This window comes from Microcaecilia unicolor, chromosome 8 (assembly GCF_901765095.1).
Source record: "Microcaecilia unicolor chromosome 8, aMicUni1.1, whole genome shotgun sequence".
In the NCBI taxonomy this organism is placed as follows: domain Eukaryota; kingdom Metazoa; phylum Chordata; class Amphibia; order Gymnophiona; family Siphonopidae; genus Microcaecilia; species Microcaecilia unicolor.
Window position 1 is genome coordinate 194,036,322 of NC_044038.1, and position 72,089 is coordinate 194,108,410.

The 72,089-nt window shown below is 45.0% G+C and overlaps 1 protein-coding gene and 1 long non-coding RNA gene across 2 annotated transcripts; one reads left to right on the top strand and one right to left on the bottom strand.

The window, feature by feature from the left end:
- Positions 1-18,258: 18,258 nt before the first annotated feature.
- Positions 18,259-57,636, bottom strand: PDYN (prodynorphin). The gene is made up of 3 exons (XM_030211619.1): positions 57,483-57,636; positions 20,730-20,876; positions 18,259-19,293 (listed from the first exon to the last, which is right to left on the bottom strand). Exons 2-3 carry the CDS (start codon positions 20,856-20,858, stop codon positions 18,766-18,768), a joined length of 657 nt encoding a protein of 218 aa, XP_030067479.1. The 5' UTR covers positions 20,859-20,876; positions 57,483-57,636; the 3' UTR covers positions 18,259-18,765.
- Positions 21,964-29,125, top strand: LOC115475696. Its single transcript, XR_003943086.1, has 3 exons — positions 21,964-21,987; positions 26,688-26,692; positions 29,020-29,125. It is a non-coding gene; the product is annotated as an uncharacterized LOC115475696 (long non-coding RNA).
- Positions 57,637-72,089: the final 14,453 nt, after the last annotated feature.

Below are 72,089 nucleotides of genomic sequence, written 5' to 3' on the forward strand. Positions count from 1 at the left end.
AAACAAGAGAAACAGGAAACCTATATGGTTCTCCAAACAAGTAGCTGAAAAAATAAGAGCAAAAGAGGCTTTGTTCAAAAAATACAAAAGAACGCAATGAGAGGCTCACAGAAAAGATTATCGGATTAAACTCAAAGAAGTGAAGAGGGAAATATGGCTAGTGAAAGCGCAAGCGGAATAAAAATGACTAAAGATGTAAAGAAAGGTGACAAGGCCTTTTTCAGATATATTGGAGAAAGGAGAAAAGATAGGAATGGAATTGCAAGACTGAAAGATAATGAGAATGGCTATGTGAAGAGTGAGGAGGACAAAGCGAACATGCTAAACAATTACTTCTCTTCAGTGTTCATGGAGGAAAGTCCTAGAGAAGGACTGCGGTCGGCTGCTGAGGGAATATCTGGGAATGGAGTGGATACTGTGCTGTTTACGGAAGAAAGAGTTTATAAACAGTTTGAGAATCTGAAGGTGGACAATGCTATGGGGCCGGATGGGATATATATCCCAAGATACTGAGGGAGCTCAGAGAGGTCCTGGGGGGACCTCTTAAAGATTTATTTAATAGATCTTTAGAGTCGGGAGAGGTTCCACGAGATTGGAGACAAGCGGATGTGGTCCATCTTCACAAAAGTGGAGACAGGGAAGAAGTGGGAAACTATAGACAGGTAAATCTCATGTCGGTGGTAGGAAAAATAATGGAGTTGCTGCTGAAAGAAAAGATAGTTAACTTTCTAGAAGCCAGCGGGTTACAGGTTCCAAGGAACATGGCTTTACTAAAGGAAAATCCTGCCAAATGAATCTTATTGACTTCTTTGACTGGGTGACCAAAGAACTGGATGAAGGACGTGCACTAGATGTAATCTACTTGGATTTCAGCAAAGCTTTTGATACAATCCCCCACAGAAGACTCGTGAATAAGCTGTAAGGGCTGAACTTAGGACTAAAAGTGGTGAACTGGATGGGAAACTGGTTGACTGACAGGTGGCAAAGGGTGGTGGTAAATGGAATCCGCTTGGAGGAAAGGAAGATGAGCAGTGGAGTTCCTCAGGGGTCAGTGCTGGGGCCGATTCTGTTTAATATATATGTGGGAGATATTGCTGAAGGGTTGAAAGGAGAGGTTTGCCTTTTTGCAGATGTCACAATAGCCAATAGAATGGATACCCTGAAGGAAGTAGAAACAATGAGAAGGGACATCCAAATGTTAGAAGAATGGTTGAAGGTCTGGCAGTTAAAATTTAATAAAACTACTAATCAGGGGATAAAACTAAACTCCCAGAGTCAAACTTCAATTCTACCACAAAAAGACTCCAGTATTTTTATATTTATAACAAAAACCTTTTTTCTATATATATAATTAAAACTTCTCACTCATATCATCTGTAAAGCTCCCAGCCACTGGGTGATTTTGAAATGCAGCCCTCTGCTGGCCAGGATCTCACTTGCCAGTCTCCTCGGAGTTCCCTTGGCTCCCAAGCCAAGCTATGTATTGCAACTGGCCAGGCAAACTGCACAGCCACAGACAGTTCCAAACAAAATCCTCAAAGTAACTCCAGTAAGCACAGCACAGAAGTAAACAGTTCAGAACAAAGGAATTCACTAAGCCCGCTTGAGGCTCCCTGGTACTTGACTTCAGGACAGTCTGTAAAGACCTGTGCCCTTCCTGCTCTCTACCTGGCCTTATTGGCCCCAGGATCCTGAGCAGGCTTCTGGCTGGTCTTCACCTAGTCCCTTGCAGGCACCCACCTCTATACCTGGGGCTCCTGCCTTACTCAGGGTGACTGCTCAGGCATGCCTTCCTTCGGCTGGAAATCTTCTCCTGTCCCATTTAGGGTGTCCCGGTCACCCCTCTGATCCACGGGCCGTGACCCCTCGCACTCTCTTGGACTTCAACTAGGATCCTCCAGCTTTCACATATATGCAAATGAGACAGTCATCAAAATGCAAATTCACTTTATTAGGACTTGGATTCAGTCTTGTGGGGCACAACTTCCTTCCAAGTATCCTTCACTTGCAAATACACTGACTGAGCCCCTTTACTTTGAGAGACCGGGGTCTCAGTGTAAAACAGCCACCACCCCTGGATAGGACTTCTTCACTTGCATTGACCTTACCATCCTATCCTCCACCCCACGGCTGTTAGTTCATTTTAAATAAGTCACAAGTTCATCAACACATGGCCTGGTTCACAAGTCCATCCCCCACAGGGCCTGGTAAGTACCTTCCTAGACTTTTGCTATCCTCAGGCTTCAGTCAGTCCGAGTCCCGCCATCTCCTCCTCTAGGCATTCTCCTCCAGCAGGCTTCAGGCTCTCTAGGTTCCCATCTCCTTCCTTCCCCTCTCCAGAAGACATGGTTTATATAGGGCTGCCAATAACCCACCACACCCTTTCTGGGCCTCTCCTCCCAGTTCTGGAAGAGTCCAGAGCCTTCTGGGTGCCCTTCTCTTAACAGGGAACCTCTACTGCATACTCCCTGATCCCCATGTACAGTCCATGGCTGGAGCTCCCCCTGCTGGCTCCTTCAGGTCATTACCCTGATGTCCCATTTGGAGCTCCCCCTAGGGATCAGAACAGGGCATTTTCTCTATTTCTTGGAGGAGAGCGCCATCGAGCAGCATCCTCAGGGTAGGGCAACCACTGTGTTTATCACACATCCATTCACCCTTCTCATCCTGTGCTATAATATATAATATTGCAAACACTTCACAATGTTCACATTTTTTTCACATTATCGCTAACAATTAAAGGAACACAACTCAGTCTCTGCAACGCAGTAATTCACGCCTCGCTTTCCACTTGGCTTCTGCGTTCATACAGCAAACAAATGCTGGTTGTTATAGTCCCAAATGTATGAGTCCCTGCTCAAAAGAGCTTACAATCTAAGTATGTTGCATTCCTTCAGACTGCGCCTTTAGCATTTTGATTTTATAGTTATGTACCCTCTTGGTTTTGCAAGTTTTTATTGGTGTGATTTTTATGTAGTAACATCTCATTTAATATTTTATGTAGCTTTTATTATTAGTTACATATGGGCCATTATGTTCAAACTTTTTTTTACATTTGATCATAGTATTCATATGAGCTATTATGATCAGTGGCTAGTTTTTATGTTTTTTAGTGTCTCATTGGGTTGTACTTGAACACCCTGTTTGTTTGTGATAAATTGCAATTTTTAATTTGTACTTTTTTTAGAAGCATAGCCTTGTAACTTTTTAAAAGAAACTCTTACTTTTTACTTATTTATCTAGTAGCGCAGTGGTTTAAATAAAGTTTCACTGAATTCTTCAGGTCTTTAGCATTCTTGCCTTCTTTTCAGCACAATTTCATATTGACTAAAGCTCTGGTACATATCAGTTATTTATTGCCATGTTCATTCTTTTTATTATATATTTTTTCTCATATTCATAACCTTCTTAATTGCACTCTCCTCCACTACACATTTCACGTGGTCCTTTCTCTTTAAGTCTTAGACTTAAATCTTTTGAGGGCCTTCACTTTTTATGCACTATCAACACAACATATGGCCAGTTTTTAGGTACTTATGTAAATTGTTTAAGTTATTTGACAAGTATTTGTCTGGTATTGTACACCATGTATTCATATATATCATTTTGTATGTGGCAATGTTTGTAAGAACTCCTGACAAAGGCATAGGTCGAAATGGACTGTGTTGAGTCCCCTTTCAAATAAAGTCTGCTGCATTCCATTGATATGCTGTCTTCAAGCAAACGCTGGTATAAATAAAAGATGTCTGCTTTTACTTTCACTCATCACATTGGTCATTCCCACCCTCTTTTCCATGATACAGTTCCACCACTGAAATGCAAGGTTAGGTTGTTTATAGCTGCAGACTCATTTAGCGGTGGGTGTTCCTTCACATTTGAAAACTGCTTTCTGAACTATCATGTAGGAGAATATAGGGTACAGATATGCAGAACTGTTCCACATTGGGCAGCCTGGAACTGTCTAATTTTGGAGGTGTCACATGAAGTAGCATCTGTGACATATTTGCTGTATAGGTACATAAGTACATAAGTATTGCCATACTGGGAAAGACCAAAGGTCCATCAAGCCCAGCATCCTGTTTCCAACAGTGGCCAATCCAGGTCACAAATACCTGGCAAGATCCCCAAAAAGTACAAAACATTTTATACTGCTTACCCCAGAAATAGTGGATTTTCCCCAAGTCCATTTTAATAATGGCTTATGGACTTTTCTTTCAGGAAGCTATCCAAACCTTTTTTAAACCCCACTAATCTAACTGCCTTTGCCACATTCTCTGGCAATGAATTCCTGAGTTTAATTACACATTGAGTGAAGAAATATTTTCTCTGATTCATTTTAAATTTACTACTTTGTAACTTCATTGCATACCCCCTAGTCCCAGTATGTTTGGAAAGAATAAACAAGCAATGCAAGTCTACCCATTCCACTCCACTCATTATTTTATAGACCTCTATCATATCTCCCCTTGGCCGTCTTTTCTCCAAACTGAAGAGCCCTAGCTGCTTTAGCCCTTCCTCATAGGAAAGTCATCCCATCCTCTTTATCATTTTCATTGCCCTTCTCCGTACCTTTTCTAATTTCAATATCTTTTTTGAGATGCGGTGACCAGAATTGCACACAAGGTGCAGTCACAAGATGGAGCGATACAAAGGCATTATAACATCCTCATTTTTGTTTTCCACGCCTTTCCTAATAATACCTAACATTCTATTTGCTTTCTTAGCCACTGCCGCTGCACACTGAGCAGAGGGTTTCAACGTATCATCAACAATGACACCTAGATCCCTTTCCTGGTCGGTGACTCCCAATGTTGAACCTTGTATTACGTAGGTATAGTTTGGGCTCCTCTTTTCCATATACATCACTTTGCACTTGCTCATATTAAATGTCGTCTTCCATTTGGATGCCCAGTCTCGTAATGTCCTCTTGTAATTTTTCATAATCCACTTGCGATTTAACAACTTTGAATAACTTTGTGTCATCAGCAAATTTAATTACCTCACTAGTTACTCCCATCTCTAGATCATTTATAAATATGTTAAAAAGCAGCTGTCCCAGCACAGACCCCTGGGAAACCCCACTATCTACCCTTCTCCATTGAGAATACTGACCATTTAATCCTACTTTCTGTTTTCTATCTTTTAACCAGTTTTTAATCCTCAATAGAACACTACCTCCTATCCCATTACTCTCCAATTTCCTCTGGAGTTTTTCATTAGGCACTTTGTCAAATGCCTTTTGAAAATCCAGATACACAATATTGATTGACTCACCTTTATCCACATGTTTGTTCACCCCTTCAAAGAAATGTAGCAGATTGATGAGGCAAGATTTCCCTTCACTAAATCCATTTTGGCTTTGTCTTATTAATCCATGCTTTTGAATATGCTCTGTAATTTTGTTCTTTATAATAGTCCATTTTGCCAGACACTGACGTCAGGCTCACCACTCTATAATTTCTTGGATCACCTATTGAACCTTTTTTAAAAATCGGAGTTACATTGGCCACCCTCCAATCTTTTGGTACCATGCTTTATTTTAAAGATAAATTACATATTACTAACAATAGTTATGCAAGTTCATTTTTCAATTCTATCAGTACTCTTGAATGAATACCATCTGGTCCAAGCAATTTGCTACTCTTCAATTTGTCAAATTGCGCCATTACATACATAAGAACATAAGAGTAGCCATACTGGATCAGACCAGTGGTCCATCTAGCCCAGCATTCTGTTTTCCAAACAGTGGCCAAGCCAGGTCACAAGTACCTGGCAGAAACCCAAATCATGGCAACACTCCATACTACAGATCCCAGGGCAAGCAGTTGTTTCCTATGTCTGTCTCAATAATAGAGTATGGACTTTTCCTCCAGGAATTCGTCCAAACCTTTTTTAAACCCAGATAAGTTAACTGCTGTTACCAGTTCCTCCAGCAAAGAATTCCAGAGCTTAACTATTTGTTGAGTGAAAAAATATTTCCTCCTATTTGTTTTAAATGTATTTCGATGTAACTTCCTCGAGTGTCCCCAAGTGTTTGTACTTTGGAACAAGTAAAAAATCGATCTACTCGTTCTACACCACTCATCTTCCAGGTATATAGAGATTTCATTCAGTTTCTCTGACTCAGCTTTGAATAGAGAAGAGTGGGAACTGAATCAGGCTCTTCAAAAAACAGACCAAAATCAAGTTTATTGAGAGAGGACTCTACTTGGTACCATGTTTCAGCACTGGGAGGGCCTTCTTCAGGAGTTCACATAAATATAAGGAAAGATAAAAACATCTTAACATAAAAACATAGAAAAATATAAAAATTAAAAAGCAGATATTAAACGACAAAGGACAAATGTGACAAAATTGCTGTGAGGTAATGAAATAACAATAAAAAATTTTCAATAAAAAGCATGCTACAACACATAAAATGAGGTGGAAAATTAAAAGAAAAAGAAAAGAATTTGATAATGTACAATGTTATATGGATAAAATTTGGGAACAAATGGAAGTGTACAAATACATATATATGTATATGTGGAGGGGCATAATCGAACGCGAACACCCATCTCCATGGGCGGCCATATGAAAGGGCGGGACAAACCGCATTTTTGGAAAAAGATGGGTGCCCATCTTTTTTTCAATAATACGGGTTGTGCGGGGCAAATGCCTAGGATTTGGGCGTTTTTGAGCTGGGCGCTATCGGTTTTTAGCGATAATGGAAACCGAAGGCGCCCAGCTCAAAAACGAACAAATCCAAGGCATTGAGTCATGGGAGGGGCCAGGATTCGTAGTGCACTGGTCCCCCTCACATGCCAGGACACCAACTGGGCACCCTAGGGGGCACTTTTACACATTACAAAAGAACATTAAAAGAGCTCCCAGGTGCATAGCACCCTTCCCTTGTGTGCTGAGCCCCCCAAATCCCCCCAACACCCACTGCCCACAAGTCTACACCATTACCATAGCCCTAAAGGGGGCACCTACATGTGGGTACAGTGGGGTTTTTTTTTGGAGGGCTCAGCATTAAGCACCACAAGTGTAACAGGTGGGGGGGGGGGGGATGGACCTGGGACCGGGTCCACCTGCCTGAAGTGCACTGCACTCACTAATAACTGCTCCAGGGACCTGCATACTGCTTTGATGGAGCTGGGTATGACATTTGAGGCTGGCATACAGGCTGGAAAAAAAAGTTTTGAAAATTCTTTTTTTGTAGTGGGAGGGGGTTAGTGACCACTGGGGGAGTCAGGGGAGGTCATCCCTGATTCCCTCCGGTGGTCATCTGGTCATTTAGGGCACTTTTTGGAGACTTGTTCTTGGAAAAAAAAGGGTCCAAAAAAGTGCCCTAAATTCTCGCTACTGGCGACCATTTTTTTCGATTATCGGGCAAAGGCGCCCATCTCTCCTTCGCCGATAACCACGCCCCAGTCCCACCTTCACCATGCCTCTGACACGCCCCCGTCAACTTTGGCCGTTTCCGCGACAGAGTGCAGTTGAAGGTGCCCAAAATCAGCTTCCGATTATACCGATTTGAGCGCCTTTGAGAGATGGCTGCCCATCTCCCGATTTGGGTCAAAATATGGGCGCCCATCACTTTCGAAAATAAGCTGGATATGTACATAAGTAATGCCACACTGGGAAAAGACCAAGAGTCCATCGAGCCCAGCATCCTGTCCACGACAGTGGCCAATCCAGGCCAAGGGCATCTGGCAAGCTTCCCAAACGTACAAACATTCTATACATATTATTCCTGGAATTGTGGATTTTTCCTAAGTCCATTTAGTAGCGGTTTATGGACTTGTCCTTTAGGAAACCATCTAACCCCTTTTAAAACTCTGCTAAGCTAACCACCTTCACCACGTTCTCCAGCAACGAATTCCAGAGTTTAATTACGCGTTGGGTGAAGAAAAACTTTCTCCGATTTGTTTTAAATTTACTGCACTGTAGTTTCATCGCATGCCCCCTAGTCCTAGTATTTTTGGAAAGCGTGAACAGACGCTTCACACCCACCTGTTCCACCCCACTCATTATTTTATATACCTCTATCATGTCTCCCCTCAGCCATCTCTTCTCCAAGCTGAAAAGCCCTAGCCTCCTTAGTCTTTCTTCATATGGAAGTCTTCCCATCCCCGCCATCATTTTAGTCGCCCTTCGCTGCACCTTTTCCAATTCCACTATATCTTTCTTGAGATGTGGCGACCAGAATTGAACACAATACTCAAGGTGCAGTCGCACCATGGAGTGATATAACGGCATTATAACATCCTCACACCTGTTTTCCATGCCTTTCCTAATAATACCCAACATTCTATTCGCTTTCCAAGCTGCAGCAGCACACTGAGCAGAAGGTTTCAGTGTATTATCAACGACGACACTCGGATCCCTTTCTTGGTCCATAACTCCTAACGTGGAACCTTGCATGACGTAGCTATAATTCGGGTTCTTTTTTCCCACATGCTTCACCTTGCACTTGCTCACATTAAACGTCATCTGCCATTTAGCCGCCCAGTCTCCCAGTCTCATAAGGTCCTTCTGTAATTTTTCACAATCCTGTCGCGAGTTAACAACTTTGAATAACTTTGTGTCATCAGCAAATTTAATTACCTCACTAGTTAATCCCATCTCTAAATCATTTATAAATAGAAACGCATATACTGTAGGTCTATATGTGTTAAAATAACAGGTGTGAGAAAGAAAAAATTAAATAAACAAATAATAGTAAATAATATATCATTTGGACAGCAGAAAATATGAACAAATGTCAAAATATTAAAAAATGACATGTTCAAAAACATGGCTGTATGTATATAAGTGGTATGAATACTAACCTCGAAACTTTGTCTGAAAGATGTCTGAAAGAACTTGTGTACAAAGTATTCGGGAGTAAGTCTCTTGTTGATAGGAAGTTGTGGTCTGAAAAAAACGCATAATGAGAGGGAGGTAGAAACAAACTAAAAAGTGAAAGACATGACGTTTGTGAGAGAAGACGAGATAAATGAATACGAGGAAAGAAAAGAGATTAATTCAAGAAACAAAAGGAGAAATAATGTATCTAATGACATAAGTGAAAGCTAGATGTATAGTACATCCAATAGTGGTAAATACTGTAGGAATGTAATATAGATAGAGGGAACAGAGTAATGTAAGTGCAGAACAGATAGTGAGAGGTGGCTCAAAGAGATGAACGCCACATACTTTTTAGAAAAGATAGGTTTTGCCTAGAAAGAAGGAAACAGACCTGGGTGAAGAACGACAATAGTAACTATAAAAGGAACTGGTGCATGATGATAGCAAAATATGCGTGAAATAAGAGTTGCAAACTGCACATATATAGAGACCGGTGACAGTGTTTTGAGGTTAGTGTTCATACCACTTATCTTATATACATACAGCCACATTTCTGAACACGTCATTTTTTAATATTTTGACATTTGTTCATATTTTCTGCTGTCCAAATTATATATTTTGTTATTTTTTTTTCTTCCTCACACCTGTTATTTTAACACATGTAGACCTATATGCGTTTTTATGTATATATACATATATATGTATTTGTACACTTCCATTTACTCCCAAATTTTATCCACATAACATTGTACATTATCAGAAGTTTTCTTTTTGTTTTCATTTTCCACCGCATTTTATGTGTTGTAGCATACTTTTTATTGAATATTTTTTTATTGAGTATTTTTGTTATTTCATTACCTCAAGGCAATTTTGTCACATTTGTCCTTTGTCATTTAATATCTGCTTTTTTTATTTTTCTAAGTTTTTATGTTGTTTTTATCTTCCCTTATATTTATGTAGAATACTGAAGAAGGCACTCCCAGTGCCGAAACATGTTACTGTGTAGAGTCTTCTCTCAATAAACTTGATTTCAATATTGGATGTCCTCGGTCTGTTCTTTGAAGAGCCTGATTCTGTTCCTACTCTTCTCCTGCTCCTGAGATTGTCTGTGGGACTCTGTTCTTTCCACTTTTGTGATTGTGTTGCTTCATCAGCTTTGAATACCATTTCTGATACCAGTATCTCTCCCAAACCTTCCTCGGTGAAGAACAAAGCAAAGAATTAATTTAATCTCTCTGCTATGGCTTTGTCTTCCCTGATTGCCCCTTTTACCCCTCAGTCATCTAGTGGTCCAACTGATTCTTTTGCCGGCTTCTTGCTTTTAATATACATGAAAATATTTTTATTATGTGTTTTTGCCTCCAACACAATCTTTTTTTTTAAAGTCCCTCTTTGCCTTCCTTATCAGTGCTTTGCATTTGACTTGCCATTCCTTTATAAGTTCCACTGTTTTCCAGTTTTAAAAAAATGAAAAAGAAAATGTCCACTGTTTCCAGTTCAATAAAAGCCAGTTCCTGTTACCTGAATCCTCACGCTGCCTTTGTCTATACCTATTAGTCAGGGCCAGCTCAAGGCAGGGCACAACTGCAACCAAGGGTTGAGCCCAGGGTCACCCCTTGGCCACAGAGTCACCTACATGTGGCTTACACATTCTGCTTGTCCTAGGAGAAAGCGTAGTTACCTGTAATGAGGGTTCTCTGTGGACAGTAGGATAAGTCAGCCACACAACACACCCACCTCCTCTTCTAGCTGATCCGGCCTTAGCTAGGGACACATTGAAGATAGTACGGGGGGGGGGGGGGGGATATCACATGATCACACTAAGAGTGAATTCTGTACTTCGTATTTTAAAAAAGCACTATTCCGTGAGCCACACTTAATGTTAGTTGTAGTTATAGAATAGCGCTTACGCCCAGGATTCTCACCTAACTTTAGGCACAGCCATTTGCACCAACTGAAACGTGGTGCAAACATATGTGTCTACATTAGGCACATTTCCCCATTATTCTATAAGAACGCGTGTAAATGTAGAGGAATGCCCTATCCCACCCACGATCCTCCTATTTCTGTGCCCCTTATTTTCTGCTCACATGTAAAATTTAGGCACAGACCCCCATGACTAAATTTGCCAATGCAAGTTCCAATTAAATCTAATTAGTGCCAATAGCTTGTTTAAAAAGCCAATTATTGGCACAGGCAATTTTTGGCAACTTTTATATGCTAATATGTATGTATTGGAACAGATTCAGCACAAAGTCCCTGAAGAGGCCTTAAAGGTGAGTAGCAGCATGCTAGGTGTTCTGGGAAGACATTGTTTTCCAAAGAGGGGATCGTGCTGGGTAGACTTATAGGGTCTGTGCCAGAGCCGGAGGTGGGAGGCGGGGATAGTGCTGGGCAGACTTATACGGTCTGTGCCATGAAAAAGACAGGTACAAATCAAGGTAACGTATACACAAAAAGCACATATGAGTTTATTTTGTTGGGCAGACTGGATGGACCATGCAGGTCTTTTTCTGCCGTCATCTACTATGTTACTATGTAAGTGGAAATCCTGAGCTTCCCCCCACAGGGATAACCCACATGCATGCTCAGAGTCCATAAAAAAATAAGCTCTCTGAACTATTGGAGAGCATCTCCATCCAACGGGAGCTGTCAGGGGATGTCACCTACATATGACTGACTTGTCCTTCTGTCCACAGAGATCCCTTGTACAGTACACTGCACTAACCACTAGACTGCCCCTCTGCTCTGCATGGATGTCTGTATGGCCATTTTCTAAGAATGATGCCATACAGACGTCTGTGTCCCTTGTTTCACACAGGTACCCCCCCCCCCTTTCATAATTTGGTCATTCCAGTTTGTAAAATGGCTATTCATGTTGGATGTCTCCGGCACATGAAAGTCCATGTCCTGTATGTTCAAACAGGAAATCTCAATATGTTTCCTGTTCAAAAATACATGTGAGCTGGATGTACATTTGGGACATTCTGACTTGGATGTCCTTTTGAAAATGCCCATCCATGTCTCTGGTTTGGAAGGAGGGATCTGCCTGCACTTAGAGGATTTAAATACCACTTCTCAATTCCCTGGTCTCTGATTAGGAACACATTTTTTACTTGCATCTTCCTTCCCAAGAAGAAATTAGGAATGTGTTTTCTTTGAAATGTGCTTTTACAGCTTGATTTTACCTTAGGGTGGCTATGTGAAAAGTCCAAAAAGGTGCCTGTTTTATGTATAAAGACTAAAGATGTGTCTATGTGCCTTTCTAAAAGAGGCTCCCAGGTCCAATCCGAACAGCCTGCAAATGGACAAATTCACACCTGCTTTGAGGATGCTGCAAATGTGCGCATGTACCTATGTCCCTAATTCTATACACTTGAATGCCCAATTTTATGCTTGGCAAGCAAAGTTGCACGTGCAAGTTATAGAACAGTGGAAGTTGCGTGCATAACTTAATGTAATAATTAGATGTTAATTGGTGCTAATAACCAATTATTTACCTATACTTGGCACTAATTAGCAGTTACACATACAACTGCCCTTAGGATTCTGTAACGAACACACAAAATCTATAACATGCAATTGCAAAGCGGCGTGGACCTGGAAAGGGCATGGGTGGGTCTGGGGTGTGTCAGGTAATTACATGTGCAAATTACAAAATACCAGCTTCATGCATCTAACTGCCTACAGTTAGGCATGAGCATTTGCACCAGCCATTGAGATAGTGTAAGTGCTCATGTCTAAAGTTAGGTGCATAAATGCAAATTTGCTCTAGTATTCTATAATGGCAATTGCCTTTAAATAATTCACTCTTAACATGCATCATCCTGGTGCCTAACTAGGTGATCTATAGATAATTACCCCCTGAATGCATGTGCACACATTTTATAAAGTATGGGTGTACATCACATCACCCCGAACTGTGCCCCTGGGAATGCAGATCATGTAAAAGCAGGTACACACTGCCTGCGCATGTACCTTTTACACACATGAGGCTGTGCAATTTTATAAAAATCTTTTTCTGAGTGTAAAACAGACTTTACAAGCACTAACCCCTGGATTCTAAATAGGTCGCCTAAATTTGGGCGCAGAGCCCAGATGCACACGTAAACTAATGAGTCAATTAAGTGCTAGCAATCAATTATTATTAGAGTTGATTGGCACTAATTTGGATTTACGCACACATCTGCCTAAGTGCTATCCTATAACACTGCACACCCAAAGTATCTCGCCCGCAAGCTACAAGGAAGTGTGACCATGGGAGAGGCAGGGGTGGGTTAGGGGCATTCCAAATATTTAGGTGCAGTGTTACAGAATACCCGGATTGTGCGCCAGGATTTACACCAGATTTCAGCAGGCGTAACTCCTCATGCCCAAAGTTGGGAGCAGGAGTCCATGCTATGTGCTATTCTATAAAAGGCACTCAGCCCAGAGCATGTTTTATAGAATAGTGTTTGGTGCAAATGTTTCCCAGTGCCTATTTTTGAGCACCATTTATACAATTTCCTCCTAAAAGCTTTATAAAAAGCCTCCATTTTCAACACAAATCTCTGAGCCTGGAACTGCTGGGGGAAAAGCAAACTAAATGATGAACAGAGTGCTGGAATGTTTTTTTTTTAATCACTTTTGTTTTATTAACTGTTCAGAAGAAAGAAAAGGCAGCACAAATAAGAAAGGCATGGAGAAAGAACAGATGAAAGACTCATGCATAGCCAACCTGTCAGAACCCAAAAATTAAATCAGCTTCCTCAGGAAGTGATTAGGTTTAAATGATGCACAGAGCAAAAGCAGGCAGAGTTCAGTGCAGTGCAGAATACATCTGAGACTCCTCCTGTACCTCAATGTACACTGCATGCAGAAGGTATATAAGAAATTTGAATAAATAAATACAGTACATACTCAGAGAAATCAAGGGGGAGGGTAGCCCAATAGTGAGCAGCATGGCTACAGGCTGCCATGCAGGGGGAGCTAAGTATCATTCCCAGACAGGACTAGCACCCTAGGGAAGGGATGGGAAGGGAAGGCTTGGCTTTAGATCAACATTGACACGTAGTGGCTGGCTTAAAGGGAGGGAGATGAATATAAAACTGTGTAAAGTAGCAAAGGAAACTGAGAATGAAGGCATATGGTTCTGATTCCTTGCCCCAGTTCTGACTGAGCTAGATGAATGAAAGAGGAGAAGGAAACCACTCGGTCCGAAATAGCAATAGTGATGGCGGGGGAATGGCCAAGATGGCAGCACTGTGTAGACGCTGAGAGCAGTCGGAATGAAAGCTGTGTTCCATTTTAACTCTTTGTCGTTTTCTTCAATATACCGCATACCAAAAGGAATGAGGTGGTAAACTCCAGTCCATCGGTGGTGTGAATGCCACCATCTGTCCAACAGCCTATTGACCGCTTCATCATTGGAATTCCTCCATTTTCCAGGGATGTTAGCCCTGCAGTGAGGTTAGATGCAGGAGAATCAACTTCTTTGGGCATGAAACATCTCTTCTGCTCCGGCGTCTTCGGTTCCTCCATGTCCAGCATCAGTGTCTGCTCAGGGTGAGATGACACCCGTTGCCAGATTGGCCACTGGGACTATTGCAGTGAAGGGCACTAGAGTGGATGGTTTTGACCCGAGTAAGGACACGTGGAGGAGCATAATTGAATGGGGCCAGCCATCTATAAGGGCGGCCATCTGTAATGACGGCCCCGTAAAGCGGCGTACCCGACCGTATTATCGAAACAAGATGGCCGGCTATCTTTCATTTCGATAATATGGTCGAGGCCGGCCAAATCTCAACATTTGAGCCGCCCTTAGAGATCGCCGGCATTAGAGATGGCCACCATTGGTTTTCGCTGATAATGGAAACTAATGGCAGCCATCTCAAACCCGACCAAATCCAAGCCATTTGGTCTCATGGAAGGAGCCAGCATTTGTAGTGCACTGGTCCCCCTCACATGCCAGGACACCAACCGGGCACCCTAGGGGGCACTGCAGTGGACATCACAAATTGCTCCCAGGTGCATAGCTCCCTTACCTTGGGTGCTGAGCCCCCCAAATCCCCCCAAAACCCACTCCCCACAACTGTACACCACTACCATAGCCCTTAGGGATGAAGGGGGGCACCTACATGTGGGTACAGTGGGTTTTGGGAGGGGGTTGGAGGGCTCACATTTACCACCACAAGTGTAACAGGTAGGGGGGATGGGCGTGGGTCCGCCTGACGGAAGTGCACTGCACCCAATAAAAACTGCTCCAGGGACCTGCATACTGCTGTGATGGAGCTGGGTATGACATCTGAGGCTGGCATAGAGGCTGGCAAAAAAATGTATTTAAATTTTTTTGGGGGGTGGGAGGGGGTTGGTGACCACTGGGGGAGTAAGGGAAGGTGATCCCCGATTCCCTTCGGTGGTCATCTGGTCAGTTTGGGCACCTTTTCGAGGCTTGGTTGTGAACAAAAAGGGACCAAGTAAAGCCGGCCAAATGCTTGTCAGGGCCGGCCTTCTTTTTTCCATTATCAGCCGAGGCTGGACATCTCTTAACCACGCCACCGCCCTGCCTTCGGTACACTGCCAACACGCCCCTTTGAACTTTGGTCGCCCCTGCAACGGAAAGCAGTTGAAGCCGGCCAAAATCAGCTTTCAATTATACCCATTTGGCCGGCTTTGGGAAAAGGCCGGCTATCTCCCGATTTGTGTCGGAAGATGGCCACCCTTCTCCTTCGAAAATAAGCAGGATAGGGAGCTGTGGAGATTACACAGCTTCCCACAGAGGTTAAGCACGAGCAGATTTGGAAAATGCTGCAAAAATGGGATATTGTGACTACCAAAACTTCTGGAAAGGTAAATGCTCTGGGGTGGAAGATGGAAGATTTGACTAAAGCAGTAGAACAGGTTAAACATGATTTTTCATCTCAAGTTAATCAAATGTAAGGGGAATTAAAAAGTCTTCAAGATTAAGTTATCTGTTGTTAAAGATAACCTTGCTATGCATAGAAAAATTGAGAGCTATAATCGTAGATTGAATCTCAGGCTGTTGAACTTTCCAAAGACCCCTGGAATGCTTCTTCTTCATTTGTTGAAGAGGTATTTGATTGAAATTCTGAAATATTCCCCAGAAACTGTTCCCCAAATCAATAAAACATATTATTTACTCACATCCTCAAAACATTCTCAGGGTGAAATGGAGGGTGATTGTAACCTGAGGCTACAGTTGGATTTGAACAACATATCAGGTATTCTTTAAGAATCTTTATCCGAAACATCTGAAAGAGCTGCTTAGTTGGTTTCTTTAATATTTGAGCAAGATATTAATGCAATTTTGAAATGTTATTTCCATCATGTATCTGAGTTATTTCATGGGGAAAGATCTGGATTTATTTCATGTCACAAAAACTACCCAACAAAGACAAAAGTTGTTTCTAGCTATATGAGGAAAGACTAAAGATTTGGGTGCAACATTTCTGCTGGCATACCCATGTAAATGTATGGTTAAACCTGGAAGGACAAAATATGTCTTCTTTACCCTGGAATAATTGAGAGCTTTTCTGAATACGAAGATCATTTGAGCATTTTTCTGATATGATATGATATGATATATGATATGATAATTTAAGGGGGGGGGGCTCTTTTCACAGTGTGGTGCCTTTTGTGATCTGCTAGTTTAGATGTTTTTTTTTTTAATTTCTTCTCTCTCTTTTTTTTTTCCTGATATATCTTAAGTCCATTCCTTCACCTTTTGTGGTCTAAGGAAGATTTAAGAATGTTTCCTTATAGTATGTTGGATTTCCTTTTGAATAATGTTTCTTTTCTGTATTGCTTGTACAACAGCAATCTTGTATTATTATTTGAAATATGAAAAAAAGAAAAGAAATAACAATAGTGGTGGGCACATCTACAACCTTAACACCATCATGTTTGGAGCACTGATAGCAAAAAAAATCTGAATTAGAAGCATACATTTGAAAACTGTAGGTACTTTCTTGTAAGATTTGCTTTTTGTTCTGGGGTTCACAAAGGTTAGCTATTCCTGTACAATCAGAGGCATACTAATGGAGTTTACTGGAACACTGATACACAGGTTTGCAATGATAGAATTGGTATTTTCAGATGGGACATTTTAGCAGACTCCTGTATTAATGCATCTTCTTGTGGGTTAAAATCTAAAATCCCCTCAGTAATAGGGGATGTGCTCAGAGCAGATGCTTTTTGCATTCTGTGCGTTTCCAAAGGACCAGGAAGGTGTCGTATCTAAATTGAACACGAGACTTTAAATTATGACTGATTGTTATGTAGACATTATTTGATTTTGAATACAGACAAATCTTCTGTTATATGGTTGTCTTGTAGGCAACACGTGTTACATGTTATACTGAATCTGTTTGGTAAATCACTTCCTTATTGGATGACGTATCGCGACTAGTTTTTGGTGTGACAGTGCATCGAAATTTGATTTATATATTGGAAATGTTGTGAGATCTTGTTTTCCAATTACTGATGATTCACCAATTGAAACCATTTTTGGCTGCGTACAATTTAATCAAAGTTGTGCATACTTTCATAGCTAGCAGATGACTACTGCACTTCATTGTTCCAGGAAGTAAGAGATATGATCATATCACTCCTGTTTTGTTTAAATTATACTGCCTGCATTTGTCTGCATGAATTACATTTAAGTTATGTGGATGTACAAATAACTTGAAGACTCCAGTTTATCTTTCAGATAAATTGAAATGATCCTCAATGGTCACTTAAATCTACTCAAAGAAATCTTCAGCTTCAGAGTCTGATGATAACATCTCGCTCCATATATTTATGTAAATTAGACTACCTTTGCATAATATCAGAATTAACAGCGATTAAGAATGGACACCTTACCAAATTTCATAAGATCTGGGATTGTTATCGAATGTGGAGATCCAATCCTCAAACCTGAGATTGCTTGCAATGCTTCTTATCTGGACTGAATCCCCTTCAGTTGCCGATTTTGAATATTTTTGTTTTGGGAGAGAGATTCTCTTGGGTTTTTTTGGAGTGAGGGGTGGGAGGAAGGGGGATTGGGGGATTTGCTTTTCTATGAATATTAATCTTTTGCCTTTATTAGACGTATCTTCAATAAAGTTTTTTGAAATGGGGAAAAAAAGAAATCTTCAGCTTCCTGCATTAAATGTAATGAAACTGTTTCGAGAAATAGAGCTCTCTTTTATATAGGACCTTCACTCTGGAATTCTTTACCTGAAGTGCTTTGTAGTGTTCCTAACTTGGTTTTGTTAAGTTATTGAAAACTTTACTTTTTGAAAAATATTAAAAGTTTGAAAGAAAATGTATTTTACTTCTAGATTTTTAATTTGTATTTTGCAGTTTATTTTATGTTATACTTTCTTTGTAAATTTTTGTTTTGTATAGGTTAATTTACATTTAAATGAATACTTGTATTATATTTTTAAAAATTATAAACTGTTTTGGCACTTCTGTATAAGGTGGTATATAAAATAATAAATCAAATCCAATTCAATCCTCAGCATGCACCCTCTCAGTTGCTAGTTTTATGCATATGTCGTTACTGAAAATGGATTTCCAGTTTTTCCCCCACCCTAATTGTAACAACAGACAAACAAGCAAAAAGTTCCAGACTTAACATCTGCTATTTTAACACCTCTCAAGACAATGACACAAGAGCATCTTAAAGAATTTCAAAACTAGAAACGTCAGACCACTTTAATGGAAATGTTTCATGAGCGAGAATAGGGAGAAATAATGCCTACCAAGAATTAGCTGGGGGTTTTCCTTTCTTCTTGGTGCAGGACGACAGGCACCTGTCTCAGAGATGCTTTTTGCCTTCTGTCTACTGCTTTACCCAGTCCTAGGACTGCATGGTGGGAGGGGTGGGGGAAAATCAGGAGCTATCTGTGTGTTGGGAATGAGCTTCAGTCCTTGTTGAAGCTTTCATTTGGATTTGCCATTTCCTAGCTGAATGGCACCAGGCTCATCAGCCTGTGTGCTAAGCCTGAACTGCCGCCGCAGAAAACCTCCATAGTGCTTCTGGTTGTCCCACCTTAACTTGGGACGGATCCTGCGCATGAAGCCCCCGTAGCGCTTGTGAAGCTCCTCTGCCCCGTGCTCAGTGCTCCTCTTGGGGTATTTACGCAGAAAGCCCCCATAGCGCTTCTCCTTCTCCCCTGGGCCATCCACAATTCCATCTCTGATGCTGTGAAAGAGGTCCTCCGATTTCTGGCCCAGGTTACCTTTGCCTCTGGTATTTTCCTCCATGCTGAAGGCTGTGTCTTTTTCCAGCTTTCTTATGAAGCCACCATAGGGCTCGATCATGCTGAGATCCCTGTCCTGCTCCCCTGCAGAGTCCCAGATCCTCTTGTCGGGCTCCAGCAGGAAGGGCAGAAATGTGGAAAGAAGTTTCCTGCAGTTTTCCCACTTCTGAGACGAGAACAGAAACCCCTCACACTCTAGAGTACAGACCTGAAAGAGACCAACATATAGGGCAAGATGATATTCTCCATTCCCACCTTGGAAGGTTTGGAACCACTCTGTCCACAAACTGGAGAGGGGGAGGGAAGTTATCTATCCCTCTCATAGGCTGATGATCAGATGCAAACGCAGGTGCTAGAGGCTGCTAGCGCCATACTAGTGCCTGCTTTTGCTACCGCCCCATGATCAGAACCCTTGAGCGCGTGAAACAATGTACTCGCGGGCTCTGAACACAACTAGCAAGCAAATGTATGCAAAACAGGGCTCTTAGTGCAAGTAGCATGCAAATGCATGCTAAACCTATTCATCCCCAATGATCAGTGACCAGCATGCCAAAGATTGGCTCAGTGGTCGTGGCAAACCCTACGCCAGCTCGGAGCTGATGTTAGGGTTTGCAGACCATTGGGGAGGAATGTTGAGCCCTGTCTAGTGTGCATTTGCATGCTAGCTGGCCCCCATTCCCCCCCCCCCCAATGCAGCAGCCCCAGCAGGAACCCCGATCCAATCTGACCCCCCCTCCCCCCAGCAACAGGGGGCTGGATGTACCCCCAACCTCCCCTTCTCCACCCCCCTACCTGCACTTGGAGGAAGGAGGTGGCCTCCTTCCTCTTCCATCAGCGCCGCCTGCAAAATGGTGGTGCCCAGCCCTAACCAGTGCATCCTGTGATGCGCTGGGTGGGGCTTCACACCATATAAGGGAGTTTCTCCCCGCAGCTCTAGCCCCCGTTTTGCTTGGTTCAGGCGGGGGTAGTTGGGGTCTGGTGGTCCTATGGACCTCCAGCCCCTGTGTTTGACAGGTCTGGGCTTTTGACAGCCCAGACCTGTCAAACAAGTGCGGTCCCACATTTCTACCCCAAGATCAGAGAGAATTGCGTGCTTAAATTTGCATGCAATTATCTCTGATCATAGGTCCGGTAAACTCCCACGCTGTTCCAGTGCTATTTTTAGAGTGGAGCAGCGTGGGGCTTTTGTTCATCTGCCTCAGTCCCAGCGCTTTCTCTGCTTACAGTGGGAGGGAGCAGTATTTATACCTTTCACCAGCAGAGCTCTCTCTGTCCCACACTGGGATGGGTCTCTCATTATCTCTCTCTCTCTCTCTCTCTCTCTCTCTCTCTCTCTCTCTCTCTCTCTCTCTACCTGGCTCACCACTCTGTCCCACACTAGAAGAGGGCTGTCTTTATCCCTCCCCTCCTCCATGGTTCCTTAGTCCCTGACTTGCATGCGGCAGCCTTTATTCATCCCCCTCTCCTCAGCCTCCAGTGTTTCCTCTGTCCCACACAGGGATGGGGCTGTTTTTATCCTTCTCACCTCAGAGCTTCTTCTATCATCTTTCCCTCCCTGAATCCAATGCCCAGAGCTCCATCAGTCACACTGGTGGGTGGGTGGGGGGGCACTATCTATCAAAGTCGAGGGGTCTCCACACTTACCAGCTGGTTGATGTGTTTTTCTTTTTCTTTAGTATGTTCTGTGCAGATGGAGCATTGAACAGCACAATCTCCCCAGGCTGTGGGCATCCAACACAGGCACAGGATTAGTGTCAGAACCAGCCCCTCCATAGCACCAGTGAAAACTTCCTGAAGGAGAGAAAAAAAAACAAACCAGCAGTGAGTATCAGTCCCAGAATTAGAAGTCATGTGTGCTGAGTAAAATTCTGATGCCTCATATGAAGTTACAGGAGGAAAGAGAAACACCAGCAAGGGGGGGGGGGGGGGGGGGGGGGTTAGAGAAGGAAGAAGCATCTGAATTTGCAGGTTGAGAGAAAAAAAAACATTCTTTAATGTGTCAGACCAGCCTGGAAAGAAAATCGAGTGGTTAAAGAAAAGCACAAATAACATCAGAAAATACAGAAAGTTACTTCAGCAATCTCTAGCAGATCTAAGCCTGATACAGAAATGGCTAAGGAGAGCTGAATCCAAATTTAAAGCTAGAGGTGAGAGAATGATAATTATAGCACAGGAAAATACACTATGGACAAAATGCTTCAGTCAGTAGACAAAAGATTGGCAAAATAAAGAAATTCTGGATGTTTGAGTTGGGGCTGTGAGGATAAAAGTGGAAGACAAATAAGAGGAAGAGAACTTGAGACAGTTATAAGGTGTGAGAAGGAATGGGTCAGGTGGTGTTCAAGCCTCTCATAGAATTGTTACTGCAAAGTCTATGATAGCTTGGAGTATAACCTTGGCACACCAGTCACACCTGGAGTCTCTATTATTTTTATGAAGTCTCTTTTATTGAATAAATTACAGATAATTTACTCACAGTCAGATGTTCAGAAGTGCTGTCCCAGGGCACAGAGACTCCGTAGTTCTGGGAGCTGTTTCAATGGTTGGAGGTGAGAAATAGTTGAGCAGATAGAAGTATCTCAGAGCTGGGTGGCTGGAATGCGCGATATCTCATTATGGAGGAGATATTTTCAAGATAAAAAAACAAGTTCCTTGCAGGGAGTTTCAGCAGGACAGAGCTGTCTGGGGCACGATGGTGCATGCCCCTTGTCTCTAGCAAGATGGTGAAATGCCTCATGGCTGAAGGGACAAAGAGGACAAGAAGCCTCACACAGGCTCAGGGAGGAGCAGGTAAAGACCAATGGGGACAGAGCCTGCCGTCGGGTAGCAAGAGGTTGGCCTAGAGGACGGCTCTCGATTGGAGGGAAAGGTCATACCTGGCTGACCTCTCAGGACAGAGATAGTCAGACTGACCAGGAAATGATAGCAGGTAGACACAGGAGCCAAGCTTGGCTGAGAGAGAAAAGAGGTCTGGGCAGCCTCACAACCAGTGGTAACCGTTCTTATATAGACAGACAAGTGTGGTTGCATTGCCTGTGAACTACATTACACACAATGCCTTGCTCACATATCTTTGCAGAGGAAACCGCAGCAGTGAAAGTCCTTAGAAATGAGAATAACAGTAAAAGAATTACACACATTTTAGAATCACATTTTAAACTAGTGCAAGGCTGTCAGAGGACAGAACACTCCCCGCCTGGTATTGGTAGATACCACTATCGTTATTATCACAATTTATCAAATTAACAACATGCAAAGTCCATTATTTGTATTCAGGCTGTCTACCAGCTGTCACGATCCCAGGCTTTAAATAAACAGTCACGAACTCTGGAACAATGACAGCAGGAGGCAAAACCTCCCAAGCAGGACTGGACTATCAAGCTTGGCTTGGCTGGAACCAGATGCTGGGACGGTCTTGGCTTAGCAGGAACAGGGTTCAGGATACTCGAACAAGCTGGACGGGAACAGGATTCAGGATGCTGGAACAAACATTGCAGGAACAGGAGCTGAAAGCAAACAGAGCAGAGACAAGCAGGAAGGGGACTGGAGATGAAGACAAACAGGGCAGACACAAGCAGGATACAAAGCTGACCCACTCGGACAAACAACAGAACTAAGGCTGAAGCTAAGATAGAGGGGACTAGAACAAGCAAGGCAGACTAGGCAGGACACAAAGCTGACCCACACAGACAAACAACAGAACTACAGCTGAAGGCTGAACCTAGCACACAAACAGACCGAGAAGAACAGAAGCAGAAGTGCCCACAGGCACACAGACTATGAACAAGGTAGAAGTGCTACACTTCCTTATAGACAGGACAGAGACAGGAAATACACAGAACCCAAAGTGAGGCTTGAAACACACAGGAAATAAGCAATGCAGACAGTAGCCAGAACAGCAGCTGACCATCGGGCCAAAGGGTGAGTCAGAGAGGGATCACGACCACAGTCGTGACACGGCTGTAGGGTCATCTTCTTCATCACACAGGAGCTGAAACGAGAGACAGACAACAACAACACTAGACAACACAGAGAGTCTTTGAGTCTTTGGTCTTCATGGGAGGATGGTGACTCTCTGTGCTTGTGCTTCTTCGGGTGGTCCAGGAAGTGAAATCTTGGTGGTGGATCATACGGGCCATTCACTATAGAGAGGATGCTTCGTTGGGTGCGCTGTTGGAGCTGGGTGGAGACCCAAAAGATGAATTCCCAGCTTAGGCCAAGGCGGCGTTGAAATGAGGGTGTGTCCACACCCAAGTCTAGGTCCTTCAGGTCTCTGGCATGGTCTGCTGAAAGGAATGACTCATCTTTACTGAACTCTTTGTTCATCATGCTCAGGAACTCTTTATCTTCTATGGAGAAGGCAGGTTTGTCTCCATCTTCGGTGGTCTGGGACACTGAGCTTCCCAGGTGTTCTAAGTCTGGGTCCTTCAGGTTTCTAGTACGGTCTACTGAAGGAGGTGACTCATCTGTACTGAACTCTGTACTCATTATGTTCAGGAACTCTTTATCTTTTATGGAGTAGGCAAATTCGTCTCCATCTTTGGTGTTCTGGAACACTGAGCTTCCCAGGTGTTCTCCTAAGTCTGCTGGAGAGACCGTTTTGTAGAGCGTTGGGACAATGCTCTGTTCCTTCTGGGCGGGAGCTTCTTTGGTGGTTAGATGGTACATAGCTCGAACAAGGGAGAGCGCCCGTTTTCTAAGACATTGGTGGAAAGTACATTGACATTTGACTTTCTTGTTCGCTTGGGGCAGACATCGCCTACTGTTGTCCAACCCAAGTTGAGTGGGTGTGCATAGGGAGCACTGCGTGAGCTCTTGCATGATTCACGGATGTCCAGTGGTTCTGGTGCATCTCTGTCCTGCAAGAGCAAGATCTCAGCATCTGGATTCAAGTGTACAAGCTGGTCGGTTGTGGGCCTCAGGTAAGGGTGATTCCAGGCAGCCTGTAGCATGGGGATCTCACCCTTGTCATCTGGTATCTGGTCACGTTCGGCCCATGTGGGTGACCGTGGCGTGGTGTCGCCATTCATAGCCTCTATTGTGTAACTGCTTGCTGCTTGCCCTGCCGTCTATAAGGTCCTTGCACAAATTTTGATGCTGTCTGGGGAGTAGTTTTGGTGGATGTCGAACAGGCCATAGCGCTCTGATCTTGTGAGAGACCTGTTGCTCTGCTCATCTATGACGACGTACGTTTTGGCTGCTTTGTCACATCGTCCTTCAAGGTGCACTTCGGTCAAGCATGTCTTGGTGCGGCATCTCCCTTCGCGGTTTCCTTCACACACCTTCGTGCATTCTCGGAGTGGCTTGGAATATTGGTGCCTTCTCCTCCTCCGTCTCCCCGCCATGATTCGACTCGGGGTTAGAGTTCGGTTCAGCATCATCTGGATGTATGGCATAGACGCTCTGGTCGTTGCCGTTTTCTGTACACTTGATAGGTACTTCGCAATCTTTGGTGAGATGATCTGAGTTCAATTATTCTACACGTGCGGCTGTTTCCTTTCCCAGCCCGTGTGGCATCGTGTACATCTCTTGCTTAGAAGTAAGCTTCATACTCGCTATGGCATCCTTGGAATTGGATTTCCATGCCCTGTAGCGCTCAGGGCGGTCATTGGACTGGGTAAGCTCTGCGCTCCCCAGATCTTTGTTGGTCAGATACTCTGCTGGCTTACCTCTTGCTGTGGTTTCAAGTTGAGCAGCTGACATCGCTGCTGGTTGGTTGGCTTGCGCCTCTCTGACGCCTGATGAGAAGTGTGGCTATCCAGCTCCCTCTGGTTTAGGCCAAGGGAGTTCAGCCGATATCCTGCTTGAGAGCGACTGCTCCGGTCTCTTTTGCCCCGACCCTGTGTGAAGGCTCAGACTCTGCAATTGATCTGAGGCATGTCTCTTTTGCCCCCACTCTGTGTGAAGGCTCAGACTCTGTGATGAGCGTTCTTGCTCGGGTCTCTCTTGCCCCATCCTGTGTGAAGGCTCAGACTCTGCGATGAGCGTTCTTGCGGGTCTCTTTTGCCCCCACCCTGTGTGAAGGCTCAGACTTTGCGATGAGCATTCTTGCTCGGGTCTCTCTTGCCCACACCCTGTGTGAAGACTCAGACTCTGCGATGAATGTTCTTGCTCAAGTCTCTTTTGCCTCCGCCGTGTGTGAAGGCTCAGACTCTGCGATGAGCGTTCTTGCTCGGGTCTCTTTTGCCCCCACCCTGTGTGAAAGCTCAGACTCTGCGATGAGCGTTCTTGCTCGTGTCTCTTTTGTCTCTACACTGTGTGAAGGCTCAAACTCTGCGGCTGAAATGGAGCGTCTCTGTTAGCGCAGCTTTCTGGAGCAAGTGCCAGTGGTAGTGCATCTGTGTGTGTACATGCATGTGGATCACTGTTGTCCGGGCCTGCCTCCATGGTGCTCTTTGCCTTGGGCTCGCTCGTTTCAGATAAATTGGACTCTGCTGAGAATGGGTCGGGCTCCTCAGGATATGAGGATTCTTCTGACTCAAACTGCTTCAATGAACTGGTAGGTGGTGGAGTGTGTGCCGTCGCGTAAGTTTGGGTTCATACAGCACCATCTTCAGAGGCGAAGTGGCTAAGTCGGTTCTTTCTGTCCTTCTGACCTACAGCAGCTTCGACAGGCCTTGGCCTTTGCCTCAAGTGAAGCTATTTCTTTCTCTTGCTGGAGCGCTTCTGTGACAATGATCAGCTCAGCTTTTTTATGTGCATTCTCAGCCTTCCAGCGTGCTTCCTCAGCCTCCACCTCAGCCCTTCTGCGCACTTCCTCAGCCTCCACCTCGGCCCTTCTGCGCGCTTCTTCAGCTTCCAGCGCAGCTCGTTTTAACTTCAGGGCAGTTTGTTGTTCAATGACGCGTTGGCGAGCTTTGGCCATCTCTGCCAAGGCCCTCGCCTGGAGGGCCGCCTCGCTGGCTTTCGAGTGGCTAGAGTGGTTTGTTGCACGTGACCTGGAGGATCTTGAGCTTTTGGATTAATGCTTAGAAGAGTGAGAGTGCGGGGAGATACTGTCTTGTGGATCTACAGTTGCACTTGCTGTCTTCTCTTCAGCCTTTTGCTGGTAGCTTGCATAGCTGTTCTCTATTGATGACAGACAGGCGTCACTGTCTGCCCCTGCCTTTGAAGCATTAAGCAGGTTTTCTTCTACCTCCCCCCCCCCCCTCCCCCGATCCTGTTTATTTTCTCGCTATACATTTCCTGCTTTGCTTGATAAATTTCCGGGAGTATCTGGGTTAACTGGCAAGTTCTTCTACCCTTGAACCCTTGTTGGGACTGGAGGGAGAGGGTGTTTACCATATCTGTGTTGCCCTCTGGCTGTTCCTGCGTGTCTGGTGCAGGGGACACTTCATCTAATACAGTCTGTGTGGCATTAAAATCTGCCATTCTGTACTTGTTTGCTTGTCTGTTTTTATTAAGTGAGGGATCAGCTCTTATATGCAGGGAGGCTGGAGGTATAGAGATTACTCGGTATGAAAACCGTGCTGAAACTGCTTCAGTGGCTTCTCTCTCTGCTCTGGGTTAAGTCTGCCTTTCAAGCTGCTGGAATCAACTGGATCAGGATTCAGTGATAAGTTAATGAGCGGAAGAGATGGGAGGGGGGAGAGTAGTTCTGAGTTAGGGTCCTCCCCCAATCAGTGTCCTAGTAACTGATTGCCCTGTTGCCTAGAAAATCTTCAAAGCTCTGATTTCTGGCTCTGGCTGAAGGCAGGGGGAGGGGGGAGCTTCAGAGCATTTTCAAAGTAGTCAGCACATAGGCGTGAGAATTCAACACATAGAATTCAAACTGGAAGATTTTTCAAAGTCCCTGATCAATTCTGCGACAGCCACTTTTAAACTACTTTTATCTCTGGTCTTTCTTATGCTTACTTAGAGATTAAGATTTGCCAATACAAAAACAGTTTTTTCTTTTTCTACTACTACTACTACTACTACTACTATTTAACTTTTCTAAAGTGCTACTAGGGTTACGCAGCGCTGTACAATTTAACATAAAGGACAGTCCCTGCTCAAAGAGCTTACAATCTAAAGGACAAGTGAACAGTCAGTCCGATAGGGGTAGTCAAATTGGGGCAGTCTGGATTTCCTGAAAGGTGAGAGTTAGGTGCCGAAGGCAGCATTGAAGAGGTGGGCTTTGAGCAAAGACTTGAAGATGGGCAGGGAGGGGGCTTGGCGTAAGGGCTCAGGAAGGTTGTTCCAGGCATAGGGTGAGGCGAGGCAGAATGAGCGGAGCCTGGAGTTGGCGGTGGTGGAGAAGGGTACTGAGAGGAGAGATTTGTCCTGTGAACGGAGGTTTCGGGCGGGAACGTAAGGGGAGATGAGGGTAGAGAGGTAGTGAGGGGCAGCAGACTGAGTGCATTTGTAGGTAAGAAGGAGAAGCTTGAACTGAATGCGGTATCTGATTGGAAGCCAGTGAAGTGACCTGAGTAGAGGGGTGATATGAGTAGATCGGTTCTGGCGGAATATAAGACGTGCAGCAGAGTTCTGGACAGATTGAAGGGGGGATAGATGGCTAAGTGGGAGGCCGGTGAGGAGTAGGTTGCAGTAGTCAAGGCGAGAGGTAATGAGTGCGTGGACGAGGGTTCGGGTGGTGTGTTCAGAGAGGAAAGGGCGAATTTTGCTGATGTTGAAGAGGAAGAAGCGACAGGTCTTGGCTATCTGCTGGATATGCGCAGAGAAGGAGAGGGAGGAGTCGAAGATGACTCCGAGGTTGCGGGCAGATGAGACGGGGAGGATGAGGGTGTTATCAACTGAGATGGAAAGTGGAGGAAGAGGAGAAGTGGGTTTTGGTGGAAAGACGATGAGCTCGGTCTTGGACATGTTCAGTTTCAGGTGGCGGTTGGACATCCAGGCAGCAATGATTCTTTAGCTGCTGGCTTTATTACTGAAACCCAAATGGGAGGGTGTTGCTTCTGTGCAGAGAAAAGTACTTAAAAACACAATAGGAGGGCACTTAACTCAATCACTTTTAGGAATGCAGTCAGCGCTGGCTAGCACAGTCTTAAACACTGGTTTGACTTCTATAAATCTTCTGTTTGCCCAGACTGATTTTCTCTCTCAGCCAAGCTTGGGTCCTGTGTCTACTTGCTATCATTTCCTGGTCAGTCTGACTAACTCTGTCCTGAGAGGTCAGCCAGGTATGACCTTTCCCTCCAATCGAGAGCCGTCCTCTAGGACCACCCCTTGCTACCCAATGGCAGATTCTGTCCCCATTGGTCTTTACCTGCTCCTCCCTGAGCCTCTGTGAGGCTTCTTGTCCTCTTTGTCCCACTCCCTTCAGCCATGAGGCATTTCACCATCTTGCTAGAGACATGGGCATGCACCATCGTGCCCCAGACAGCTCTGTCCTGCTGAAACTTCCTGCAAGGAACTTGGTTTTTTTACCATGAAAATATCTCCTCCTTAATGAGATATCGCACATTCCAGTCACCCAGCTCTGAGATACTTCTATCTGCTCAACTATTTCTCACCTCCAACCATTGAAACAGCTCCCAGAACTACGGAGTCTCTGTGCCCTGGGACAGCACTTCTGAACATCTGACTGTGAGTAAATTATCTGTGATTTATTCAATAAAAGAGACTTCATAAAAATAATAGAGACTCCAGGTGTGACTGGTGTGCTAAGGTTATACTCCAAGCTATCATAGACTTTGCAGTAACAATTCTATGAGAGGCTTGAACAGTAAAAAACCAAGTTCGTTGCAGGGAGTTTCAGCAGGACAGAGCTGTGCATGCCCCTTGTCTCTAGCAAGATGGTGAAATGCCTCATGGCTGAAGGGACAAAGAGGACAAGAAGCCTCACACAGGCTCAGGAAGGAGCAGGTAAAGACCAATGGGGACAGAGCCTGTCATCGGGTAGCAAGGGGTGGTCCTAGAGGACGGCTCTCGATTGGAGTGAAAGGTCATACCTGGCTGACCTCTTAGGACAGAGATAGTAAGAGATAGTCAGACTGACCAGAAAATGATAGCAAGTAGACATAGGAGCCAAGCTTGGCTGAGAGAGAAAAGAGGTCTGGGCAGCCTCACAACCAGTGGTAACCGTTCTTATACAGACAGACAAGTGTGGTTGCATTGCCTGTGTAGTACATTACACACAATGCCTTGCTCACATATCTTTGCAGAGGAAACCGCAGCAGTGAAAGTCCTTAGAAATGAGAATAACAGTAAAAGAATTACACACATTTTAGAATCACATTTTAAACTAGTGCAAGGCTGTCAGAGGACAGAACACTCCCCGCCTGGTATTGGTAGATACCACTATCGTTATTATCACAATTTATCAAATTAACAACATGCAAAGTCCATTATTTGTATTCAGGCTGTCTACCAGCTGTCACGATCCCAGGCTTTAAATAAACAGTCACGAACTCTGGAACAATGACAGCAGGAGGCAAAACCTCCCAAGCAGGACTGGACTATCAAGCTTGGCTTGGCTGGAACCAGATGCTGGGACGGTCTTGGCTTAGCAGGAACAGGGTTCAGGATACTCGAACAAGCTGGACGGGAACAGGATTCAGGATGCTGGAACAAACATTGCAGGAACAGGAGCTGAAAGCAAACAGAGCAGAGACAAGCAGGAAGGGGACTGGAGATGAAGACAAACAGGGCAGACACAAGCAGGATACAAAGCTGACCCACTCGGACAAACAACAGAACTAAGGCTGAAGCTAAGATAGAGGGGACTAGAACAAGCAAGGCAGACTAGGCAGGACACAAAGCTGACCCACACAGACAAACAACAGAACTACAGCTGAAGGCTGAACCTAGCACACAAACAGACCGAGAAGAACAGAAGCAGAAGTGCCCACAGGCACACAGACTATGAACAAGGTAGAAGTGCTACACTTCCTTATAGACAGGACAGAGACAGGAAATACACAGAACCCAAAGTGAGGCTTGAAACACACAGGAAATAAGCAATGCAGACAGTAGCCAGAACAGCAGCTGACCATCGGGCCAAAGGGTGAGTCAGAGAGGGATCACGACCACAGTCGTGACACGGCTGTAGGGTCATCTTCTTCATCACACAGGAGCTGAAACGAGAGACAGACAACAACAACACTAGACAACACAGAGAGTCTTTGAGTCTTTGGTCTTCATGGGAGGATGGTGACTCTCTGTGCTTGTGCTTCTTCGGGTGGTCCAGGAAGTGAAATCTTGGTGGTGGATCATACGGGCCATTCACTATAGAGAGGATGCTTCGTTGGGTGCGCTGTTGGAGCTGGGTGGAGACCCAAAAGATGAATTCCCAGCTTAGGCCAAGGCGGCGTTGAAATGAGGGTGTGTCCACACCCAAGTCTAGGTCCTTCAGGTCTCTGGCATGGTCTGCTGAAAGGAATGACTCATCTTTACTGAACTCTTTGTTCATCATGCTCAGGAACTCTTTATCTTCTATGGAGAAGGCAGGTTTGTCTCCATCTTCGGTGGTCTGGGACACTGAGCTTCCCAGGTGTTCTAAGTCTGGGTCCTTCAGGTTTCTAGTACGGTCTACTGAAGGAGGTGACTCATCTGTACTGAACTCTGTACTCATTATGTTCAGGAACTCTTTATCTTTTATGGAGTAGGCAAATTCGTCTCCATCTTTGGTGTTCTGGAACACTGAGCTTCCCAGGTGTTCTCCTAAGTCTGCTGGAGAGACCGTTTTGTAGAGCGTTGGGACAATGCTCTGTTCCTTCTGGGCGGGAGCTTCTTTGGTGGTTAGATGGTACATAGCTCGAACAAGGGAGAGCGCCCGTTTTCTAAGACATTGGTGGAAAGTACATTGACATTTGACTTTCTTGTTCGCTTGGGGCAGACATCGCCTACTGTTGTCCAACCCAAGTTGAGTGGGTGTGCATAGGGAGCACTGCGTGAGCTCTTGCATGATTCACGGATGTCCAGTGGTTCTGGTGCATCTCTGTCCTGCAAGAGCAAGATCTCAGCATCTGGATTCAAGTGTACAAGCTGGTCGGTTGTGGGCCTCAGGTAAGGGTGATTCCAGGCAGCCTGTAGCATGGGGATCTCACCCTTGTCATCTGGTATCTGGTCACGTTCGGCCCATGTGGGTGACCGTGGCGTGGTGTCGCCATTCATAGCCTCTATTGTGTAACTGCTTGCTGCTTGCCCTGCCGTCTATAAGGTCCTTGCACAAATTTTGATGCTGTCTGGGGAGTAGTTTTGGTGGATGTCGAACAGGCCATAGCGCTCTGATCTTGTGAGAGACCTGTTGCTCTGCTCATCTATGACGACGTACGTTTTGGCTGCTTTGTCACATCGTCCTTCAAGGTGCACTTCGGTCAAGCATGTCTTGGTGCGGCATCTCCCTTCGCGGTTTCCTTCACACACCTTCGTGCATTCTCGGAGTGGCTTGGAATATTGGTGCCTTCTCCTCCTCCGTCTCCCCGCCATGATTCGACTCGGGGTTAGAGTTCGGTTCAGCATCATCTGGATGTACGGCATAGACGCTCTGGTCGTTGCCGTTTTCTGTACACTTGATAGGTACTTCGCAATCTTTGGTGAGATGATCTGAGTTCAATTATTCTACACGTGCGGCTGTTTCCTTTCCCAGCCCGTGTGGCATCGTGTACATCTCTTGCTTAGAAGTAAGCTTCATACTCGCTATGGCATCCTTGGAATTGGATTTCCATGCCCTGTAGCGCTCAGGGCGGTCATTGGACTGGGTAAGCTCTGCGCTCCCCAGATCTTTGTTGGTCAGATACTCTGCTGGCTTACCTCTTGCTGTGGTTTCAAGTTGAGCAGCTGACATCGCTGCTGGTTGGTTGGCTTGCGCCTCTCTGACGCCTGATGAGAAGTGTGGCTATCCAGCTCCCTCTGGTTTAGGCCAAGGGAGTTCAGCCGATATCCTGCTTGAGAGCGACTGCTCCGGTCTCTTTTGCCCCGACCCTGTGTGAAGGCTCAGACTCTGCAATTGATCTGAGGCATGTCTCTTTTGCCCCCACTCTGTGTGAAGGCTCAGACTCTGTGATGAGCGTTCTTGCTCGGGTCTCTCTTGCCCCATCCTGTGTGAAGGCTCAGACTCTGCGATGAGCGTTCTTGCGGGTCTCTTTTGCCCCCACCCTGTGTGAAGGCTCAGACTTTGCGATGAGCATTCTTGCTCGGGTCTCTCTTGCCCACACCCTGTGTGAAGACTCAGACTCTGCGATGAATGTTCTTGCTCAAGTCTCTTTTGCCTCCGCCGTGTGTGAAGGCTCAGACTCTGCGATGAGCGTTCTTGCTCGGGTCTCTTTTGCCCCCACCCTGTGTGAAAGCTCAGACTCTGCGATGAGCGTTCTTGCTCGTGTCTCTTTTGTCTCTACACTGTGTGAAGGCTCAAACTCTGCGGCTGAAATGGAGCGTCTCTGTTAGCGCAGCTTTCTGGAGCAAGTGCCAGTGGTAGTGCATCTGTGTGTGTACATGCATGTGGATCACTGTTGTCCGGGCCTGCCTCCATGGTGCTCTTTGCCTTGGGCTCGCTCGTTTCAGATAAATTGGACTCTGCTGAGAATGGGTCGGGCTCCTCAGGATATGAGGATTCTTCTGACTCAAACTGCTTCAATGAACTGGTAGGTGGTGGAGTGTGTGCCGTCGCGTAAGTTTGGGTTCATACAGCACCATCTTCAGAGGCGAAGTGGCTAAGTCGGTTCTTTCTGTCCTTCTGACCTACAGCAGCTTCGACAGGCCTTGGCCTTTGCCTCAAGTGAAGCTATTTCTTTCTCTTGCTGGAGCGCTTCTGTGACAATGATCAGCTCAGCTTTTTTATGTGCATTCTCAGCCTTCCAGCGTGCTTCCTCAGCCTCCACCTCAGCCCTTCTGCGCACTTCCTCAGCCTCCACCTCGGCCCTTCTGCGCGCTTCTTCAGCTTCCAGCGCAGCTCGTTTTAACTTCAGGGCAGTTTGTTGTTCAATGACGCGTTGGCGAGCTTTGGCCATCTCTGCCAAGGCCCTCGCCTGGAGGGCCGCCTCGCTGGCTTTCGAGTGGCTAGAGTGGTTTGTTGCACGTGACCTGGAGGATCTTGAGCTTTTGGATTAATGCTTAGAAGAGTGAGAGTGCGGGGAGATACTGTCTTGTGGATCTACAGTTGCACTTGCTGTCTTCTCTTCAGCCTTTTGCTGGTAGCTTGCATAGCTGTTCTCTATTGATGACAGACAGGCGTCACTGTCTGCCCCTGCCTTTGAAGCATTAAGCAGGTTTTCTTCTACCTCCCCCCCCCCCCTCCCCCGATCCTGTTTATTTTCTCGCTATACATTTCCTGCTTTGCTTGATAAATTTCCGGGAGTATCTGGGTTAACTGGCAAGTTCTTCTACCCTTGAACCCTTGTTGGGACTGGAGGGAGAGGGTGTTTACCATATCTGTGTTGCCCTCTGGCTGTTCCTGCGTGTCTGGTGCAGGGGACACTTCATCTAATACAGTCTGTGTGGCATTAAAATCTGCCATTCTGTACTTGTTTGCTTGTCTGTTTTTATTAAGTGAGGGATCAGCTCTTATATGCAGGGAGGCTGGAGGTATAGAGATTACTCGGTATGAAAACCGTGCTGAAACTGCTTCAGTGGCTTCTCTCTCTGCTCTGGGTTAAGTCTGCCTTTCAAGCTGCTGGAATCAACTGGATCAGGATTCAGTGATAAGTTAATGAGCGGAAGAGATGGGAGGGGGGAGAGTAGTTCTGAGTTAGGGTCCTCCCCCAATCAGTGTCCTAGTAACTGATTGCCCTGTTGCCTAGAAAATCTTCAAAGCTCTGATTTCTGGCTCTGGCTGAAGGCAGGGGGAGGGGGGAGCTTCAGAGCATTTTCAAAGTAGTCAGCACATAGGCGTGAGAATTCAACACATAGAATTCAAACTGGAAGATTTTTCAAAGTCCCTGATCAATTCTGCGACAGCCACTTTTAAACTACTTTTATCTCTGGTCTTTCTTATGCTTACTTAGAGATTAAGATTTGCCAATACAAAAACAGTTTTTTCTTTTTCTACTACTACTACTACTACTACTACTATTTAACTTTTCTAAAGTGCTACTAGGGTTACGCAGCGCTGTACAATTTAACATAAAGGACAGTCCCTGCTCAAAGAGCTTACAATCTAAAGGACAAGTGAACAGTCAGTCCGATAGGGGTAGTCAAATTGGGGCAGTCTGGATTTCCTGAAAGGTGAGAGTTAGGTGCCGAAGGCAGCATTGAAGAGGTGGGCTTTGAGCAAAGACTTGAAGATGGGCAGGGAGGGGGCTTGGCGTAAGGGCTCAGGAAGGTTGTTCCAGGCATAGGGTGAGGCGAGGCAGAATGAGCGGAGCCTGGAGTTGGCGGTGGTGGAGAAGGGTACTGAGAGGAGAGATTTGTCCTGTGAACGGAGGTTTCGGGCGGGAACGTAAGGGGAGATGAGGGTAGAGAGGTAGTGAGGGGCAGCAGACTGAGTGCATTTGTAGGTAAGAAGGAGAAGCTTGAACTGAATGCGGTATCTGATTGGAAGCCAGTGAAGTGACCTGAGTAGAGGGGTGATATGAGTAGATCGGTTCTGGCGGAATATAAGACGTGCAGCAGAGTTCTGGACAGATTGAAGGGGGGATAGATGGCTAAGTGGGAGGCCGGTGAGGAGTAGGTTGCAGTAGTCAAGGCGAGAGGTAATGAGTGCGTGGACGAGGGTTCGGGTGGTGTGTTCAGAGAGGAAAGGGCGAATTTTGCTGATGTTGAAGAGGAAGAAGCGACAGGTCTTGGCTATCTGCTGGATATGCGCAGAGAAGGAGAGGGAGGAGTCGAAGATGACTCCGAGGTTGCGGGCAGATGAGACGGGGAGGATGAGGGTGTTATCAACTGAGATGGAAAGTGGAGGAAGAGGAGAAGTGGGTTTTGGTGGAAAGACGATGAGCTCGGTCTTGGACATGTTCAGTTTCAGGTGGCGGTTGGACATCCAGGCAGCAATGATTCTTTAGCTGCTGGCTTTATTACTGAAACCCAAATGGGAGGGTGTTGCTTCTGTGCAGAGAAAAGTACTTAAAAACACAATAGGAGGGCACTTAACTCAATCACTTTTAGGAATGCAGTCAGCGCTGGCTAGCACAGTCTTAAACACTGGTTTGACTTCTATAAATCTTCTGTTTGCCCAGACTGATTTTCTCTCTCAGCCAAGCTTGGGTCCTGTGTCTACTTGCTATCATTTCCTGGTCAGTCTGACTAACTCTGTCCTGAGAGGTCAGCCAGGTATGACCTTTCCCTCCAATCGAGAGCCGTCCTCTAGGACCACCCCTTGCTACCCAATGGCAGATTCTGTCCCCATTGGTCTTTACCTGCTCCTCCCTGAGCCTCTGTGAGGCTTCTTGTCCTCTTTGTCCCACTCCCTTCAGCCATGAGGCATTTCACCATCTTGCTAGAGACATGGGCATGCACCATCGTGCCCCAGACAGCTCTGTCCTGCTGAAACTTCCTGCAAGGAACTTGGTTTTTTTACCATGAAAATATCTCCTCCTTAATGAGATATCGCACATTCCAGTCACCCAGCTCTGAGATACTTCTATCTGCTCAACTATTTCTCACCTCCAACCATTGAAACAGCTCCCAGAACTACGGAGTCTCTGTGCCCTGGGACAGCACTTCTGAACATCTGACTGTGAGTAAATTATCTGTGATTTATTCAATAAAAGAGACTTCATAAAAATAATAGAGACTCCAGGTGTGACTGGTGTGCTAAGGTTATACTCCAAGCTATCATAGACTTTGCAGTAACAATTCTATGAGAGGCTTGAACAGTAAAAAACCAAGTTCGTTGCAGGGAGTTTCAGCAGGACAGAGCTGTGCATGCCCCTTGTCTCTAGCAAGATGGTGAAATGCCTCATGGCTGAAGGGACAAAGAGGACAAGAAGCCTCACACAGGCTCAGGAAGGAGCAGGTAAAGACCAATGGGGACAGAGCCTGTCATCGGGTAGCAAGGGGTGGTCCTAGAGGACGGCTCTCGATTGGAGTGAAAGGTCATACCTGGCTGACCTCTTAGGACAGAGATAGTAAGAGATAGTCAGACTGACCAGAAAATGATAGCAAGTAGACATAGGAGCCAAGCTTGGCTGAGAGAGAAAAGAGGTCTGGGCAGCCTCACAACCAGTGGTAACCGTTCTTATACAGACAGACAAGTGTGGTTGCATTGCCTGTGTAGTACATTACACACAATGCCTTGCTCACATATCTTTGCAGAGGAAATTGCAACAGTGAAAGTCCTTAGAAATGAGAATAACAGTAAAAGCGTGATATTGAGCATCTGTAGTCTGAGGTATTTATAATATCAGGATCCAACCAGGAATATTTCAGGGAAACTCCTTGTCACCACTCTTGTTTTGTACAGTACTTAACCCTTTGAGTATATTTAATTGTAAGTGCTATACATCCTAGAACTGGCAAAGATCCAGAGGTAACATTGCACCTGCTGTTTGTTGATGACTTGAAGCTCTACAGTTTCAGTGATCAACATTTGGCAAAACTCTGTTTAGCAAAAAGCTTTTTAGATGACATCAGGATGACTTTTGTCCTGGATAAATGTGCTAAGGAAACATTCCTAGGAAGAAAATTTGAGTAAAACTGAGAACATCACTCTGACCAGTGACTGCCCAGAGGCATAGCTATCATTGAGCAAGCCCAACATAATGCCCAAGGCCACCCAATGGTAGGGGTTGCCTGAAGCTGCTCCCGCCCGCAGGTCCAGCATCCCTACTTTCCTCTCTTTTTCTCATTCCCCACCCCCAACCAGCCTGACAAAGCTCCAGCCTGTCCCTGTTTCTCTGGCTTCTCCCCGTGTTGTAGCGGGTGGCCAGGAGTGGTGAAGACAGCCCTGAAAACTGGTTGTCTCCAGCTGGTGGGGCTTTTCTCTGCCACATCCTATATCTCTGATGCAACTTCCTGTGAGCAGGGTACGGCAAAGGAAAGGCCAGCCAGTATTCAGGGCTGTCTCTGTCGGCCACCTTCCACAGCATCATCAGGGAGAGAGAGGATTAATGCTGTACCCTGGATGGGGGGACAGATGGAAGAGTAAGAGAGAGACCTGGGCTAAAGGGGACAGAGGAGAGAGAGAGCACATGCTGGACTGGGGGGGATGGAGAACAGATGGAAGAGAGAGAAGAGATGGAGCAGATGCTGGACCTTGGGGGGGGGGGGGGAGAGAGATAGAGAGGACACCACGGAGGAGGAATGGAAGAGAGGAGAGAAGCAGGCACACAGATACTAGACATGGAGGAAGAATAGGGACAAGGACACAGAGGGGCAATACTGGACACAAGGGGAGGGATAAAGACACAGAAGAGAGATGCTGAACATGGAGGGAGGATAGGGACCCAAAGGGGAGATGCTGGATAGGATAGATAGGGACACATAGGAAGACCCTGGAGAGTTTAAAAAGAAAACCCAGAAAAAAAGCAGAAGAGAGACACTAGGACCAAAGCAATGCTCAGACAACAGAGGTAAAAAAAAAGTATTTTCTTCTTAATTTATTAACTGTAATATGTGAGCTTTGAGAAATATGCATCATCTCCCCCCACTTAGGGAGCGATGATATAACAGGGGGCTCACCTCAGTTTTTCTACCCAGGGCCCATTCAGTCCTAGCTACACCACTGATTGTGCCATCAAGGAACTTGAACAGGAAGGAAGGAAAGTCAAATAGCCGGCATGGTTAAAATGTGAGGTGAAGAAAGCTATTAGAGCTAAAAGAAAATTCTTCAAAAAATGGAAGAAGGATCCAACTGAAAATAATAGAAAACATCATAAGAAATGGTAAGTCAAATGCAAAGTGCTGATAAGGAAGGCAAAAAGAGACTTTATAAAGAAGATTGCATTGTAGGCAAAAATCCAGAGTAAAACCCTTTTTTAAGTATATTATTATTATTATTTATTTGTTACATTTGTATCCCACATTTCCCCACCTTTTTGCAGGCTCAATGTGGCTTACATATTACCGTTAATGGCATTAGCCAATTCCGGTCTGAACAAATACATGGTGTGGATTAATTCAAGGCAGCTATATGGTAGAATGAGGTGCGTGTGTGGTAGGTACAGTTGGGGGAGCTTAGAGAGGGAGAGGGTAGGAAGGGTCAGGTAATGTCCAATACGGTCTTTGGTTCCATTGTGTCATAAGTGTCCAGGTATTTTATGTTTGGTCGGTGGGGTATGCTCTTTTGAACAGTTCTGTCTTTAGTGCTTTCCGGAAATTTAGGTGGTCGAGCGTAGTTTTTACTGCTTTTGGCAGCGTGTTCCACAGTTGTGCACTTAAGTAGGAAAAACTGGATACATAGGTGGATTTGTATTTGAGTCCCTTGTTGCTTGGGTAATGGAGGTTTAGATATGATCGTGCAGATTTTGTGGTGTTCCTGGTTGGCAGGTCTATGAGGTCTGTCATATAACTCGGTGCTTCGCTGTAAATAATTTTATGAACAGTCGTGCAGATTTTGAAAGTGATATGTTCTTTTATTGGTAGCCAATAAAGTTTTTCTCGGAGTGGTTTGGCACTGTCAAAACGTGTTTTTCCAAATATAAGCCTGGCTGCTGTGTTTTGGGCGGTCTGAAGTTTCTTTATGATTTGATCTTTGCATCCTGCATAGATTCCATTACAGTAATCTACGTGGCTTAGTACCATTGACTGTATCAGGCCATGAAATATTTCCCTCAGGAAGAATGGTTTCACGCGTTTGAGTTTCCACATTGAGAAAAACATTTTCTTTATGGTGGATTTTGCTTGGGACTCTAGTGATAGGTTTTGGTCGATTGTAACTCCGAGGATTTTTAGGCTGTCTGAGATTGGGAGGATGTATCCTGGGGTGTTGATGCTTGTGGGATTGTATGTATTATATTGTGATGAGATGATGAGACAGTGTGTTTTTTCTGTATTGAGTTTTAGTTGGAATGCATTTGCCCATGAGTTCATGATGTTTAAGCTGAGCGTGATTTTGTTGGTAATTTCTGCCAGATCATGTTTGTAGGGGATGTATAATGTAATGTCATCAGCGTAAATAAATGGGTTAAGGCCTTGGGTGGATAGGGTCTTAGCTAGTGGAGTCATCATGAGATTGAAAAGGATTGGTGATAATGGCGATCCTTGTGGTACTCCACAGCCTGGTTTCCATGGTGACGATATGTTTGTTTTTGATTTCACTTGATATGTTCTTGTGGTTAGAAAACCCTTGATCCAATTGAGAGTGCTGCCATTGATTCCGAAGTAGTCTAGGAGTCTTAGCAGTATGTTATGGTTAACCATGTCGAACGCACGTGACATGTCAAATTGGAGGAGGAGAATGCTCTTGCCTAGTGCTATTTCCTGCTTGAATTTGGTTAGGAGAGTGAGTAGTACTGTTTCCGTGCTATGTAGAGGTCGGAATTCTGATTGTGACTCGTGTAATATAGTGAATTTGTTTATGTAGTCGTTGAGTTGTTTGGTCACCAGTTCTTCCATTAGTTTGACTATTAATGGGATAGAGGCTACTGGGCGGTATTTGGTAATGTCGTTTGTTTTTTTCTTGGTGTCTTTTGGTGTTGGGGTGAGCAGGATGTTCCCTTTTTCTTTAGGGTAGATACCCTGCTGAAGCATGAAGTTTAAGTGGGATGTGAGATCTGTTATGAAGTGATCGGGGGCAGATTGTATTAGGTAGCTGGGACAGATGTCCAGTTGACAGTGGCTGTTGGAGTATTTTTTGATCGCCTGAGTTACTGTGTCGGTGCTGAGGAAATCGAAATTTGACCATATTCAGTCAGCAGGGTGTTCTCCAGGGGTTGGGTCTAGCCCATTAATGAAGTTTTCAATGTCCATGTTATTCTGAGGTAGAGTTTTGCCTAGGTGTACTATTTTTTCATTTAAATAATTGGTGAGGTTGTCTGCAGATGGGATGTCAGTGTTGGTTGTAGTGATCGGTGTTGTGTCTAGTAGTTTGTATAGCTTCTTCGTGTTTTTGTAGTCTGGCCCAATTTTGGTTTTGTAGTAAGATCTTTTGGTCTGCCTTATTGCATATTTGTATTTCCTTTGTAATTGTTTCCATGCATTCAGTGTGTGTTCGTCTTTTTTTTCCATGCGCGTTCTAGTTTCCTAGATTGTGTTTTTAGTTTTTTCAATTCTTCGTTGAACCACGGTATTGAGTTGTGTCTACATGAAGTTCTTGTTTGTAAGGGTGCAATTTTGTCTAGTATGTGTCTGCATCTTTTGTCCCATTCTAAGAGGTAATAAGCAGATTCCGTTTGTGGTGTCCAATCGTTGTTGTATATCTGTTGCCAGAAAGTATCCGGGTCTATTTGTCCTCTTGTGGTGTAAGTCATGTGTTCACTTGTATGGGGGAACCCCTTTTTTGCCATTTTAGGGATAGGTTTAGTTTGTAATGGTCGGTCCATGGTGTTTCTGTCCATCTTGTTTGTGTTATGGTTAGGTTCTGATCAGCGGATGTTTTGTATGAGATGAGGTCTAGTGTACGGCCCTTCGTGTGGGTTGTTTGCATGTGTGGCAATGTAAGATCACAAAGATGAAGGAAGTCCTTGCATTCTCGTGCGTTAGTAGAGTTTGGGTCTTCAAGGTGAAGGTTGATGTCTCCTAATACTAGTGTATTGGAGTTGGATACACATATATTTGAAATGAAGTCCATAAAGTCCGCCTGACTTTCGTTCCAGTTACCTGGTGGTCTGTAGAATAGGACACAATTTAGGTGGTCAAGCAGGGTATTATGGTGGATTCTGATTGAGGCTATTTCAAGGTGGTTTGTTATAGATTCCGCTGTGGTTTCAATCGTGAGATGAGATTGGTATATAAGCGCTATGCCCCCTCCTCCTTTTGCTTTTCTGGTCCACTGGGTGATTTTATATCCTGGAGGGCATAAGTTTAAAATACTGGTCCTTCTGGTCGTGGATCCAGGTTTTAGTGATGAAGAGTAAATTAAGTTTCTCTGACGTGATCCAGTCTGTTATTATTGTTGTTTTGTTTACTTCGGATCTGGCGTTGACGTAGCCTATTTGAATTTTTTGGTATGGGTTTTCTGTGTTCGGTGTTATGTGGACTTTTGTTAGTTGTCGGTTTTTGGTTTGTGTGGGTTTTTTATTACCTTTCTTTTCATTTTTGTTGTGGTTGTGCACTTGATGGTCCTCTTCCTTTGTTTTGGTTAATGTCGGTTTGATATGATGTGGTGTGTCTGGTCAGCATTCGGTTATTGAATAGAATGAGTATGTTGTTGATTTCTGTGAGTGGGGTGGTCATTGTTAGGTGGATCAGGGATAAGGAGTAGATTGCTAGGATCAGTTTGGGGGTGTTCATTATTGTATCGATTCAATAGTTTGTAAAAGGGTTGTTGTTGTATTCAGCGTTGAAGATTATTCTCCGGACTCTTGTGTTTGCTTAGTAGTCTTGTCCTACTTAGAGTTGCAAGTTCCTCGTCGTGCGATGGTAGCATTCTGTCACGGGGCGTGATTTAACGGGATATTAAGATACTGTGGATAGACGTGGGGTGTTGAAATCCACATTTACCATGCTATCAGTACTTGGAGAATGGATGAACGCCAGTGAACGTCTGCACTCTCCAGTCAGCCTCTTGTGATCTGTGTACCAGCAGATAATGTCTTGTTCGTGCCCTCGTGCCGCGTCTCAGGTTCGCCATCGGGGTCAGTCTCATGTTCTCCGCTCAGACTCCCCAGCCTCAAGTGGTCTGCATTCGAAGTGGCTGTTGACTCGTGTGGCACGGAGCGACGCCAAGAAGGCGCGGGCCTCTCCGCTTCTCGTCTCGTGTCTTCAGCATCCCATACTCTCGCTCCATGAGTTACTTCTTCTCCTTCCCTGACCCGACCAGGCTGCTTCACACACAGCGCTCACCGTTCTCTCCTCCCTTTCACCCCTGGCGGGTGGCTGGTCGGTCGGTGCGCTCGTGGTGCTCGTGATGCACAGGGGGTCAGGGTCTGGGCTGGTCTTGTCGCGAATCTTAGGGAGATCAAGTTCACTGCTCTGACCTCGCTGCCTCGTGCACAGCTCTCACTGTTCACTCCTCACCTTTCACCCCTGGCGGGTGGTTGGTCGATCGGTACGCTCGTGGCGCACGGCTGAGACCTGGGTTGCTTCTGTCCCCTCGGTGATGCAGTGGGGTGGCGAGCAGCGGGTGGCGGTTCAATTCACTTGCTGTGGGGATCTGGGCGCCACTATGTGGCCGGCGCAGGCCGCATGGGAGGTCGGGAGTCGGGGTCCGGGCTGGCCTCACCGCGATTGTTTCACAGGGATCGCACTGCTCAGCCTGGACGTCCGGGGATAGTCTCGACCCCACAGCACCTCCTGGTCTTTCTCCCGGTTGAGGCTTCCATTCCGGTCCTTATTCTGGTCCGGCAGCCACCAAGTCTCGGCACTCTGGTCTCCGAGACCATGCGGGAAGCTGCTCTTGGAATTAGGACACCGAAGCCAGTAAAAGAATCAGTTGGACTACTAGATGACCGAGGGGTAAAAGGGTCACTTAAAAGAGACAAGAACATAGCAGAGAGATTAACAGCGGCTTAATCAAAAGAGAAGGACGCCCATCTTCTGACACAAATCGGGAGATGGGCGTTCTTCTCTCAGGGTCGCCCAAATCGGCATAATCAAAAGCCGATTTTGGGCATCCTCAACTGCTTTCCATCAAAGGGACGACCAAAATTCATGGGGGGGGGGGGGGGTCAGCATTGTACTGAAGGCGGGACGGGGGCGTGGTTAAGAGATGAGCGTCCTCAGCCGATAATGAAAAAAAGAAGGGCGTCCCTGACGAGCATTTGGCCGACTTTACTTGGTCCAATTTTTTTCACGACCAAGCCTCGAAAAGGTGCCCGAACTGACCAGATGACTACCGGAGGGAATGGGGGATGACCTCCCCTTACTCCCCCAGTGCTCCCACCCAAAAGAAAAAATTAAAAAACATTTTTTCCAGCCTCTATATCAGCCTCAAATATCATACCCAGCTCCATCACAGCAGTATGCAGGTCCCTGGAGCAGTTTTTATTGGGTGCAGTGCACTTCAGGCAGGCGGACCCAGGCCCATCCCCCCCTACCTGTTACACTTGTGGTGGTAAATGTGAGCCCTCTAAAACCCACCCAAAACCCACTGTACCCATATGTAGGTGCCCCCCTTCACCTCTTAGGGCTATGGTAGTGGTGTACAGTTGTGGGGAGTGGGTTTTGGGGGGGGGGGGTTGGGAGGCTCAGCACCAAAGGCTAGGGAGCTATGCACCCGTGAGCAATTTGTGAAGTCCACTGCAGTGCCCCCTAGGGTGCCCGGTTGGTGTCCTGGCTTGTGAGGGGGACCAATGTACTATGAATGCTAGCTCCTCCCACAACAAAGGGCTTGGATTTGGTCATTTTTGAGATGGGCGTCCTCGGTTTCCATTATCGGCGAAAACTGAGGTCGTCCATCTCTAAAGGTCGACCATCTCAACATTTAGGTCAACCATCTCTTAGGTTGACCTAAATGTTGAGATTTGGGCGTCCCCGACCGTATTATCGAAACGAATGATGGGCGTCCATCTTGTTTCGATAATAAGGGATGCCCCGCCCCTTCACGGGGACGTCCTCAGAGATGGGCGTCCCCGTACGAAAATGCCCCTCTAAATGAATTCTTTGCTTCAGTCTTCACCAAGGAAGATGTGGGAGAGATACCATTGCCAGAAATAGTATTCAGTGCTGGTGAGTCAGAAAACTGAAACAAATCTCTATAAACCTGGAGGATGTAATGGTAAAATTTGCCAAATTGAAGAGTAGCAAATCATCTGGACTAGATGGTATATGTCCCAGAGTACTGACAGAATTGAAAAATGAACTTGCAGAGCTATTGTTAGTAATATATTATTATTATTATTATTATTATTAACATTTGTATAGCGCTACTAGACACACGCAGCGCTGAACACCTGACATAGAGCGAGACAGTCCTTGCTCAATAGAGCTTACAATCTAAAAATAATACAGACAGACAAGACAATTAATATATAAATTTATCTTTTAAAATCAAGCATGGTACCAGAAGATTGGGGGTGGCCAGTGTAATGCCAATTTTTTAAAAGGGTTCTAAAACTGATCCAGGAAATTATAGACAGGTGAACCCGACATCGGTGCCAGGTAACATGGTACAGATTACTATAAAGCACAAACTTACAGAGCATATACTGTATATACATAAGTATGCATTAATGCAACAAAGACAACATTGATTTAGTCAAGGGAAATCTTGCCTCACCAATCTACTATATTTCAAATATGCAGATAAAGGCATTTGACAAAGTACCTGATAAAAGACTACTGAGGTAATTAAAAAATCATAGAGTGGAAAATCGCAGTAGACGTAAAAATCTGCGATTTCGCGGAGTGCCAGAAGGGGGGACCCAGGAAGAGGTCCTGAAAATCGTACAAGAGATCTGTGGACAACTCCTAGCGGCGCAGCCAGATACGCCTTTACCAGAGGTCGAGAGAGCCCACAGAGCACTGGGTAATCCGCAAACCAACAGACCAAGGGACATTATTGTTCGGTTTTGGAAATTCTCTGAAAAAGAGCAATTACTTGCCTTAGCACGCCAGCAGAAAGAACTGATGTACAATGACACTTTGATAACAGTGTATCAAGATCTATCAGCATATACGTTGCAATGGCGTAGAGAGATGAAACCAATACTGGACGCTCTGAACAAACACAACATTAAATATCGATGGGCCTTCCCATTTGCCCTTTGCTTTGTTATAGCAAGCAAATCACATCGAGTACGCACAGTAGTGGATGCGAAACAACTCCTTCAACTGGCAGGCCTGATGGAGACGGAAGCTGAGGAGACAACAGCGGCCAGCAAGGCGCAGGATAAAGTTCATCAATGGAAACAAGTCTTCAATAAAGCAAAGAAACCACGAAAGACGACAACACGATCTGTGACATGATCTGGGACAATACTAAGGTTTTGTTATTCATTATGAGAGTGCACCCAGAGAAGTGAGAGGGAAGATGCACTTGTATTGAACTGGAGGGTCGTATTTCAGGGATGAAGGGAAGTCAGGGAATCGGGCTGTGAGAGAGGCTGTTGACCTTGTTGGGAGTTTAATGTAGGTAAGTGTGGGAAGTTTTTTTTTTTGTTTTCTACATTCCCCACATGGAACACACTGTTGGGGTAGGGGAGGTGGAGGGTGGGTGGGAGGTGTTATTCTTCTTCTATATCTGTAAGTGGGGAAGGTTCTATTACAGGTGCCGTTATATGCTTTGGTCCAGGCCTCTCTCTACTTCAGGGAGTTAGATGCTATCAGATCTAAAAATAATTACCTGGAATGTTAAGGGTTTAAATTCTCCGAGAAAAAGACAGTTGATATACCAAGAGTTAGCTAGATTGCATCCACAGGTGGTAATGTTACAAGAAACACATTTGAAACAAGCGCATGAACATTTGTTTCACCCTGCCTCCTATTCAAAAATTTACTTTGCTTCCGATATTGCAAATAGTAAGAAGCGAGGAGTGGCATTACTCTTTCATGATAGTATACCCATACAAGTTCAGCCAATTAAGAGAGACCCAGCAGGGCGATACCTTCTCATTCGGGGAATGTTGGAATCTAAGGAGTACATTTGGGGATCCATATATGGGCCAAATGCAAACCAAACCTCCTTTTTAAAAACACTAAAGAGGAATATTAGACCTATGGTAGGAGGCCAACTCATTTTGGGAGGTGATTTTAATGTTACCATGAACCCGAACTTAGATCAATCGGGATCTGTCTCCCGAGCGGATAGAACACTGGCAGGTCAGATGGCTACATGGGTGGAAGAGATGGGGCTCTTTGATACATGGCGAGATGGGCACCCCCTAGACAGGGACTACTCATTCTACTCCCCAGTACATGCTTCATACTCCCGTATAGACTTTCTCTTCCTAGATAAACTACTGGGGGGACAAGTGAAAGATACGCAAATTGGAAATATTACTATTTCAGATCACGCTCCCTGTGAGGTATTACTTTCCCTCTCTGAGGTAGATGATGGACAGAAAAGGTGGACCTTTAATAACACTTTGCTTAAAGATGAACACATCTGTGCAGACTATGTGAAAACGCTTAAAGAATATTTAAACTTTAATCTGGATTCAGGCCCCTCCATTGCTGTTGTCTGGGACGCTTTGAAAGCGGTATCACGTGGCCACTTTATGACAGTGGCGGGTCGTCTTAAGCGACACCGGGAATCGCTGAAGTGGTACTGGAGGGGCAAGATTGATGAGTTTGAGGTTATTCATAAGCGAACAGGCTCTTCTAGGATATATAGATCTCTTCAGGAAGCGAGGCTCCAACTAGATGAGCTGCTTCTTAAGGACCTTGATTTTATTAATGAGAAACTCCGTATCCATGCTTACAATGGAAGAAATAAAATTAACCGTCAACTGGCACTTCGTTTATGTAAGCTTAGGATGGACAGAAACATATTCCGGATTAAAGATAAAAGGGGCACAACTCTTTCCACATCTCAGGCTATCAGGGAGCGATTTAGGGAATTTTATGCTGAACTATATACTAAAGATCCCTCTATACAAAATACTGCTATCCAGGCATACCTAGAGGAAATAAATCTCCCAGTTCTGCTCCCGGAGCATTGGAGCAAATTGGAGGCTCCGATAGAGGTTAAGGAGGTACTCAAAGCTATCAAGACATTGAAGACAGGCAAATCTCCGGGAGTGGATGGATATACTGGAGAATATTACAAAACATTTGCCCCATATCTCACGCCTATATTGACAGAAGTTCTGAATTTTGTAAGGGAAGGAGGGAATTTGCCTCCAACCATGAAGGATGCATGGATAGCAGTTATTCCCAAACCCAACAAGGAGGTAACTGAATGTGCTTCTTACCGCCCGATTTCTATACTAAATGTTGATGTACGTATCCTAGCTAAAGTGATGGCCACTAGGTTAGTAAATATTTTACCAACTCTAATACACTCTGATCAGGTAGGCTTTATAATGGGCAGACAAGCCTCTGATAATATTAGGAGGACGATGGATGTCATATACTTGGCGCAACAACAACAGTCCTCATGCTGTCTGCTAAGTATAGACGCTGAGAAGGCTTTTGACCGGGTGCATTGGTCTTTTTTGCATTCGGTCTTACAAAAGTTTGGATTTGGACCTATGTTTAGAGAGCTGGTACAAGAGTTATACACTAACCTAGGGCCTGCGTCAAGATTAATGGTAACTCTTCCCCCTTTTTTGAGTTATCTCAAGGAACACGTCAGGGTTGCCCTCTTTCCCCTTTATTATTTGCTCTTGTTATGGAACCTTTAGCTCATAATATTAGATCCAACCCGGCAGTCCAAGGGGTGAAGGCGGGGAGGTGGGAGTCAAAAATTGCTCTTTTTGCAGATGACATTCTGTTGACCTTAACCTCTCCCTTAACATCTCTGCCAGCAGTGTTTACCGAGATTGAGTCATATAGCCAAGTATCAGGCTTTAAAATTAACTATACAAAGACTGAGGCCATGGCAGTGGAGATGGAGGAAAGAGACTATCAGACCTGCTGTCAGACTTACCCGTTGACCTGGGTCATTAAGGGACTACGGTATTTGGGGGTGGTACTTACCTGCAAATTGGAAGACATGAGTGCAGCCAATTATTTGCCCTTAATTAAGGAAATTAGGAAAGATTTAGATAGATGGGATCCATTGCATCTCTCATGGTTTGGGAGAGTGGCAACAGTGAAGATGAATATTCTCCCACGTCTGCTTTATCTATTTCAGTCTATACCATTTCCAATTAATAACCGCATGCTTCACTTGCTCCAAACCAGAATAGAACACTTTATATGGCAGGGTCATAGGGCCTGTCTCCCCAGGTCCCTTTTATATGCAGCTAGGAAAAGTAAGGGTGGACTAGGGGTACCACATTTGGGGCTATATCACAGAGCTGCCCAAGCGAAAGCTGCAATCGAGTGGTTCCATGAGTCAGACCATAAGCTTTGGATTAGGATAGAGCAGTTTATGATTCGGAGCCCCCTAAAGTTGGGACAACTACTTTGGTTGGCGCCTAGATATCGGTACTTACCTCAACTCCTAAACCCAATCATTCAATACACCTTTTCCTGTTGGGACAAATTAGAGAGAATGAAGGGATTCTATGAATCACGCTTAACACCCATAGCCTATAATGCGGCATTCCCTCCTGGATGCACAATATCTCCTTTTATTAAATGGAGGAAAAATAGATTGATATGGTGGGGGCAGTTAATGAAAGATGAGCGCTTCATTACATTCGGGGAGTTGGCTATTGAATATGACTTACCTCAACAAGACCAATATGCATATAATCAGATTATCCATTTTCTTCAGACAGCAGGTTTGAAGCGCAAATTAAGTGGGGAAGTTACATTTTTAGAGCAATTATGTGTGGAAACTGAAGAGTCCAAGGGACTGATCTCTAAGTTATACAGCCACTTGAGGGACTCCCTGGTGGTTAGTTGTAGACACCGGGATAAGTGGGAAAGCGAATTGGGAGTGACATATACCCCTGAAGTATGGCAACAGATGGAACGAGCCTCAGTTCACAGCTCTCGAGCAATCAATATCCAAGAAAATTGTACAAAAGTAATATATCGTTGGTACCTCACCCGTCAAGGCTACATCATATGTACCCTGGGACATCGAAATTATGCTGGAGAGGTTGTGGGCAGATTGGCACAATGGGACACATTTGGTGGTCTTGTAGAAAAGTACAAGCATTCTGGAAATCGGTGCGAGGAAGGTTACATGGCTGGGTGGAGGGTACCATACCATGGGATCCTGCAGTGTTTTTATTTAATAAATCGGTCAGGGCGCTCACTATTCAGGGGGGCCAGCTGGCAAAACACTGCTTCAATGCAGCTCGATTGCTGATAGCACGGATGTGGAAACAGAATGGATGTCCTTCAATACGGAGATGGTACAATTTGGTGTGGTACATAAGTAATATGGAAAAATTAATGGCTAAGGAGAGTAAAACCCTAGCAAAATGGGAAAAGATTTGGGCACCAGTGACCAAATCCTTAACGTAGACATGGAACTTGGAATCTTCTTTAGGGATGAGACATATGGAGAAGAGGAAGGGGGGAGGGGGGTGGATTTCTTTGGGGACACTGGGTATATATAAAAGGTTTAAATGTTACAAGAAATGTTATTGCTTTTTATGAAAGTTACATTAGGAGTCTTTGAGGCATATTTTCAAAGCACTTTGGGAGGCTAAGTTCCATAGGTTTCTATGGAACTTTGGGAGGCTAAGTGCTTTGAAAATGAGCTTGTTTATGTATTAAGCAAATTATTGTGAGAGGAACCTGTATGATAAGTGTCTGTAAAGCTTTGAGTTGTACTTTGTGGTTTCTCTCAATAAAGCGTCTTGTTAAAAATTAAAAAAAAAAAATCATGGAGTGGAAGAGTGGCCTAGTGGTTAGAGCACCAGTCTTGTAATCCAGAGGTGGCTAGTTCAAATCCCACTGCTGCTCCTTGTGATCTTGGGCAAGTCACATAACCCTCCATTGCCTCAGGTACAAACTTAGATTGTGAGCCCTCCTAGGACAGAGAAATATCCAGTGTACCTGAATGTAACTCACCTTGAGCTACTACTGAAAAAGGTGTGAGCAAAATCTAAATAAATAAAATGGGATCGGATGTAATGTCCTATTGTGGATTAAGAACTGGTTAAAAGATAGAGATTAGGGTTAAATGGTCAGTATTCTCAATGGAGAAGGGTAGATAATGGGGTTCCCCAAGAGTCTGTGCTTGGACTGCTGCTTTTTAACCTATTTAAAAATGATATAAATAACTAGTGAAGTAATTAAATTTGCTGATTACACAAACTTATTCAAAGTTGTTAAATCGCTGTGAAATATTGCAAGAGGACCTTATGAGACTGGAAGACTGGGCATCCAAATGGCAGATGACATTTAAGGACAGCAGGTAAAAAGTGATGCACATGGGAAAGAGGAAACTAAACTATAGCTATATGATGCAAGGTTCCGCATTAGGGGTCATCGTTGATGATACGTTGAAACACTCTGCTCAGTGTACAGTGGTGGCTAAGAAAGCAAATAGAATGTTAGGAATTATTAGGAAAGGAATGGAAAACAAAAATGTTATAATGCCTTTGTATCACTCTATGGTGCGACCACACCTCAAATACTGTGGGCAATTCTGGTCACAACATCTCAAAAAAGATAAAGCGGAATTAGAAAAGGTACAGAGAAGGGTAATGAAAATGATAAAGGGATTGGGATGACTTTCCTATGAGGAAAGACTAAAGCAACTAGGGTTCTTCAGATTGGAGAAGGGACGGCTAAGGGTAGACAGCATAGAGGTCTATAAAATACAGAGTGGAGTGGAATGGGACAGGAATCACTTGTTTATTCTTTCCAAAAATACAAGTACTAGAGGATATGTAATGAAGCTACTAAACAAGTCAGAGAAAATATTTCTTCACGCAACGTGTAATTAAACTCTGGAATTCATGTCCAGAAAATGTGGTCAAATAGTTGGCTTAGCAGGGTTTAAAAAAGGTTTGAATAATTTCCTAAAAGAAAAGTCCATAAAGCCATTATTAAGATGGACTTTGGAAAATCCACTGCTTATTTCTAGGATAAGCAGCATAAAATCTGTTTACTCTTTTGGCATTTTGCCAGGTAGTTGTAACCTGTACCAGAAAAACCGTTATCCAGAAAAACTGCCAAATGCCACATTTGGCGTTTTTTCTGCATAACAGTTTTTCCAATGCAGGACAGAAGGATTGACATCATTCAGAAGCATTTTTGCTTCCTGATTTTAAGCGGGATTTCAGTATCCACGTGGAAGTTTTCTTGAGTTTTTCAACAGTGGCATTGCTGTGTGAACCATCTATACTTGAGCATTTAACTTGCTTCGACCCCTGATGCAGGCGCTTACTTACCAAAACACGGCCTGTGTCAGGTCATTTCAATAAAAAAAGTCCTGTTCCTGAAGGTCCACTTGTGCTTTTTTGTTTGTCTTGTAAGAAAAGGCTGGAAATGGTTATTCATAGCTGGTTGCGAAGTGTTGATGGCAGAAAATGTTTATATGGAAAGGCACAAGATGGCATGTCTCATTCATTACAAACTCTGTAAACATTAGAACAATTGCTGTACCAGAAAAGCATTGGGATCATGACCCTAAGAGAATTGTGGAAAACAAAAAGGTTACGATCACTTGGGATATCCCCATCCCAATAGATAAAAAGCTAGATGCAAGAAACCTGGACATAGTAGTAAAAGAGAAAAACATTACAATGGCATTAATCATAGATGTTTCAGTCCAAGTGATAACTCTGTGAGTCACGTTGAGATCTTCAAGTACCAAGAAATGTAAGTCAAGACCAAGAAGATGTAGCAGAAAGATACAGAAAATGTATCATTGTTTTGGGTGCCAAAGGACAAGTTGCCTATACATGTTACACCTTACAAACTCCAGAGGGAAGCTCTCTTTGGCACAATGCAAGTTTTACAGGTGAGTGTTAGCAGTAAATTTGAAAGACTCAGATCATACTCCACATGTCCGTGCTGAGGAGTGAGGTTCTTTCTTGCAATGGTATGTGCAAAAATAGCACATTTGGAAAAGTTGCCCATGAAACACCACAGAGGCAATTACAAAGATGGGTCTCACAGTCTTACCCCATCTGCCTTACAGCCCGGACTTAGCGCCACACAACTTCCACCTTTGAGGGCATCTGTTCAATTTACAATACTGTATTGTAAAATTGGATACTTAAAACAAATTATTTTCATATGCATTATTCTTTGCTATGTATCCTATACTGTTTATTGTAAGCCACATTGAACTCAAACTTGTTTTGGATAATGTGGGATATAAATGTCACAACTAACTAAATAAATAAATAAACAAAGTTGAAGTGGAAAGGGCTGTGAGCAACTAGCTGAAGAAACAAGATGTGCAGTTTTTTTTGCAACGGCCTTCAAAAACATGTCCATTGTTGGCAGAAATAGATGGTGAATGGTAGTGACTATGTAGCAGTGGCGTAGGAAGGGGGGGCGGGGGAGCGGTCCACCCCGGGTGCACGCCACTGGGGGGTGTCGGCTTCGCGCTGGTGCACTGCCCTTTCTGCCCTGGAACAGGTTACTTCCTGTTCCGGGACAGAGAGAGCAGTGAACCAGGCAGCGGGGAGCCGACACACCCCAGCAACGTGCAGTGGGGGCGGATTGGCCCTCCCGCCCGTCCCTCACCGCAGGTATGCGCTCCGGGGGGGGAGGTATGCGCTCCGGGGGGGGGGTACGCTCCAGCGGGAGGAGGGTGCGCCGTGCTGCACCCGGGGGGGGGGGGGGTGCGCAGCGGCGACCCGCCCCGGGTGTCAGCTCCCCTCGCTACGGCTCTGCTATGTAGAAAAGTAAATAATAAAAGAGCAAATTTCAAGCATTATTTTTGGTTTTTATTTATTACAATATGTTCATTTAAACAAAAGTTATGGAGGTGGAGGCATTTATTTTCATTCAGCCTTCATATAAGAGTAGAAACAGAATGTAGTACTGCCAGGGGTAGAAGAACAGATGCTCTGGATATCAAATAACCTCTGCTGATGCAAGAGAGAGACACTGGGACCAATCACATGTGGCAGAAGGAGAAGGAGGAGCAGGAGCAGTTGCAGGATGCTGAGCATCCAAAAGAGAGCAGAGCACTTGCCCCTGAGCCCCCACATGGTTCACTTGCCCCTGAGTCACCAGGCCAGCTTCATTACTGCAGTGTTTATGGGAGCTTAGTATGTAGCGTAGGAGCTCCTAATTAGCTCATTATTTATCATTAGAATATGTATCTACATATTTACACACACAGCCATGTAGACCATATTAATTCTCTTACTACATGCAATAAATGCTTTGTACATAGAGCAAACCTTTTTGAGTGAGAAAACATTATTGAACTTCAGTATTGCAGCAAGTTTCTGCAGTTTATCTAGTTTTGCATTGTCTTACAATGTTCCAGCAAGTCTCTGAAATCCAGTGCGTTTTTTTATAGCAAAAAAGGTGCCGGTACTCAAATGTCAGGCCACCCTTCAGGGGTGGGGTGATCACTGAGGGACTCATCCCACAATAACCAGGCCCCCTGCAATCAGTCGCAGAATCTATGACAAGGCAGAATTGGTGTGTAGAGCCTGAGCTCTCATTAAAACTTGGGGTCCATGGGTCAATGTTAGCAGACAATGAAAAAGGTGCCGGTACTCAGTACCTCCAAGTACCCCCTCAAAAAAAGCCAGTGACATTTCAGTGTAGCATTTTCATTCTATTGTATCTCTAACTGTTTTCAGTTAAAAGCGTCTCTGCTTTCAGAGATGGCCTTCTCCTGGCAGTGCATGGAAAGCCAGAGATTCTTATTTTCATGCTTATAATTGTTTAAGAACAATGTTTTCTTTACTGGAAAATAAATTGCTTGCATGACTATTACTAAAGCTAGGAGCTATTGAGCATATGTGACTCACAGGTGCCTTCTCTCAGATGGCCTTGATGGCTCAATACAGCTGGTAACATAGGAAAAGCGAATAGTAAAAGGAGGGAGGAGGGAAATTAAAAAAGAATAAGCGAGGGCACTGAGCAACAGAAGGAGAAGAGGGAAGCAATGAGGCAGAAGAGGAAGAAACAGAGTTCAGGAACCCAAGTAATATCCTTAGCTGTCATTTCTGAGTTAGAAATGGTGGATTCCCATTCAATATTTTCCTCTTGATACATATTATACTGGGATTCACCTGGAGCTCATTGTTCCCCATTCATTTAACTAGGATATATGTAATCTCCTTTGCAATGAATCTTCAGTGAAATTATGTATGTAATTATCATTGCAGATGGGCAGCTGGTACTTCGGATCCTGGTGTGTCTGTGCTGTTACCAGTCACACAGGATTTCCTGTTCACGGTGGCAGCATCAGGTCCTCTGTTTGATCCACATAACCTTTCAGAAACCAGGAGACAAGAGTGCTATGTTTTCTCTCTTTGTATGTAACTTCATGTACACAGCCTGGAATCTTCCTGGACAAATGAGATCTTTACCCAGTTCATCACTGTTCCCATTGACCAGTTAGGGTTAATTCCCAGTCAAAAGGAGAATATAGGAGTTTTGCAAAGTGACAGAAATAAAGGGTATGGCACACAGAGATCTGCTTTGTAGACACTGCTTCCTCATGGGATGGCTCTGACTGGACAAAAGGATGCCCTGGGTCTGCATTTGTCTATTCAAGGACTTGCACTGATATCTGCTAATGTTATTCTCATGAGAAATGGGCCTTTTCTGCTGTGCTCTGCACTAAATGGTGCACAAGATTATGCAATTTATAAAAAGACATAAATAAGAATCATCTTCTTGGGTATGATGAAGCCTGAGTAGCTCTGCAGCTGGGTCCACAACCACCCTTGCTATTCAAGGAACATTTGAGCCATTTCTTGCTATCCTGCAATAATTTACAGCCTAGACAGTGAAGAAGATTTACACCATGCTTCAGTGCTAGCTTCAGGGAATAAAATGTTGAGCTCTGTCAAAGAGTATTTGGTATAGCTCTATGCCTGGGCTTCTCAGTATTGAGAGCATTGTGAGAGGAGCTGCATGTGTTCCCCTCAACCATACAAGTATCTGTGGATGCCTGAGCCACAGCTTCAGGAAAGATCATGTAGCAATAAATTGATAATCCTGGGTGTCTCTACCATTGTGATGGTGCTGATGTTTTAATATAAACTTTCAGTTGTAGAAACGGTATCAAATATTTCCCTTTCCTGTCATGGTGTACTACAGATACAGTGTGCCTGCTTAGGTTAGGGGACACAAGGGGTACAAAGGTCATATTGGAAAGGATTTGGGAGGGGGGGGGGTTAGTACAGCAGCTGAAGGATATGGGTGGCCACTGTCTTATCATGCTTTCCCAAATTATGCCTAGATGGTGTGCTATATTTAACAAAACAGAATCTGGATGTCTGCATTTCTACTCTGTGTGACTGCTCTCCAGTCCTTCAGGTCTCACAAATTCCTTGTCACTAGTATTTCCAATTGCAGTTTTAACATTTGAGTGCCACCTATGTCTCCAATCACATTTGGGGAAACAACAGTATAAAATGCTTTGCTTTCCTGCTTTTGTTCATGTCAGAATCCCGTCTCATTAAGGAAATCCATACTAATAGCTCTGGTGGTAGCCTTGTCAACCCAACCAAACCAATCCTCTGTGACCAAAATGAAACAATTTCAGCTTTAACAATCGTTTCTAATGAATGCCATATTTATTTATATGAAAATAATAATATCATCACATTGTACAAAATTATGACTAAATGAACCATACTGATGAAATGAAAATTCTGTTTGCCAGCAGCTTAGGTGCGAGCTCTGTGGGTACTGAGCACACCCGAAGTTAAGCAACCTCCTTTACTGTGTCCATGAAGGGGTAATTTGTGTTATGTTTAGCACCTTAACAGCCTGCCCCTCCAAAACCAGGCAGTCCTGGAGCATTGTGGCATCCTTTTTGACAGCCTGAACGTTTGCTATTGCCAGATGCAGAAAGGAATGTGCAAATGCCATTACTTTTTGGCAGTGTCACACAATTCCAATTAAGTGGTTCTCTCTGAACTGTGCACTCCTCCTTGAGCTGTTACCCATAAATAAATGCATTTCAGGCTCCTACTTTGCCAAAATGTGCAGTAAGGGTCCCATACTCTGCAGATGACTCCCTCCTCCCTGAGGTAATTACTTATTACACCTCCATTCTGTATATCTGTTCTGAAGTAAGGAAGGCTGCTTCACCAACACAAGTCATGTACTTCAGTGACAAGGCAGATATATTAGTTCACTTCCAGTTATGAAAAAAATGACCTGGAAAACTCAAACCAAAGTAAAAAGGAGAGAAAGAGGAATAAGCAATGTGGAGTCTTAAGAAGAGAAATTGAATAAAACTGTGGAAAGAGAAGAATAAAACAATAAACATATCTAGAAGGGAAAGAAAATGAGTGAACGGCAGATAGTTATTAACCAGTCAGAAAGAGGAAAACCCTGCAGCCCTGGAAATGACTGAACCCTAAACCTCAGCATTCACTATCCCAGCCTGAGTCTGGGCACTACCTTTCACTGGATAAGGAATGGGGAAAAAAGAGGGGAGGGTCGGAGGGAAGATAGGAAGGGAGGGGGAAATGAAGAGGGAAGGAGGAGAAAGGCTGGGAAGAGATGAAGAAAGAAGAAATGAGAGAACAGTGAAGGGAAGGAGAGAATGAGATAGAGAACAAGATACAAAGAGAGAGAAGAGATTAGAGGGAAAAAGATACAGAGGAAATGAAAGGTGGAAAGAGATGTAAAGGAGATACATTTGTTAAATAAAGTGCACCAGAAAACAGTAACATGGAAATAAGATGAAATAATTGAAAGTGAGGGAAAAGACAGAAAGAGAAAGAGCAGTTTGTTTGTTTGTTTTATCTGCAATAAGGCTTCCTTGAAACTGAGGTGTATAAAGACGGGCTGTGTCTTGTCTGGAACCCAGACGGCAGAACATGGGATAGACACCTCAGTCTTCCACTTTGATCTTTCTTATGCAGTGACTGGCTATTTTTGGACTGCTTTGCTTAAGATGAAAAGATACAGAAAAAAAACCCTATAAACTGAAAAGGTGTGGAGGAATAGCCTAGCTGTTAGAGCACCACTGCTCCTTATGACCTTAAGCAAGTCATCAACCCCCCCCCCCCCCCCAACCATTGCCTCAGGTACCAAGTGTAACCCCTTCAGAGAGAGATCAATACCTACTGTACCTGAATGTAACTCACCTTGAACTACTACTGAAAATCCAACGATATCCAAGCTAAATCCAACTATAAATATGAGTTCCTTTACTGTCTTCAATGAAAGCATCACGGAGAGATTGTGACATCTTTGCGAGAGACAGCACACAAGCTGCATTTCAAGACTATTACAAGCAAGCACTTCACGCCTGGGACCTTTTCAAAACCCCTGCAAGTGCAACTTCATCCCTTCACAAGCCTCAGGATCCTTCCGAAGAAATCATCATTTTCAATATTTAAGCAGTGGAAAACTCTTAAGTGCATATATTAAGTTAGAGTGCAATTAAAAAGGTCTCACTTTCTATTTTTTTTTTTTATTGACCTACAACACTACCACTTTCAGTGCTTCGGGTGATTATTAGAAGATTAGTATAACCTTTTGTATTGTATTTCTGGGATGTTTACAGCTAACCTGTAAAGATGTACAATGAAGTGGCAGGGTCGGAGTGATGCCCAGTTACACCAGTCTAGAATCTGTTAAAAAAAAAAAAAAACCCCGGCATGAAATAGATAAAATCAAGATAAAATCAAGAAAGAGGCGCTAATCAAGACTATGTCTGTGTACGAATGAGGCTCCACTCCAGCAGCAGAGACGCTAAGAAAACAAACTGACAGGAGGAAGGACGCGCACCCTAAGTTGGCGTTCTCTTTTCAAAATCAGTTCGCAAAGGGAGTCAAAGACAGTGCAGGTTGTAGTTACCTGAGCGGCTCTGCAGGCTTGGTACTTCCTTCTCTACTTAGATCGCTGGGCACTCTCTTTTCTTCGTTTTGGTTGACCGCTCTTGGGGGGGAGGGGATTTTTTGCTTTATAGTCCTCCCTGAATTTTTGCGGAGGGAGGGGAGCGTTTGCTATTTCAGCGGCTCCCGTTCTCGGATTGTGAGCTGAAGGCTTCTTTCCCCCTTTTTATGGGTAGGAGACTGTCCTTTCATTGAGCCCCAGCTAGACATAGGCTCACAAGAGCCAATAAGCAAGGCTGCAGAATAATGGGAGGCATCAGTTCCCCCAAGAACTGCAGCTCCCCCCGCCCCGCCCACTCCACCGTGCCCATTGCCAAGTAACAGTGTGCCCTCTGTATGTGAGGGGGGTCGGGGGGGGGTGGTGTGGGAGGGAAGGCGGCGGCGGCGGCTGGGAAAGAAACACCTCCATCAGCAGCAAGGAACTTAAAAAGCTAGTGCTAGAGTTTCGGTTCTTTTGCTGGTCTTCCAAGCGGCAGGCAGTACTAGTGCAGGGTGTGTTTAAAAAGGGAGGGGTCTGAGAACTTGCTGACCGCCAGACCAAGACCCTGGATCATCATAAGTAACAATTCCACTCTCCCCCTCCTCTCCAAGAAAAAATAACTGTCCTCTAAGTGCATGCAGTGTTCCTGGAGCTGGGACCCAGATCTGCGCCCTCAAGTGGGTGTATGTGTTCAGCAGAGCATCGGAACTGAGAATAAATCGTCACTCTGTACCGATTCTATACCCTCCACTCCGACACCTCATCTTATTTTATCTGCTTCTGCTGCACTCTTCCCCCCCCCCCTTCCCCTTGCTTCCCTTTTCGGCTGAGAGACCGAAAAGTTCAGACTGACTGAAAGCCTTGCTGCCTGGGTGGAGGTGCACCGTGCATGGATCCCTCCTGTTTCTTCAGAAAAGGAAGGCAAATGAAAAATTGTTATTAAGCAGTCTCTGAAAGGGTCCTCTTCCATTTTCATTTTGATCTCTGCAATTTCTGTTATGCCCAAGATTTCTCTGTCAGTGTCTATTACTGTTCATATCTTATTCTCTCTTTTCCTCTGATCTTATTGTCTTTTTGTGAGGGTTTTTTTTTTTGTGTGTGTGGTCTTCAGCTGTCTCCTGGTATTTCGCTTTTTTCCCTTTTTAATCTGTCACTTTTCCATTGTCTTTTCCCTTTCTCATAATAATCCGTTTTTCTTTCTCACTTTTTCTGCTGCCCCTCCACTTCCTTTCTATTGAGCATATCCTGGGGCCTTGCCTTGACCCTGTGATGCAGTAGGTAGAAGGCATTTACATTTCTTTAGTTTCTGCTTTCACTGTTGACTGTATTCATAGTTCAAGGTCCTCAGCTTGTTCCCACTGTAGAACCATCCACTTCCCCTCACCCCTACATACCAAGCCATTGAGAATTACCTTGGAAAACACAAAGCCTGGAGAACAATGAATTCAGGATTGGAAGTGAAAGAAAGCAAGAGAAAAGCTATTGAGTGAGGTGCCTTCTTCCTCTTCTGCACCATTAGCAGAAATAAACAAAAACAGCTGCAAAGTCAAAGTGCAAAGTGATGGAGTCTTGAATTCCATCCTGGCCTATCTCTAATTTAGTAGGTGATAACTGAAAATGACCAATGGGCCCACCCAGCTTAGCCAGATAATCCTGCACACACTGCCAGCCATAGACATCTTTTACAAGATCTCTGTCCTGATCCAGAACAGCTTCTATCCTTGTCCTCCTTTTTTCTCTACCATCTTGAATAGATGACCCCAGAAGATCTATGTAGTTCACGTCCAGAACCTTTTCCATCCCATGTCTCTCCACACATTTTTAGAATGATCTAAATATCATCTGATTCCCAGGTCCCTTGTGTATCCTGTTAAACAGACCCAGCTATGTGAGTGCCTATGTTTTCTCCTAGGTTTAGTTACTGTTAGTCAGAGCTTCCCACAGCCAATCAAGTTTTCAGGATACCCACAATGAATATTCAGGAGCTCAGTTTTTATGCAATAAGACTCCAGTGTATGCAAGTTTATTTCATGCATATTCGGTGTATCCTAAAAGCTTGACTGGCTGTGGAACCTCTGTGCCACAGGAAGAGTTACTAGTAAGACCAGCTTAATTTGTGCCAGAAAGGAGCCTTCCCTGGAGCCTTCTCTCTGACACTTCTTGTCTATGGAAACAAGAAGTTATGTCAGACAGAAGGCTCCAGAAATTGGTGCAGGCAGATTGTATGAATCATTGCTCTCTACCACTGACTGCTAGAGACAAGAAAACCTTTAAAAGGTGCAGGGGGGGGAGGGGGAGGGTTCGTGACAAAGAAGGGGAGATGCCCGGTCACTGCCTGGAGAGAGGATAGGAGGGAGAGATGCTGGACTATTAGTGAGGGTGGGGGCGAGAAGGTAAATGCTAGACTGTTGGGGGGGGGGGAAGGTAAAATGCTGGACTGTGTGTGGGGATGCAGGTGAGGGAGAAGAAGGTAAAATGCTGGACTATGTGTGGGTGTGGGCTGGGGGGAAGAAGGCAAAAAACTAGACTATATGTGAGTTTGGGGGGGAGAGAAGATAAAATGCTGGACCATCATTTATTAGTTTTACTATACTGTCTCTCTTGCAAGACAAACCGAAATGGTTTACAGTGTCATATGTGACAGAACAGTGTGTTTTAAACCTGTAAAATTGCCTTTATTAACTCTTGAAGTACATTTCTCTAGTTTGAGCAGCAGGTGGTGTATGTTTTATGTTAAAGCTGTTATAGAAAAGTGCATGCCTTCTTATAGTTTCACTTAGTGAAGAAGTGAATCTACAGTACCATGAGCAGTATACGTTTAAAACTTGTTGACTGGGATCTGATTGACCTGGAGTCTGAAATTACCCAGCAGTTGTTGCCGACTGTTGCTTCAGTCTTAACATGGGAGAAAAGAGAGACAGATCTCTTTGCTGAAGCTCTGTGAATTCTTTGTCCTGATCTTCCCAGGTACTGTTTAGACAGTATGCAAATGTTTAGTTAGTGTTATAATTGATTCATATTTCAATTACCTGTTATTCTTTGCTAATTGCACTATTTTGTTTCACTGTTTGATTTTTAAAAGACAATAAATAATATTTAGTTTATTGCCTCACTGGACTGATAAAGAATCCTGGTGGTTTGTGTGTTGGGTCTGTGAGTGCTTTCTGGGAACTGTGGGACCACTGGGAGTGTGGCTCCAGTAACCTAGAAATCACTGGAGATAATTTGAGAGCAGGAGACTCGCCCAGAGGCGGTTGTGACCCAGACGGGAGGAGGGTGCTAGTGTAGTGCACAAGCGGCAGGTGCAGGCTGACCTGAGCTGTGCTGGGGATAGACCCTCTAAGTGGCCGCAGGGTAACCCCAGGCGGGTGGCTAGGCGTTTTGTGACAGACTTGTCCTTCTTTTTTTGGTGGCAGCATGGTAGGATTATTAGGCTTAGTTTGTTGCTTGAGGGTTATCATCCACTGAGTGGTTCGGAGTCTTTTTTTTATCTGTAACCTCCAGACACAGAGCACAGTGAATAAGTGCAACAGTAACAGGGTCTCTTTCCTGTTCAGTTTTTTTTGGGTAGTGTTAGGAGATTAGCAGTGTGCTGATGGCGATTGGTAGCAGCCCTCAGACACTGAATATGCCTGTCCTAACACAAAAGCAACTGGATAACCTCAGTGGGGAGGAGCTGCAGGACCAGCCTGCGTAGAGTTGTCCTTCAGGGAGAATGGACCCTTCGTGGGCAGAGGCCCATGAGTTGGCAGGGCCAAACCACACCAGCTGAGATCCAGCAGATCTACATGCTAGAGCGACAGCAGCTGGACGAACAGCAGCAGAGGTGAGAGGAACGGGAAGAACAACAGTAGCAAGAGGAATGGGAAGAGTGACAGCAGGACCGTGAGCGGGAATTCCAGCTGCAGAAAATGAAGATAGAGATGGAAATGGCTCATATCCATAGCACTAGCTCAACCCCTGTGCCAAGGCCAGAAGCAGGAGCCATAGCCCGGATTGGGCCCAACTTGTTTGCGCAGTTTGATGATGTTCGAGGTGACATTCATGGATATCTAACTGCCTTTGAAAAAATTTGCCGCCTCAATGAGATTCCTCAGAAAGATTGGGTGCACTATCTGAGAGGAAAGCTCACTGGTAGAGCACTTGAGGCATTCCAAGGGCTGTCCATAGTTTGAGGAGGTATGCAATGCTTTGTTGAATAGTTATGCCATTATCCCCGAGACCTACAGACTAAAGTTCCAGACTTTGCAAAAGGGGGTGGATGATACTCACAACGAGTTTGTGATTCAGCTAAGATATCAGCATCAGCAGTGGAGCTGAAGTTAAAACCATGGAGGACTGCCAGAACCTGATGGTCCTGGAGCAGTTTCTTCAGCGATGTTGTCCAGAGGTGAGGGAACATGTTCAAGATCATGAGCCCCATACTCCAGTGAAATCGGCTGAGTTGGCTGACATCTTTATGGCTAACATCTTTATGGACCCTTTCTGGGCTGACATCTTTATCCTGGTTGACAAAGAGAAGCCATCCATATCCAAAGCAGCCAGTACCTAAGGACAGCCAGGGCCCTAAGCCAAATATCCCTGCAACCTCAGAGTCTGTCAGCAAACCCTCCAGTGTTCGAAGGGAGGGAGGGGGGCCTGGAACTGGGAGGGACTTGAACTGGGAGGGAGGGAGGGGGGCCTGGAACTCAGAGGGAGGGGGAGGGGGGATGAGGGAGGGGAGAGGGAGGGGGACAGGGGAGAGGGGAGAGGAGAGAGGGAGGGGGATGAGAGGGGAGGGGAGACAGGGGAGAGGGAGGGGGATGAGGGGGAGGGAGTCAGGGGGGAGAGGGCGGGGGAGGGGGAATGCACCACCTGTAAAAAAAAAAAAAATCTGCACCCCCAATCATTTTGAAAAATTGGCTCCTATGACTGTACCTAAATATAGGAGACACTTTCAGGGTGGAAGGCTATTGTAATGGTGTACAGTTAGGTATAGTAGGTTTCATTCTGTTTCTGGAGGGTTCACAATACAAAATAAAGGAGCTATGATGGGAATTGTACCTGGGTGTCATTGTTTAAAGTCCACTACACTGACCACTAGGCTGTCCCTCTGATCTGCAGGGACATCTGTGTGGTCATTTCTCTCAAATGATGCCAGACAGATGTTCTAGTACCTGGTTGGGGTTTTTTTTTACATGTCACTCTAGAAAATGGCTCTTCTTTCTGTGCAATAACATCTATCTTTGAGCCATTTTCAAAAGTGAAACCCAGACATTTTTCCTGTTCGAAAATGGCTCTGACATTTTTGTTTTGTTGGAATGTAATAAGCAAAACATCCCAATCTGACTTGGATGTTTTTTTTTAATGTTCCTCCACATTATTATGTAATTATGGTGGTTATTTTTGAAGGCTGATTTGTGATTTGAATATCTATATGGGCCTGATTGGACATCCCTATGTCCAAAATGTCTATACTACCATTTTGCAACAGGGTCCCTGGATGCTGATTATTGGACGTTGCCAATAACCAGTCTCAAGACAGATCCAGGGTGTGACCTGGGCGGTAACAAGGGATGGATGTCCATGGGCTGTTCCAGGTAATGCAACAATGTTCAGCCTTGGAAATGTAGATGTTGGCATTTAGACCTGCTATAAGAAACGTCCAAATGCCACAATGACTTGTCTTTAGAGACTAATTGCATTGGTGCTGACTGGAGAAGAGTGGAAAACAAGCCTGTGGTCTGATTGCTATCACTGTCTGCCCCTGACTTTGACTATCCTGCCTTCTGAGCTTAAACCTTCACCAGCCCCCCCAGTGCTCTCTTCCCACTCCTTACTCCAAGTGTCGGCCCAGCCTGTCCCATAGCCCTCTCCCAACTATTCTGCTTCCTGTCTCCCATTGTCCCTGTGTCCTGTGCATGTCTATTGAACTGCGTATACTGAAGTGAAATGCTGTGAGTACTGTTGGTGTGTGTCTGTTGTGCTGAGTGCAGGTGCTGGGTGCCATGGAAGTACACCTTGGTGGCTGGGAACACATAGCTGCTGGTGGTGAGCCAAGTTCTTTATTTGGGTCCGGGAGCACACAGGTATTGATTGTAGGACACATTATTTGGTGGTGCTAGGAGGCCATAGGCATGGACAAACTAAGAGAATGGCCAGTGAAGACCCTGCTGCATGCGACTGAGAGGGATGAGAGGAGGGCTAGCAAGAGCCATCCCTATGCAAGGATTATAAAATAAAGAAAAGTAGAAACTAAACCAAAAGAAATAGTATTCATCTGGCCCTCTTCTCCTCCACCAGCCTCCCAAGCTGCAAAATAGCCTCAAAGCCCCCAATACCCCACCTACTCCTTTCCACCTCCATGAGCTCTCTTCCCTTCATCTTACCCCATTCATGGATCAAAGTGAAGTAGGAGCAATTCCTAGTTGCTCATGATCTGCTGGTACTATATATTTCTTCACAGTGATTTCAGGCAGATTACTACAGTATCTCAAGTTTACCCATTTATTAATGGACAGGGCACTGCCTCTTTAAATTGTCATTTTGGGTTAGCACAGCAGACGGCAAGGGAGAGATATAGGGCTCAACTTAGCCTGTCTCTTCTAGCCACCAGTAGTGACTGGCTCTCCTTTGCCAAAGCCCCAAAATAACAGGTTTATTGCTTATCTTTCTCCTGTCATTGCTGCTACTGCTGCTGCTATGACCCCACTTTGGCACCCACAGCTCTCAGGCAGTACGAAAGCATGATGACAGACCTCCTCCTCTGCTGTTTTCAGGATCCTTTGGGAACTTTGCAGAGTTTCAGCACTGTGAGATGAGAGCTGAACTGTGCCAGAGAACAGACAGAAGCTGAAGGGCTGATCTGGTCTGGGGGCTACAGTGCCAGGAGGCTTACAGGTTCCTGAGTTAAGAAGATGGAATATGTATTATGCCATTATTCAGGGGCGTTGAATGCTGACAGTTTTTCTTGTGTCTTTATATGTAAGGAGGATCTGCAGCCGGCTGCCTCTTGTGTAGTTTGTCAGTTTTACACTGTCATCTCCAAAATGGGTCAAGTAGAGTGAGTTTGGAATTTGTGAGCAGAAGCATCAATCAGTGAGGTGGATTGCATGTTGCACTATGGCCCCGATGCTCACAAAGTAAATGTGGGTGCTAGAGGCCATTAGCGCTTTACCAGCGCCTGCATTTACCTGCGCAGAATGTTCGGTCTAGCATGGCAAACAATAAGCACACCAGGCCTTAGCGCAGATAGCATGCAGGTGTAGTCAAGCTCATGTAAATGAGGAAATTTTGTATTCCTCCCCAATGCTCAGAAGAGAGCGCCCAAAAGAAAACTGCCTTGCACCTGTAAAAGATAACACCAGGTCAGAGCAAGCATTAGGGTGTTGGAAGAGAGGGTGAAGCATTAGAGTGTTGGCTTCTCTCATGATTCTTTCTGCAAAATCTGCTGGCTTTGATTGCTTTTGGAAGCAGAAGGAAGCCTGTGCAAGCCCTTAAGCGCTGGTCGTGAGAAACAGCAGACCCAAGCAAAAACACACATTGGCGTCTGTTTCCTTCATCTAAATTTAAAACATCCATGCTAAAAAAACACATTTTAAACACTCAAAGTGAGAACACATATTAATGTCCATTTTCTGTATCAAAATATGTGTCCAAGCTAAAAAAAAATTACAATCACTTATATTTAAGCCGCAGAAAACAGATGCCAATGTATGCTTTATGTTCAGGCATCAGGTGCATGCACACAGGAGCTGAGCTTACTGCAGGACTGTTCTGCGCATATGCCAAGTATAACCCTCCTGCCAAACTCCCTAATGCTCAACGCTATGAGCGTGTCTATATTTGCATCTCATTAGCTTAGGGCATTGTTCTATGCTGTTCTGGCAGTATTTTGATGGTGGAGTTTTGAGCATTGGTGCCTATGTATTGTATATTGTCTGCATGAGTCTGGAACACACCTCCTTTTGCTCCATCAGCCTAGTAACCAAGGAATGCATAAACCCCTGAAGAGAGAGTAACCATGTATGAATCATACTGTCAGTTTCTCATCCTAATGACATTACTGGGTTTATTTGACTCTTCTATAAATGCTGCTATAGTCTTATTAATGTTACCTTTAAAATGTATTATCTATGTTGCCATTAGAAACCATGCCCACAGATTGAGTGTCTTTATAAAAAGTCTTCTTGGGGATAGTACATTTGATGTCCCCCAAAGTGAATGCTAATTTGTTGCATAAAAGCACTTGGGTTTTTCACAGGTGTAGGGTGCTTTTTTTAACAGGGCACTAATAACAATTTTCCAAAATGCACTTTTATTTCATAAAGGTAACTATCAGAACTATACTCCATAGTGCACAAATAGTTCCACACAAATTTCACCTACTCTGAGACAGGTGTAGCTCCATGCATATGGATATATATTTTTATAAAGTATAAACATACATATATTGCAAACTCTGCTCTTAGAAATGCTGAGAGCAAGGTGAGTTTTAACACATATTAACCCATGTCAGCTATTTTCTACATGTGAAACATGCTTTACATACAGAGAATGCTTTATAAAGTTATCCCATTACAGTTAAGAGCAGGATTCCTCACTGCTGAAATTACAAATGCTACAAACTGTATGAGATGAGTTGGCTCCAGCTTCATTTGATGCATGTCATATGCACTGTTTGCTCAGTGGTGCTCAAATACAACTGTGGTAGAAACACTTGGGGATGCTGGATATTAAAGCAAGTGTTGGGTTAAGGAAAGATGGGGCATGCTGAGGTTGCCAGTATGCAGAGTTGGCCCTGCCACTAGCAGGCTTATTTTCGAAAGAGAAGGACGCCCATCTTTCGACACAAATCGGAAGATGGGTGTCCTTGTCACAGGGTCACCCAAATCGGTATAATCGAAAGCCAATTTTGGGCATCCCCAACTGCTTTCCGTCACGGGGATGACCAAAATTTACGGGGGCGTGTCGGAGGCATAGCAAAGGCGGGACTTGGGCGTGCCTAACACATGGGCATCCTCAACCCATTATGGAAACAAAAAGGGCGTCCCTGACGAGCACTTGGATGAGTTTACCTGGTCCTGTTTTTCTTATGACCAAGCCACAAAAAGGTGCCCAAACTGACCAGACGACCACTGGAGATAATCGGGGATTACCTCCCCTTACTCCCCCAGTGGTCACTAACCCCCTCCCACCCTCAAAAAAACATCTTTAAAAATCTTTTGTGCCAGCCTCAAATGTCATACTGAGGTCCATCACAGCAGTATTCAGGTCCCTGGAGCAGTGTTAGTGGGTGCAGTGCACTTCAGGCAGGCAGACCCAGGCCCATCCCCTCCCCACCTGTTACACTTGTGGTGGTAAATGTGAGCCCTCAAAAACCCACCAGAAACCCACTATACCCATATCTAGGTGCCCCCTTCACCCGTAAGGGCTATGGTAGTGGTGTACAGTGGTGGGTAGTGGGTTTGGGGGGGGGGGGGGCTCAGCAATGTAAGGGAGCTATGTACCTGAGAACAATTTATGAAGTCCACTGCAGTGCCCCCTAGGGTGCCCGGTTGGTGTCCTGGCATGTCAGGGAGACCAGTGCACTACGAATGCTAGCTCCTCCCGTGACCAAAGGGCTTGCATTTGGTTGTTTCTGAGATGGGCGTCCTTAGTTTCCATTTTCGCCAAAAATCAGAAATGACCAAGTCTAGGGACAACCATCTCTAAGGACGACCTAAATTTCAGGATTTGGGTGTTCCCGACCGTATTATTGAAACGAAAGATGGGCGTCCATCTTGTTTCGATAATACGGGTTTCCCCGCCCTGCCATTGGGATGTTTTGCGAGGACGTCCTCAGCAAAACTTGGGCATCCCCTTCGATTATGCCCTTCCACGTGGACTACATTTCCTATTGGAGGTGGAGAAGGATATAACAGGACTTCATTGCAGGCTTGTACTTACAGAGCCCATGCAGCACTCTCCTTTAAATGCAGGGCTTGAGAGGAAGGAGGTGGGGGAAAGATTGGCAGTAGTCCAGAAGTGGGGAGGGAAGGGGGGATGAGATACTGGTCACCTTGGGGAGGGAAGGTAAAGGGGAGATACTGGCCATCTGGGGGGGGGGGGTGTTAGAGGGGAAGAGGGAGATGCTGAACACAGGGTGGAGGAAGATGCTGGCTATATGGGCATAAGACAGAGGGAAAGGGGAAATGTTGGAAATGGGAGAGGGAGGTAGGGGAGATACTGGCTATAGAGGGGGGAAGGGGATATGCTTGCCACAGGGAGGGAAAAGAGAGGAGAAAGGGATATGCTGGCAACCTGGGGTCCTAGAAATGGAGGACAAGGGGGATTCTGGTAACCTGGGGATGTGTGGAGGGGAAGGGGAGATGCTGAACAATAAGGGAGATATAGGTCCCTCATCCTTGAGACTCCCCTAGGGGGGGGTGCACAGCTGAAAATTCATCTAGGATGTGTGATACCCTTGGGCCCACTGGCCCTGACAGTATGGTTGGCAGACTGAAGGAGAGCACTGCATTCTTTGAGCCCTACTTGGACTATCTGGGGCGCGTCTTATCTTAAGGAAATAAATTCACTGCATGGTGGACCCGTATATAGCTGTGCTGGAGCCCCTCATGGTCCTACATATCTGTACATTGGAATCCTAGCCACTCTTCTCAAGAACACCAATTAAAAATGAATGAAAAAAAGGAAATATTTTAAAATGGATATTTCTGTTTCTGATCAGCAGACCATTCCATTCATTATTTGTCTGAATTTAATGGAAATTTCCATGTGATATAGAGTTTCCATCAGTGCCATTTTCCAATAAAGACAAAAAAAAAAGTGATATTTACTCTAATAAGTCTGTTTTGTTTGTACTTAACCAAGGAGCAGGATGACAGCAGAGAAGGAGGCCCTGGGACAGCAGGCATTGGCCATATGCACTCACAAACACTGGCCTCTTGTCTATGGGCAGCAAGAGAGGATGCTCAAAGCTTTTCCTATAATCCACGTCCATACAGGTGCCAGGCCTTAATACTGACATTTTCAGTCACACATGGCGCAGAAAATGAAGCATACAGATCTTAGGAGACCGCAGATGTTAGCAGATATATTAATAGAATTACTGATAAGTTCATTTTCTCTTATTGACCTTTACAAATACATTTTCTAAATTAGCGCTCCTTTCTGTTATCCTTTTCCTTAACCCATCCTACTTGTTTTTAAATTGTAAACCACTGATATATTTACTTGATAGGCAGTATGTCAGATAAATATTAACTATGGACTACAATTTCTATTAAAGTGAAAGCACTTTGCTGCTGCATGGGATTCTGTTACTTTCTTTTACAGAACGTACAGACTACAGTGCATGACTGGTAGCAAATAGTACAACAAATCAGGACTGGATTCCACCTGAACTCCAGCTTCAACTCTCTTACCAGCAATTAGGGTCTTACTGTTACTTAGAGTGTAGCCTCTTCCACATACACTTAGGGGGTTGTTTACTAAAATGTGCTAGCATTTTTAGCTCGCACTAAATATCAGCTGGTGCTAAACACTGAGACACATAGTGGTGTCTCAGCATTTAGTGCCAGTTGATTCTTAGTATGAGCTAAAAACGCTAGCGCACCTTAGTAAAAGACCCCCTTAGGGATTACTACCAGCCTCAGCACAGAACCCAATCAGTATTTTTTATATGCTGAAGATATGAAAAGGGGTGACATACTGCTCACACCTATTCCAAAGGATACCAAGAAAAGCATCAAAGACACCTCTTACTAGAGGCCAGTGGCATCCATATCTCTACTCACCAAAGTAATGGAAGGCATAGCAGCCAACCAGTTAGTTAACTGCATAAATCAATTCTCTATATTACACGATGCCCAATCAGGCTTCAGGACTCACTACAGCACAGAAACAGTTTTAATTACACTACTAGCAAAATTTAAAAAGGAAAACTCAATAGGGAAAAGCATTCTCCTACTACAGTTTGAGATGTCCAGCGCATTCGACATGGTTGATCACCAAATCTTACAAAGAATACTCAATAAAATTAGGATTTGAGCAAAGGTGATTGAATGGTTCAATGGATTCCTGACTACTAGGTCTTATTAAGTGTTACGTCTATGCTCACCTCGCCCTCTGGTGGCCAGAACAGGTGGCTGCTGTGGACCGTCACCCGTTCCAGATTTCAGCCTAGTCCGGTCCGGATCTTCCAGGCTGCCAGGTTTGCTTGTGCTGTTTGAGCCTGCACAGCACCCATAGCTGCCTGGTGATTGCAGCAGCTGAGTTCCAACTACTTCTGGGCTTATCAGCCATCTTGGAACCAGGGGCGTAGCCATGGGTGGGCCTGGGTGGGCCCAGGCCCACCCAGATTTGGTTCAGGCCCACCCAGCAGTGGAGGCAGGAGAGCGGAGGGAGCAGGCTGAGCTCCGATCCCGCATCTGCCTCCCTCTCTCTCACGGCAGCATAGGCGCCCCGTATAAGAGGCTTGGGGAGAGCCCGCCACTGCCCCGCCGCCGCCGCCGTACCTTTAAATATTACAGTTTTGCTGGAGTCGCGGGCAGCCGGCATTGAAGACATCGGCAGGCTTACGCCGGTTCCAGCAGCCTTCCCTTCCCTCGTTGCAAGTCGGATGATGGCTCCGCCCTCTTCTGACGTATTTCCTGTATCTACGAGGGCGGAGCCATCATCCGACTTGCAACGAGGGAAGGGAAGGCTGCTGGAACCGGCGTAAGCCTGCCGATGTCTTCAATGCCGGCTGCCCGCGACTCCAGCAAAACTATAATATTTAAAGGTGGGGGGGGGCAGGAAGGAAACAGGGCAGACGGGAGAGGAGAGGAGGGTTGCTGCACATGGTGGAAGAAGGGGAGAGGAAGGTTGCTGGATGGAGGAAAGGGGAGAGGAGGGTTGCTGCACATGGTGGAAGAAGGGGAGAGGAGGGTTGCTGGATATGGTGGAAGAAGGGGAGAGGAGGGTTGCTGGATGGAGGAAAGGGGAGAGGAGGGTTGCTGGACATGGTGGAAGAAGGGGAGAGGAAGGTTGCTGGATGGAGGGAAGGGGAGAGGAGGGTTGCTGAACATGGTGGAAGGGGAGAGGAGGGTTGCTGGACATGGTGGAAGAAGGGGAGAGGAGGGTTGCTGGATGGAGGAAAGGGGAGAGGAGGGTTGCTGGACATGGTGGAAGAAGGGGAGAGGAGGGTTGCTGGATATGGTGGAAGAAGGGGAGAGGAGGGTTGCTGGATGGAGGAAAGGGGAGAGGAGGGTTGCTGGACATGGTGGAAGAAGGGGAGAGGAGGGTTGCTGCACATGGTGGAAGAAGGGGAGAGGAGGGTTGCTGGATGGAGGGTAGGGGAGAGGAGGGTTGCTGAACATGGTGGAAGAAGGGGAGAGGAGGGTTGCTGGATGGAGGAAAGGGGAGAGGAGGGTTGCTGAACATGGTGGAAGAAGGGGAGAGGAGGGTTGCTGCACATGGTGGAAGAAGGGGAGAGGAGGGTTGCTGGATGGAGGAAAGGGGAGAGGAGGGTTGCTGGATGGAGGAAAGGGGAGAGGAGGGTTGCTGGACATGGTGGAAGAAGGGGAGAGGAGGGTTGCTGGATATGGTGGAAGAAGGGGAGAGGAGGGTTGCTGGATGGAGGGAAGGGGAGAGGAGGGTTGCTGGACATGATGGAAGAAGGGGAGAGGAGGGTTGCTGGATATGGTGGAAGAAGGGGAGAGGAGGGTTGCTGGACATGGATGGAGGGAAGGACAGGGGAGAGGAGGGTTGCTGGACATGGATGGAAGAGAGGGAAGGGAGAGAGAAGAATGCTGGACATGGATGGAGGGGCTGGAAGAATGAGGAAGGAGATGAGATGAGGGAAAAGGAAGAGAGGAGAAAAACTGCACATGGATGAAGAAAATAGGCAGAAGCTGAGGACCAGAAATGAAGAAGAAAGGAGGAAAGAAATAAATGGAAAGGAAGCCCTGGAAATGGAGTTAAGAGGACAGATAGCAGCAGAATCGGATACTGAGCCAGCATGATCAGAAAAACAGTCACCAGACAACAAAGGTAGAAAAAAAAATCATTTTATTTTCATTATAGTGTTTGGAATATGTTCACTTTGAGAATCAGGTGCTCAACAATAAAAGTTTATATTTATTTACTTATTTATGGCATTTTATCCCACATTAAACATGAATTAAATTGGAACCTGGGATCATTTAATTTTTTTTTTCCTGGAGACAGTAATGCATTGCCCCCCCCCCCCCCAGGCTCTCTCCCCGGCTATAGCCAGCTCTGCAATTTTGAGGGGAGGTGCACAGGTGGATGGGGGGGTGCAGAGGTGGACCGGGGAGAGAGCCTGTTGTTAAACATTTACCAGCACACCACTGTCTAGTGCCCACCCATCCAACCTGTTGGCCCACCCAAAAATTGACTTCTGGCTACGCCACTGCTTGGAACATGTCTGCTTTGCCTTTGCATCGCATCTAAGGCCCTGGTATGTTGGTGCGTGTTGCACTTCAGCCTAGTTTGATTCCTGTTCTAGTTCCTTGCCTGATTCTGTTTAGTTATGTGTAGCTTAGCTTGTACTGTCCTAGTCTTGACCAGGGGCGTATGTGGACTCGGGCGGTAGGGGGGGCCAGA

Excerpts from the sequence above, each read along its gene's own strand:
- PDYN (XM_030211619.1), bottom strand. The coding sequence starts at position 20,858 with ATGGAGGGGCTGGTTCTGACACTAATCCTGTGCCTGTGTTGGATGCCC. Across the intron at positions 19,294-20,729 it reads AAAAACACATCAACCAGCTG|GTCTGTACTCTAGAGTGTGA; the intron begins GTAAGTGTGGAG and ends GGTCTCTTTCAG.